At 37.8% G+C, this 68917-nt stretch overlaps 1 pseudogene; it reads left to right on the forward strand.

Annotated features, from left to right (window-relative positions):
* The first annotated feature begins 18900 nt into the window (after positions 1-18900).
* On the forward strand, positions 18901-48822 carry LOC118148825 (ferrochelatase, mitochondrial-like; annotated as a pseudogene).
* The last annotated feature ends 20095 nt before the right edge of the window (positions 48823-68917 follow it).

Genomic DNA, 68917 nt, shown 5'->3' on the forward strand with positions numbered 1-68917 from the left:
GAGATACTAGCAAATCAAATTTACAGAACATTGTAAGAATCATGCGCCACAATGAAATGCAATTTAGTCTGAAGATGCAATGATTGTTCATCATATACAAATCAATAAACATTATATATTATATAGGCGAAATATAGGAAAAAATTATAAAATCACCTCAATAGAGCCAGAGAAGAAGTTTTCTAAAATTTACCACCCTTTTATGATAAAAATTCTTAACAAATTAAGCATAGAGGTAATGTAGCTTAACAGGTATTACAGACCCACAGATAACACTGTCTGAGCAACGAAACACTGAAAATTTTTTCTCTTTTTTTTTTTTTTTTTTTTTGAGACGGAGTTTCGCGCTTGTTACCCAGGCTGGAGTGCAATGGCGCGATCTCGGCTCACCGCAACCTCCGCCTCCTGGGTTCAGGCAATTCTCCTGCCTCAGCCTCCCGAGTAGCTGGGATTACAGGCACGCGCCACCACGCCCAGCTAATTTTTTGTATTTTTAGTAGAGACGGGGTTTCACCATGTTGACCAGGATGGTCTCGATCTCTTGACCTCGTGATCCACCCGCCTCGGCCTCCCAAAGTGCTGGGATTACAGGCGTGAGCCACCGCGCCCGGCCGAAAATTTTTTCTCTGACGTCAGACACAAGTCAGTGCTGCTAGGTCACAGTGCTGCTTCAGGATCCATAGTTGGGACTGAGGTTGACAGGCATGTTACTGGGAGCAGAGATGGGTGTGTCTTGCACTGGATCCCTGTGCAAGCATGACTAACTCTGGAACAGTGGTGTAGTGGGGCTGAAGACATGGCACAGGGTAGCTTCAAAATCCACAGTCAAGTGTATTATGAGTGAGCCTGTAACCAGGGGCACAGACGGGCATAGTTCCTCCTAGGTTCCTTGATGGATGATGGGGCTTGTTGCAGGATGGACTGTTGCTTTGGACCCACAGCTGAGACATTGTTGACCCTGGCACCAGGGTGTACCTGCCTTCTCAAAGAAGCTGTACCCAGTCTTTGGTTTCACCAGGATTTCATAATCTCCTACAGGCACAGGAAAGCTTCTGCAGTTACTTTTGTTCATAGATGGCTGCTAGATTACCTTTTCTGTTGGGAGCTATAATCTGGGGACCTATTATACTGCCATCCTACTGATATCTTTCCAATATTATTTATTTTGGTTTTTACCTTTGTAATGTCCTTCTTTCTGCTCCCCTTATGTTTATTTTTCTTTTCTTTTTCTAAGCTCTTAATATAGACATTTAAATTTTTGACTGAGACTTTTGTTCCTTTAAAAAAAAATTGTTTTATTTTAGATACAATGGGTGCAGGTACAAGTTTGTCACGTGGGTAAACTGCATGATGCTGAGGTTTGGGGTACAAATCCTGCCACCAGGTAGTAGTCATAGTATACAACAGGTAGTTTCAGTCCATTCCCACCTCCCTCCCTTCCCCCCAGTAATCCACACTGTCTCTCTTCTCCCTGTTTATATACATGTGTGTTCTTTTCTAATTTATGGTTTTATCACTGCAAATTTTGCTTTCATCTGTGTCTCATAGGTTTTGATTTATTGTATTTTAGTTCATTCAGTTTCATGTTGTCAAAATTTATCTCCTGACTTATTCTGTATTGTTTAGTTCTAAGCGTTCAAAGATTGTTCTGCTCTTTTTCTGATTTATTTCTAGTGCTTTATTCTATTGCAGATAGAGAAGTCATTCTGCATAATTCCATTTCTTTGAAATTTGTTGAGAATTGTTTGTGAGCTAGTGTACCATTCTGTGTTCCATGGGCATTTAAAAAATCTGCATTCTGCTGTTACTGGATGGAGTATTTATACATGTCTGATTGATTAGACCTAGTTGTTTGACTATGCTTGCTACTTTTCTGTCTATAAATTGTTAAAAGAAAGGTTGAAATCTCTTTATAAGGTAGATTTGTGTTTTTATTCTTTAATTTATATCAGTTTTTACTTTATATTTTGCAGCGTTGTTAGCGTGTATACATTTAGGATTGTTCTTTCTTAACAAACTGACACTTTTATCATTATATAATGCCCCTCTTGGTGTCTGGTAATTTTTCTTCTCTGAATGATACTTTATCTGATATTAATAGAGATACTCTTGCTTTATTTTGATTAATATTCACATGACATGCTTTCTTCAGACTTAATCATCATATATTACTGTGGTTAAATTGAGTTTTTCTTGACAGTATACAGTTGGTTTATGTTTATTCCACTCTGCCAATTTTTGTCTCTTTATTTGTTTTGAGACATTTTACAGCTCGTGTAATTATTGCTATGTCAGGATTTAAGTCTGACACTTTTTTCTGTTGTTGGGGCTCAGAAAACAATACCCTAAAATGAAGGTCTCAGAAGCAGCCTCAGTAACAAAAGTTTTTCTCTGACCTTCTCCTGCCTTCCCGTCTCTCAGTTTCATTCTCTCCCCGAGGCTAGACATAGAAACTAAAATTCTTCTTATCCAAAGCAGACCATAGAAACTAGAACCTTTTTTCTTCAAAGCCAGCCAAAAAAAAACCTAAAAATATTACTCCAGTTTTCCCTTTGACTTTCTGGATAAAAAGTGGCCATTGAGAAATTGTCTGACCTATCTCGTTTGAATATACATCTTACGATCGCCATTCCAGAGGGTCCTGCTCCATACCCAGAAAGAATGAATGCATGCTCAGAGTGGCCAGGAAAAATCTAGATAGACAGGACTTACTGAGTTTTCCAAATGAGTCTATTAGCATTAGAGTATAACCTTTATTGTCCAATCATATTTCTATATGGCTGTCCACAGGTTGTTGAACTTAACCATAAAAATGAGCAATTTTCCCTAGATCTCTGAGTCTTCATTCTGAAGGCTGCTGTGTGTACACACGAAATAAATTTGTGTGCTTTTTTCTCCAATTAATCTGCCTTATGTGAGTTGATTTTTCAGCAAACTTACAGAGGATGAAGGGAAACGTCCCCCTTGGCCACTACATGCTTTCATTTTTCTATTTTTCTTTTCTCTCTTTCTTTGTTAACCCTCCTCTGGGTAAAATGAATACATTTAGAATTTCATTTAAATTTACCTATAGTGTTTTAGAGTGTAGTTTTGAGACGGAGTTTCGCTCTTGTTACCCAGGCTGGAGTGCAATGGCGCAATCTCGGCTCACGGCAACCTCCGCCTCCTGGGTTCAGGCAATTCTCCTGCCTCAGCCTCCCGAGTAGCTAGAATTACAGGCACGCGCCACCATGCCCAGCTAATTTTTTGTAATTTTTAGTAGAGACGGGGTTTTACCATGTTGACCAGGATGGTCTCGATCTGTTGACCTCGTGATCCACCCGCCTCGGCCTCCCAAAGTGCTGGGATTACAGGCTTGAGCCACCGCGCCGGGCCTGTTTCTAGCTTCTTTAGCCCCAAGTCTAGGATATCTGAGGCAAAAAAGAAGACCCAAGGAACTTACCACCATGTAATTCCTTGAGTTCTGAGGTTTTTAGCCAATACTGCTACTTCTTTCCACCTTTCAGAGTCTTCTCATAATTCCTTAAATAATTAATTTTCAAGGTTTTTACTGGCACATTGTGGGAGGGATAGGAAAAAGCATATTCATTCCATCTTCCTGTAAGCAATAGTCCCATACTTACATTTAACGTCTCTGCTTGTGTCAGGTAGCTCTTGTCTCACTAGTCATAGCTAGTTACAAGGCCAACTCTAAATGGTGGGGAAACAGACAACATGCTTCTTTGGGATCATGGAAATGTGTTATCTCTTTTTAAAAAATTAATCCAAAAAATAATAGGATGAACATAAGCAGCTTCCATATTCAGACTATTTTCCACTAATACTGTCGTCTAACCTTCATGTGAACTGATTGCAAAACCTACAATAAGTGAACTCACTAATCATAATGTGTAAAAATAATAAAAATAAATTATTGCTGTTAAACCCCAAAACCTCAAACTCTTTTTTTTTTCCTTTTGATTCATTCATTTCTCAAAAACTGGCTCTGAGTTCAGTGTGCAACAGAAGCAGTTCTGCAGAAACTGAGGAAACTCACTCCTCGTGGAAAGTAACCAACCTTACCACTGCAATGTTGCCTAGACTATAATATGAAGGAGCATCTCCACACCCATCAGACACCAGTATGAGATTGTTAAGTGGGAAGTCAACTTCATTCTGTTTCTGTATTTCATCATATTAAGTGTTAAGAGCTTTTCTTGTATTAGATAATATATATTCTACATAAATTATCTTATTTGCCTACTTTGATGTAAATATTATAGTCAGCATTATACAGAGAAAATTGAGACTTATAAGAGTTAATGACAAGCAGAAGGGCACCCTGTTAGTAACAAAATTACATATTAAACTTAGTTGTCTTTAGTTCAGAGGTCTGGCCGCTTAACCATAAAGTCTCATTGTCTCCCCAAATAAACCTCAAATGGCAATAACAGTGAGGTCAGAAACCTGGGAATGAGGGGATTGATGTCACCACTGCTGGAACTTTTAGCACTAAAGTAAAATTTGTGACAATGAAGTTGAACATCACAAATATGTAAATATTGGAAAGACTTCACACTTCTCTAAGGATGCTCAAACAAGCCATTTTAGTAATACAGTGTTAAAAAGAGGTTGAGAGAAAAATTGTATTAGCATGTTTAGCAGGTAGTATTAGAAACTTCCAAATGCTGCAATGCTTTCTCTTTCTGAGCTTCAATTAACCAACACTAAGATACTGTTCTAAGGTACTAGATTCAGAGACACCTCACAAATAAAAGTCTTTCATCTTGTTTCCTTTCATCACTTCACCACTCCTGCTAATCTAGTACTAGAGCAAATACATTTAATCTGTGACATCTTAAGTATCACATGTTTTATTAAATAAATACAACATGTTTTAATAACTCTATAGAATGTCCGGAACTTACCTCTACCTCTGTGAAAACAGACATTCCTTGTAACTCTATTCCACTGTAGTTATGAGAACATCAAAACTGTGAGAAAGAAAATCATTCAAACAACAAAGCCCAAATTATTTTAGACTGATTGACACCACTAGGAATCATCTGCATATATGTGAAATTAGAAATGTCTTTTCTCTCAAAGACCCATTGACAATGAAGATCCTACTGTGGGTCATATTTTGGGAAGAGGAATAAGAGAAAATAAATTACCAAGAGTTAGGAAATGAAAAAGACCCTATAAATTATGTTTATTCACCCATTGCTTCATTTATCAGCATGTGCATTCATCATTGAGCAGCATGCACAGTGAATGGAGAGAATTTTTTTATTCATGTAGACGAGGTTTATACTCAACTCTTCCACTGTCTGGTGTATTGTCCATTGTCTATAAGCTTCAGGTTTTTCATCTATACAATAGATTTTCTTATTAAATTTATTATTTTATTATTATGAAATGACTCTATTTATGGTGATACAGATTCAGCATCCTTTGTCTGAAAATCCCAAATTCAGAATGCTCCAAAATCCAAAACTTCTTGAGTGCTGATATGGCTCCACAAGTAGAACATTTCATACCTGACCTCGTGTGATAAAGTCAGTAAAAATGCAGTTAAAACATTTTCATGTTGAAAATTATTTTATAATATTTTATAAAATTACATTTAGGCCATGTGTATAAGGCATACATGAAACATAAATGAATTTTGTATTTAGACTTGGGTTCCATTTCCAGGATATCTCACTATGTATATGCAAGCATTCCAAAATCTTTTTAAAAATACAAAATGTGAAATACTTTGTCCCAAACATTTTGGATATAGTACACCTAATCCATATTTTTTGTCTTGAGGACTATAATATTTTATCTTTATAGAACAGCACCTGCTTCCTTATGTCTAGAGTTTCCATGGTATGTATATGTTCCATCCTTTTATTTTCAGTATGTTTATGTCTTTGTATTTAAAAAACGTCTGTTGTAAATAGCATGTAATTGGATATTGCTTTTTATCTATTCTGAAAATCTTCACATTTTAATTTGAGTGTTTAAGCTGTTTATATTTAATGTACTATTGCATGGTTAGAGATGTCTACCATTACATTCTTTGTGTTTTATTGGCCACATTTTTTTCTGTTTTCCTGTTCTACTCCTGTCCTCTTTTGGGTTAATTGAATATTTTATATCTCTTTTACTGACTTTTTAGGCCAACTACAGCTTTTTTTTTTTTTTAAATATTTAGCTTAGTGATTGGAACTAGACCTATGACAGTTATCTCTCTTTTTTGGATAGCTATCTCTTAATCATTAATTAATGAATATAAAATATATAATATTTATAGTTTATATTCATTTAATATATATTTATATATTAATATATAAATTAATATATAAATATATAATATATAGTTTATATTCATTTAATATATATTTATATATTAAATAATGAATATAAAGTATAAAAATTCATATAAAATCATGAATAATCTACTATTGCTGACATCTTGTAAAATCCATGTGTATAGAGCATTGTTTTTGCCCTAAAGGGAACTTAGAATTTAGTGAGGGTGTGTAATACATAGGTTATATACAAATGACATATGTCAAAATGAAAACATACACAAGTATGCTCAAGAAAGCATTGAAACAGGGTAGGTAGGATTTGGAGAAAAAGAATGAAGAATACATTTTCAATTGAGATATTGAGAAGAATGGTAGTTTAGCTGTAAGTGTTCATGTGTATTAAAAGAATGGTTATTTAGCAAACCTTGATTACTACAACAGGATTGAAATACAATCCAAATATGTGAATATGTGAAGAAGACTAGGCATAAAAGTGAGTGGATTCTGGATTAAAATGTACTCTAAACTCAGCTTAGGGAATGTGAACCTCATTTTAGTGGCAATAAGGAGTTTCTGAATGATTTTAAATCATTTGAGCAATAGGATCTGATGCATATTTTAAAAAATCACACTGGTGGTTGTGTGTAGGGTGTTAAGGAGATGGAAATAATCCTGAGGGAAGAGAAGTCATTCGCCATTTGGAATTTAAAGAAAATGAGAGTCAAAGAACTGATGATGTGTGATACACCCTAACCACAAAATATTAAAATTAGGCATGACATAGACAATTCTGATCCCTAGTACATTTTTAGTATGGTTATCTTTACCCAGAAGTTTAAAAAGTTATCTGTCATGTACACACATAAGTGTTTCTGATGATACTAAAAGTAATAAAATAATTATTTCACAATGGATTTAATTGATAGTTACAGTCAAGACTATACTAACTGAGTGTGAAATATGTCTCTCTCTCTATATATATTTATACCTAAGTTCTAAAGGGAAGAGGAAAAAATTGTGCATCACCTGAGTTATCTAGCAGCTTTTTTTAAGAGGACAAACTTTCTGTTCCAAACTTAACTGAGTATAGGAAATACATTTTTAACCTGTTCCCTGAATAGATTCATACACATTGTGTCAGCCAAGTCATTTTTACTGCTTTTCCCTCTTCTCCATCTTAACCTAGATACGTGATTGACTGGAGACTATATTTGATTGACAGATACAGCAGTTTAAATATAAACATGTATTAACCCTGCAAGAGTGTCTTAATAAAAGAACATGATCAAGATAGACACACATGGTAGATATGCTGATTTTGAAACCAATTGGATTGTATCTTAATGTGACAAGCAATGAATCAAATGAAAGTCTGTGTGAAATAGTTTCAAAGATACTTTTTTCCACCCTATTTAAATAAACACCTCCATGTAGGCAACCAGTGCTAAAGGATTATGCAGAAATGCTCTTTTCCACCTATAGCACTTCAACTTAGACTCCAATTCTCTTGTTATTTTTTTACTTTTTTGCAAACCTGAGATGTTTTCGGGAATTCAGTCCTTTTTATCTGTTCTATGACCATGATTGGACCTTGACCCTGCTAGAATGACTTACAAATCTGAGTCATTATTTCTGGATAAGGCAATATGGGCAAAAAAGCTATATGATTAGTTAATTCTTAATAAGCACTAACCATGAAGAAGATACTATATTAGATGATTCACATGTATTATGTAATTTAATCTTCACGACAAACAAATTGCATAGGTAATACATTGCCTGTATTTGTAGATGAGGAAACTGAAAATCAAAAAATTTTTAAATTAAATTTTATTTTAGATTCAAGGGGTACATTTGCTGTTTGTTACACGGATATTCTGAGTGCTGGTAGAGGCTGGGCTTCTAGTATATCCATTACCCAAATAGTAAACACTATACCTAACAGGCAATTTTCAATCCTTGCCCTGCTTCCACCTATTCCTCTTTTGGAGTTCCTAATATTTATTATTTCCATCTTTATGTTTATTTGTATCCATTGTTTAGCTCCAACTTATAAGTGACAACATGCAGGATTTGAGATTCTAAGAATTTATGCAATTCCTCTAAGGGCAAACATTTAGTAAGTAGTATTCAAAATTAGAATCTGAGCAATGTGCTCCAGATCCCTGAAGCTTTTAAACTTCAGGGCTCTACTAGATTTTGGGCACCATGACTGGACAATTATTTTCCACTGCAAGTTCTACTGATGAGTGATGGAAAATGACTTTCTAATGGTAGCCATCTTTCACAGTTGCATCTTCATGGAATCTAAAGTTCTTCCACATGACAGCTTGTTAAATCTTTCTAATAATCCTGAAAAATAAGTATCATTCATATTTCAAAGATACAGTAACAGAAAGCTGAGTGAATAAGTGAGTTTTTCAAGACAATGCAGGGAAGAAGCGTAATTGGCTTTTGTAATAAGTTAGACTTGTGTTCAAATCTAGAATCTGCTCTCTATAATACAGAAAACTAAATTCAGTGAGCTGAAGTTTTTCTTTTGCCTGTGAAATAAATTCCTCTCCAGCCAAGTATTTTACTTGATGCGATGTCTGCCCCTTGGCATCTATGCAGTGCATATCTGATCTTTCATTTGTTCAATCTGTGGAATATTTTCATATCATCTCATTTGTAGGACTAGAGGAGCAAAGAAGAAAATGCCAAAATCCCCAGCAAGGACTGTATTATCACAGCCAAACATTCTAAAGAGGATTTCATAATCCTAGGAAACCAAAGGCAGGAAAGGCAAATTTTAGTAAGTGGCACTGTCCTTCGTGGACTAGAGAAGACTTATCATCTTAACTGTTTTCTATGGTTACGATGACTTCAACTTAGTCCAGGTTTAAGTCTATCAATGATTTTAAGCTACTAAAATCATTGAACAAGGACATACTGCTTCCAGGAAGATGGAGTAGATATACTTTAGTTCTCCTTCTAAGTATAACTAAAAACCTTTGATATTATAAACAAAACAAATATAAGAACACTCTGAAAGGTAGAGAGAAGAAGACAAACCAACCAGGGACCTTGGGGCAGGAGGAAAAACATAGTGATACGTTTTTTTTTTTTTTGCATCTTTTCATCATATATTCCAGACTTGAAGCCGAAGAAGCAAGCAAACTAGAAATGCCAATAGGCACAGTAAAACAAAAAAAGCTCCAGTGAAAGCCTGTTGTCTCTAGGCAATAGACCAGGAAAGGAGCAGTCTAAGAAGACAGAAGAAAACTTTTAGACAATAGCTGTTATACTCTATATAAATGCCACAGGAAAACTTGTGACCTTGACTTCCATCCATGCCATTGGTTGAGCGGAGGTCCTGGACTTGCATCCTTATAAAGCTATAGTGATGTACCCAACAACCCTGATGTGCTGATGTCAATGAATGCCAAGTGGAGACTGTGGATTTTCATCTTCTTCAACTGGTAATGAGAACCCCCTTTCCCCTCATTCCTGGATCCTGTATTCCTTACCCACACAACTATAATGAAGTGTTCCTCCCTGGTGCACTGGGGTTGTGTCAATGGAGGTCCTAAAAAGAGAGTCAGTACTTGCATCATTTGGTAATGAGGTCAAACATACCACAATGTCAGGGGAGACTGTGAGGAAATCTGAAACTGCTGTCCCAGAGTAGACCAGTGTTTGAGATTTTTCCAACATCAGGAGGACTTCCCATAGCTGTCTCTTTCCCTATGTCTCTCTGACAAACTAGCTACCCTATAGTTTAGCCTGTATCTCCAGTGAATCTATAAATCTCCTCCCAGTTGCCTTTCAACATGAATTCTACTGTTTTTGAGAGTACTCGTAGGCTTGACCTCCTCCACACTTTTGGAAATGAAGTCAGTTGCTTTGGGGAAGTATTTGGAACTCTGTTCTATGGCCTGCAATTTCCCTTAGAAAATATATCTGAACTAGGCTCTGGTGCTGGGGGTAGGGAAAATGGCATGCTTGTGTCTGAGTGACAGCCTCAATTCGAGAGCTGAAGACATGGTGGATGAGGGTGTCTGCAGCCCCAAGTCTCCTTGGTTTGCCCCTCTCAGTGTGGAACCTCCAGCCTTTAAGGACAATTAGGGCTCCGGTGTTCCTAGTGGTACCTCACCCAAGGTAGAGTTCTGTTCTGATGAGTAAACTCTGGGGAGAAGAAGAGATTGCTGATCTGTTGACTGTATTCATCTGAAACTTAGTTTCAATGGCAGACAGTGGGGCCATGATAAGAACTTGCTGTCATGCTGCGTTTCTCAGGAAGATAGCCCTCATACTGGGAGCTGAGGAAAGAGGGTTTCCTATGTTCTTGGCTGTGCTATTCTGGAGTGGAATTTCTGTCTTGCTGAGCTGGGAGGGGGAAGTAAGGGAATAGATTTTGGTTCAAATACCACAAACTCTCATGAGTCTTTTGTAGATTTTCTTGAGTAAGGTTTCTTTTTGTATTTTGCTGTACACCCTTAGGGCCATTTCAAAAAGTGCTAATTTACTTTTGATTATTTTCATCAGTTTCACTGGAGAGAGGCTCAGTGGATATCCTCATGCTGTCATGCCAGAAGTGGAACTCCTCTCTATGTCATTTCTTCCAGCTACAGTCTACACTGATCTCAAAAGAAAATAATTTAATTAAAAAAAATTGAAATAGTATCTTACATTAGTTCCAAGACAGTGTATTTTTGTGCAAGTCATTTTGGGGGAGAGGCTTTTAGGAAGAGGGGAGTGAAGAAAGGAGAAGGGGCAGTGAAAGGCACTAAGGAAGGATGTGGCCTGAGCTGGAAGCCAGCTGCAGGGTGATCCCACAAGAACCACAGAACACGATTTTTCACTATAGGTTGGCTCCATCTTGAGACAGGTCAGTCACTCCTTGAATTCAGGATATATCTGGGGGATAACTGCCTCTTTGGCAAGGTGGTGTGTAGATACCAAAGGCAATTACCTAGAGGAAAGGGCAACTGTGACCAGTTAGCAGCCAACATTGACAACAGGTGGGGAGTGGGTGCACTTCCCAGGTAAAGGAGGTGTGAGTGACACACCAACAGTGCCTACTACTCCTGACCATTCATTTACTCTGTCATTCATGTAGCGGGGTGAACACTGTTTCAGGGGTTGGAGATACCAAGATAAATGAGAATCAGTCTGGGTCTTCTGTATGCCATGAAAGTGATTGAAATAACAGATCGTTATGGTAAATAGGCCATGCCAGGTAAATGGAATAATCACTTTGTCCGTGGCAAATAAAACAATACAGCTGACCCAGCAGTTCTAAGGTGCTCTCTTCCTATTTGAGGAAACATATTCACAACACTGAAATGAGTTTTTCAATGTCTCGCATATTGTTTTGTTATTCATTTTAACAAAGAGCTGTTAAGCACCTTGCTAGGCACTGTTGTCATAAAGAGAAATAAACCAGGCCGTTAACTTAAGGAGCTAACCGCACATTGGGGAATTGAGAAGTAGATCAGTGAATGCAGAACAGTCTGGGAAGTGTTACATTAAAGGTCAATTGGGGAACAATGGATGCACAGGGGAGGCTTTGCTTCCAGGCTGAGAATTTGTCTGCCTTTCTTGATTTCTAATTCAGTGCTCTTTTACTAAGCTACAGACAGAACCACTGGAGGGGAAAGAGTTCTTGAGAAATTCCCCAGGGTTTACATTAAATCATAATCATGTTAAATATATCAGTCATCCCATTATGTACTGCTAGAGTAAACTATTAAAATTTATTATGGTTATAAATAAAAATAGTGTTGTTTTGCTACCATAAAGTCAACTATGTCTTCTAAAATAAATATAATCACATTTATTGGCACACTTGGAATAGGTAGACTTGTAAAAATTATTTCTACATATTAAAAGAGAGACAGCAGGGAAAAGAAACCAACAGGAAGAACACAGAGAATTATCATGACAATTGGAAAATTGTCTTTATACTTAGTAGAAAAACATGATGAGAGCATGTTTGGAAAAACCTTTCTTCATAGCATTTTGATTATATTGCCCATACACTGGAATGCCTCCTGTTATTTTACCATCAGTTTAAATCAGAGAAAATATTACAAAAATGAAAACAGTACAAAACAAGAGAAATCTTTATGGTATACCTTTTTGCTGTTTTAGTGAAAGGAATAGCACATTAAAAAAAATTCCTAGACATTTTAAATATCTTCCCATTTATCATGTTTCCTGATTTTAAAAATACTATAGTGGCTCAGGCCTGTAATCCCAGCACTTTGGGAGGCCGAGGCGGGCAGATCACTTGAAGTCAGGAATTCCAGATCAGCCTGGCCAACATGGTGAAATTCTGTCATTGCTAAAAATACAAAAATTAGCTGGGCTTGGTGGTGTATGCCTGTAATCCCAGCTACTTGGGAGGATGAAATAGGAGAATTGCTTAAACCCAGGAGGCAAGGTTGCAGTGAGCTAAGATTGTGCCACTACTCTCCAGCCTGGGCAACAGAGTGAGACTCTGTCTCAATAATAATAATTACTATTTGATCATTTGGGAAACCTTGAAAATATAAGAAATGTATTATATGTATTATTATCATCAGATGTTTCTAGTGTTTGACTTGTAACATACAAGCTATTGAGCAGTTCTTTTTTTGTCAGAATATGAGAATACCTTTTCCTAGTTTGTAAGAAGTATTGCTTTGTTTTTTGTTTGTTAAAAAAATGTTAACTGAATTTAGATAAGTGTCTGTCATTTGATGTAGGTGTATGAATGAATAGATAGCTGTACTAATACATGTGTCATATTGCTGAGTTTCGTAAAATTACTTCATTGTTTATCGCCATGATATTTTATCCCATTGTGAACTATGGTAGACTGTCTCAAGTAACCCAAATTCCTTATTCCTCTTCATAGCCATGTGCTTTGCCATGTGACTTTGCAGTGTCTTTTAGTGAAGGAGTATCATATGTCTCTCTGTCTCTTGATTTTTGGGTACAGTCATACAACTTGTTGGGCCAGTGAAGACAGAAGTTATTGGAGCTCAGGACACATCACCCCAAAACATGACTGTAGGAGATCAGAATATGCCAACCTAAGACTATACTTTCTGAAATATTTTGAGCTGGTTATTTTGAGAAATTGCATACACAGGAGTAGCTCTGAAAAGATGTTCTTCTGTAAAATAAATTTATGTCTGCAGGAAATCTACATTAGTAAACTAACTGTATCATGGATAAGCCTGTTTTATCCACATCGTCTGTAAACCACCACACTGTAGTCAAACTTTAGGACTAACTTTGTATACATTGATGTATAGTCTGCTCTCTGAGTGATGGTCCTAGGAAGGAGGTCCATGCAGACCCTTGGAGTGAGCTCTGGGTCATTTGAGCTTGGAATACCTTGGTCCCAGATACCTGGTTTAGGTTTAGAAGGATGGTTTAGAAGGAGGGTATGTTTCCTTGACTTTGTGGACTCTGATCTCTGGAGGCTGGTATGGCTCGAGGAGAGGACAGGAGCTCTCCAGAGTGTCACCTGAATCAAAGCCTTGCTTTCCCACATCTAATAGTAATGCTGGTCCGTATAGTGTGATCTACCTATTGATTTACTAATTCTATTATAAGCACCATATATAAAAGATCTATTAAACAATAAGAGTTGTATTACAGTTTCTCACTTCTATTGCATTGCTGTCTTACTTTGCCTTTTTTCTCTTGAAAAAAAACAAATTCTGTGATTTTTGTATCTGACATTTATACCTGTTTCAATTGCATTATGCATTATAATAGGAAAAAATATACTCTCCTCTATGGATTGTGTTTTGTATAAGAAAAGAATGTGTATTTATTATCACATTTTCTTTTCCATTTGCAAAACTCCATGGAGAATAAAGTTCAGGTGCATTGGCCTTGAACTAGATCTAATAAAATATTCTAAATACAGTTAAAATAAGAATGATACTACAATTTCTTTTCTTGCTGAACGGCATAAGTAGATTGAACATGGGCATTTCTGGGGCTGCCATAACAAAAATACAAACCATGTGGCTTAAAACAACAGAACTGTATTGTTCATACTTTTTCAGGGTAGATCTTTGGAATCAAAGTGTCTGTAGGGTTGGTTCCTTCTGAGGGTTTTGAGAGGGATTTCTTGGTATTCCTTGACTTGCAGATTCATCACTATGGTCTCACCTCTTTCTTGAGATGACATTCTCCCTGTGTAACTGTGTCTTCACATGACTATTTTCTTATAAGGACTCCAATCATACTGCCCTCCGGTATGACCTCTCATCTTAACTAATCCATCTATAATGGCCCTACTCCAAAATAAGGTCATATTCTTAGGTACGGGAGGTTAGGACTTCAACATACCTTTTCCGGGGAACGTAATTCAACCCATAATGACTTTTCCTCTGGCTCACAATAATTAATGTCCTTCTCACATAAAAAATACATCCACCTCATCCAAACAACCTCCAAAGTCTGAATGCATTCTGGCCTCTGATTTTAAATATATTTAGAAAGAATCTTAACTGTCATCTATATATAATCAACTAAAATATGTCTAAACATCATTTTTTTTTTTTGAGTTGGAGTCTTGCTCTGTCACCCAGGCTGGAGTGCAGGGGTGTGATCTTTGTTCACCGCAACCTCTGCCTCCCAGGTTCAAGCAGTTATCCTGCCTCAGCCACCTGAATAGGTGGGATTACAGGTAACCACCACCACGTCCAGGTAATTTTTATATTTTTGGTAGAGATGGGGTTTCACCATGTTGGCCAGTCTGGTCTCCAACACCTGACCTCAAGTGATCTGCCCACTTCGGCCTCCCAAAGGGTCGGGATTACAGGCATGAGCTACTGCACCCAGCTCTAAATGTCATTTTTAAAACTCAACTTATCTGATCTGGTGAGACTCTTGATACTATTCATGATGGAACAAAATTCCTCCCATCTGTCAACGTGAGAAACCTAGGCAACAAGATATCTGCTTCTAAGATACGATGATGTGACAGGCATAGGACAGACATGTCTATTCCAAAATGAAAACGTTAGAGGGAAAAAGCATCACTGGCCTAAAGTAAATTTGGAACTTAGTGAGGGAAATTCTATTAGGTTCCAAGACCTGAGAATAATTCTCTGTGCCTGGATGCTCTTTCCTCTGGGATTTCTGGGATGGCTGCACTTCTTTGGCCCCAGGCTGTGGCTCCACCCTCTTGGACCTGGGTAGTGTCCCCATGCTCTGGAACCTAGGAAGTCCCATTGACCCAGGCCTCTGTATCCATGACTCTGTTCTGAGAGTTGGTCTTCCTTCATTTCATCCCATATCTATGCTTTTCAGTCCAGGCATGCAGTGTTTTGTTTCGTTTGTTTTGTTTTTCTCAGAAACCTTGTGGCTCTTCTGTGGATGTTGAAGGTCTTCACAAAGTTAGACACCAGGGTTCTCAACAAATCCTTCCAGGTTAACCAGGTCTCTCTTCCTGGCTGTTGCTGAGAAGATTGATTGAATTCATGAATCACGTGCCTTTAGCCATCTCTTTAGTAAATGCTTGTCTGTCTAGCCATAGCTTTGGCCCTGTTTACAGAGCATGTTATCTGGATAGTTGAGAATATTGCAAATCATCAAATTGAGGACTAAACTCTGACCTTTAATTTCTCCTGCCCAAATTCCTATTTAAAGGGTCTGAGGAGCCAGACCCTACAAACCATAAAATCTCTTTAGACAGGTTTTTATTAACGCTATGTAATAGGGCTTACTTTCCAACCTGTCTCTGGTATAGCATCTCATGACTGATAGCAAACCCTGAAGGAAATAAAAATATTTTACCCTGAAATATATTTATTTGACATATTTTGAAATGGCTTCCATAGGGCCAAGTGATTGAAATGGCCCTGCAAAGCTTTTTGTTGAGGAAAGGTACATCTGTAGAGAATCTTTAATAATGCAAACAGGCCTTCCCCTTCTAGGCGTTTCCCAGATCTAGGAGAGATTAACTGAGAGCCCGACACCTTTAGAGTCTGAAAAGAAACATTTGCCATCTGTTCTCTCTGAAGGCTGCCAGCAATGAGGCTTCATCTACAGAACATGGGTTTGGCCCCCACAACTCTCTTAACTCATTCTTTTCTACTCACTTCAAGTCTTTAGATAATAGCTGACCTCTCTCAACCAATTGTCAACCAGAAAAAAAATCCCTAAAATCCACCTGTGACTTGTAAGCTCCACCCCTACCCCCAAATGCTCCACCTTTTCTGGCCAGACCAGTGTATACGTTCCAGATGAATTTATAATTTTACCGCCTATTTCTGTCTCCCTGATATGCAGAATATGTAACTGGAGCCCAGCTGCCCCAGGTGCACTTTCTCAGGACCTCTTGAGATTGTGTCACCCCGAGCCACATTCAGTCCTATTGGCTCAGAATAAACCTCTTTAACTATATTTTGGCAGAATTTGTTTTCAGTCGTCAAAGTGCTGGTTCCTTTTTGTTTGGTAGTTTCTTCTTTGATTTATCTTAGTCCTTTCACAGTTTACTATTAGCAGAAAGGAGCAATCAGGCCACACCTTCCACTCTTTGCTTGGAAATGTGTTTAACTAAATATTCCTGTTCATGACTCAGCTACCTCGACAAGTCTGGTTGTGTGTTATACAACTCCCCACTTCCCAGTACCAGAATCTGCAGGTTTCCTAGGACTGCTGTAATGAAGTGCCACAAACGGTCACTTAAAACAAGGGAAATGTATTGTCGCATAGTTCTGCAAGCTGGAAGTTTGAAATCAAAAAGTGGGTTCATCCTGGCGGATCTAAGGGAGGATTTTTCCATGCTTTTCTCCTAGCTTATGTTTACATTACTTATCTGGCAGTCTCTGGTGTTTGTATTGGCCAGTTCTCAGGCTCCTAATAAAGACATAACTGAGCCTGGGTAATTCATAAAGAAAAAGAGGTTTAATGGACTCACAGTTCCATATGGCTGGGGAAGCCTCACAGTCATTCAGACTATGAATCAAATAAGAGAACAACTGATATTTTTATATAAGCAAGTTCTCAAAACTTGTATCACCTTATTTTTATTAGGAAGCTACTGGACTACATGTTTCCTTAACGTTATGGAATAAGTCAAGCTACAGGAAAAGGTGGAGTCCAAGAAAAGGGCCACAACAAAGGACCAAAGAGAAAGACACTGTTGGGTGATGGTAAAGGGAGATGCAAACCAGAGAGCTGTGCAGGAGGTCTAGTGAGATCAAGACATGTGGAGCTATGGGACTTCCCGGATCTGAATGAGGGCATCAGGACGGTGTGCAATATTCTGGGGAGTAATCTGCCCGGACTCACACCAGTGTACAAACTGTGATCTAGCCCTTTTCTCCTGGGTACATATCTCTGTGGTGTTTTTCACAAAAGACTAGACGGGAGATGTAGATGAAGCTGATCTATGCGGTGTTTATGAAGGTAGAAGTGTCTGTGAGGGTGTCTGTGTCTTGCTGCATCTTAAGTAAAACATAGTAACAGATTTTTAAAGGAGGGTGCTGAGTAGAAAGAGTGAAAAACAATGAGATTTAAAAGGCGACACTATTTATGTAAGTTAAGAACACATCTAAATAGAAGGATATACTTTAAACACATTAGAACACATCAGTAGGTGGTATAGAAAAGAACTGTGGAAATAAAAGGAAAAAAAACAAATGAGTAAATAAAACCTGAGAAGGGTCTTCTTACAGGATGAGTGCACCCTGTCTTTTCCTCACTTCCTTCAACTCTAGGTAAAAGCTCTGTGAAACCCACCCAGTGCCTGTCCTTGAGCTTCATCGTGGATCCTCCACTATACCTGTGAAGAGAAGACAGCAAAATCTCTTCTACTTGTTCTCTAGAAACTCTATGACACTATTTCTCAGATAACTAAAGGAATTTCAATGAACTTAATCACTGACAGAACTGAGAATGTAAAAGTTTCATCTTTGTAACAGAATTGCATAATCCAATAGCTTAAAAATATAAAAAGAAAATGACACCTCCAGGCACATACATAAAATTTTTGTTTTCTAACATATAAAAGGATAATAAAAGCTTCTGCTTTTAGGGTTATTTGAAAATTAAAATGAAATTATATATGTAAAATACTCAGCATAAGATCTGGCCCAGGGTAATGCATGCAATAAATAGCAGCTTCTTTGAATGAGTTCGTTGCAAAAATGTGTTTTGAAGATAGTTAACTGGAATTCTAAGAAATAATATTAAAAGAGATAGCTATATATCTAGGTGAGGTCCAAAAGACAAATTTAACATTTTTTTTTTTTTTGAGACGGAGTTTCGCTCTTGTTACCCAGGCTGGAGTGCAATGGCGCGATCTCGGCTCACCGCAACCTCCACCTCCTGGGTTCAGGCAATTCTCCTGCCTCAGCCTCCTAAGTAGCTGGGATTACAGGCACGCACCACCATGCCCAGCTAATTTTTTGTTTCTTTAGTAGAGACGGGGTTTCACCATGTTGACCAGGATGGTCTTGATCTCTTGACCTCGTGATCCACCCGCCTCGGCCTCCCAAAGTGCTGGGATTACAGGCTTGAGCCACCGCACCGGGCCAAATTTAACTCTTAAATGACTGGAAGCATAAAATTGGAGTCCCTAACTACATCATTGATAATTAACATTGAATAAGAGCCTGCCATGTACGGGGGAACTAATCTCCAAGGTGAGACAAGGTGTTTGGAGTAGCAAAAAAGGCTTCAGATTTCAGAGAATGTTTCCCTGACCACCCTGTGTGTAAGTTACTGTCCAAGCACGGTCTGAACACAGGGGCCTCTGCAGTCTCTCTTTACCGATGGATGCTGAAATTAGAACAGCAATTGAGAGTAAACATTTAGATACTTTTACAACTATTGACAGAGTAATTTCATATTTTCTTAATCTAATTTTAAAAACTGAACATGTGTTTTTATCTTATTTTTCTGGTAATATATTTATGCGATATTTTATAGAAGTTTTGTCCAGTAATGGATTGGGGCAAAAATGACAGTTCACATCACACATAGACAATGAATAGTTTGGAAAGTGTGAATTCAGAGTAAGTCCCTACTTCAGTCACTCTATCAGATCACCCCACTTCATTTTCTTTATGGAAATTAGCACTAATTGAAATTAACACATTTGTTGAATTTTTATCTTTTTTTCCTCCTTTTACTAGAGGATAATCTATGCAAAGAGGGGCATCATTGGTCTTATTCATTTACTAGATCAGTGTCCAATATATACTAGATGCAAAATAAATTTCAGCTGAATGAATAAATGATTTAATTTCAGCTGCTGTTCTTATCGCCATAACAATTGTTGTCGGCCAGGGGCAGAGACTGGCAAAGCTGTATGTAGGTGCAGCTTCTAGCAGCAGCGAGGAGATGAAGACAGTGGCTTCACTCTCCAAACCACAGGACTTTCAGATTCTGTGACTTCAGAAAGCTTTTGGGACTTTATGAATAATTAACTTCTTTGAATGACAAAAGTCTATTTCTCACCAGTGAGCATGCTAATTATAGACCTTTTTTTTTTAAAATAAAACTTTCTAATAGAGTCTATGTCGTTAAAGTATTTGAGTTAAATATTCTATATGCTTGAGGTAATAAATTCTACTTGAAAAAGATGTTTTTTACTTTTAGAAATGATTTTCAAATCATTTTCTAATTCAGAACAACCTTTCTTGCCCTATTAGTGTGAATTACAGATCCCTCACTGTCACTGTCATGGTTAAAGGAGAGTAAGTTAATTTAGATCCCCGGATGACTAAAGCTGGAAGGATATTTTTAGTGACTCTAATGACTGGATCTTGTGGCTTGCTGCAAAGACAGTATTAGAAGCTGCTATTCAGGATAGAAAGGGGTGATGAGATATTGCAAAGGTTTGGGGGAATTGGGGAAGAGATAGGAAAGAGGGAAAAGTGCTTTCCAATTACATAATAGCAAATACCATTGCTGTCCTTACAGAAGGTCAGAAAATGCAGCAGCTGAAGCCATCACATAAGAGACAATTTGATGACAATAACTAAGAAAACACAAAAGGCATCTAATCTCCCCCCTATTGATAAAGCTGTCTGAGGTAGATCAATTTAGTCATGGTTGTTGTCAGGAAATTGCTCTTGTTTGATGTTCCACAAGCAGATCATGTAGTTTCCTAGGAAACATCCTTTTTCACTTAAATCTAATTCTCCCACGTTGCGGGATCTGATGACTCACTCGGCCTGACTTTTCTCACACTTCTCTTTGCCCATTAAAAAGGACCCACCAGCTGGAAATCCACTAAATGAAATGAATTTATTAGCTCTTTTCACCTTGTTCTTCACTTAACTCTTGTGTTCCTTCCTTATAAGTCTAACTGCTTCCCTGATGTGAAGGGCTAGAAATAAGGAAGGAGCTAGCTGTGTGATGTGAGCAAGTGTTGAGCACTGAGTTCTGTCAATTTCTTGGTTATTAAACTATATTTCAGCTTCTAGCTTTAAATGGAAAACATAACATGCGTAGAGACGTTTTTTTCCTTGTACCTAGTAGTGGAATTTGATAGCAATTTCATTTAATTTAAGATTCCCAGTCACACTTTATGGTAATGACAGAGAAAGAGAAGAGAGGGAGGGAGAGACAAAAGAGTGGGGTGGGAAACGAGAGGAACCATAAAACTACGAGAATTTAAACAGGTGTTTTAATTCTTATCGGAGTCAATTAATGTAAGCAACGCCACAAAATAACTAGACCCTGAAGCTAATTGAAGTATAATTTTAATTTGTTGGTGAAGTGCAGCTATACAATACATTTTTAAGAAATTAAAGCAGCATGTTCATATCTCCTAAATATGCTGAGTCCACAGTTAATGAAGCTGGCACATTCTAAGCATAGTTGTTTCTATGGTAACTTGGGCAAAGGCACGGGCGATAGAGGGAAGTCTGCTGAGATTTAATGTGAATAAAGGATCTTCAGAGCAAAAAATTACTGACTTTTTGCTCAGATGGTAGCAGAAAACCACGATGGTGGAAGGCCCAAATTTCTGACTGTGAGTACACTCCTGGCTGATCTATGTTCTGAAACAGTCATACTGTTTTCACCCCCCTTTTTGCTATACTCACTGAATCTTTGCTGTATGCCAGAAACAAAACTAAATGCTTTCCTTGTGTTATCTTAATGTGATATGAGGTATCGTATCATTACCATCATTTTACAGATGAGAAAATTGAAGTCTAGCATTGGTAAAGGTTTTGGCCAAACTCACAGCTCAGTACAATTTTAGGACTTGTTTTCAGCTCTGATATTCATGATGTCTGTCACTTCTACATTCTTTCTCTCACAGGTAAATGTATTGGTTTTCTATAGGATGAGAGATTGCAGAGGTTTGTAAAATGCCTGTAGCTGAGCCACCAAGCCACTATTTCATTCAAGCAACTATAAATATATCTCAAGCCTAGGTGGATCTCACCAATGTGACTCTCAACAAAAGCATGATCTGTATAGTCAGAAACTAGACTTTTGCAGTAAAGTCACTTGGGGCAGAGTTGTCTAGCAAAGACTTTCCAATATAGCATCATGTAATCTCCAGAAATCATCTCCATTCCTAGGATATGGAAGTAGAGATGAACTGTTTTCCAGCCATCTCCTATGTTGAATGTTCCTAATGATGTACGTTATATCCATATGGAGAGAAGAAGTTATGGTGGGACACATTTCAGTGGATGACTAGCCGTAAAGTCACCTTTGCATAGAACCATAGCAACAACCTGTATGAGTGATCACTCTTATCTGCTTCCAACCTTAAGATTCTTAGTAATCACTGATCTGATGAATAGGCTCCATTTATAAGACTCTTCTTGAAAATCAGTTGTCTAGTTCCGGGACCGTGCATGTCAGTCTTTAATTGCATAACAAACCACCATAAAACATCAGTGACATGCAACCATAAACACGACTATGGAGTTCAACTGACCTTGGGGCAGGTTTGGGACATACTCACATATCTGCAGCTGTTTAGAGAGCTGGACCCTATCTAGAATTCAGGAGACTATCTATTCATGTGTCGCACATCTTATCCCTGGGTTCAGTGGAATAACCTATCCATTTTTATTTCGTGGTGACAGAAGAGAGTTTGCAGCACAGGTGGAAACACACAAGGTCTGTTGAAACACTATCATTTCCACTGAATTCTGTTTGACAAGCAAAGTCATGCAATAGCACCCAAAATATGTATATCTTGCTTCGCACAATGTGAAAACACCACAGATTTAAGTGGCAAGAGGTATAGGTACAGTGTGGATAAAGAATTGTGGTTAATCATGCATCTACCCAGACAATGTGACACATTTGAAATTCTATGTCTGACACTAATGGTGTCAAATTGGGCAATCTATTTATAGTCTAAACCTTAATGTCCTCTTTTGTTAAACTGCATTATTCCTACCACATGGAGTCCTTGTGAGAACTGAGTGAGGGAAAGTGTGTGAAGGTCCCAGACAAGAAAACGGAAATGTGGCTTGTCCAGGGTTTCAACAAGCTTCATCCTTCTTTTTACTCTGCCTTTCCTATTTCTCTTGTGTTCCCATTTCAGAGATGTTCTCTCTTTTTTTGATATTCAAGGGGATCTCCTCTTGAGTTTGGAAAACCAATTACAGAATTCTATAATCTCCGTTTTAGCTTCAATTTAGGCCCTCACATGCTACCATATGACAATTAAGGCTATACAAGCAATTATTTTCCAGTAGGCACAGATGTTGTTTGTTTCATTTGAGAACCCAAATTCTATTGTTCCTACTTTTAAGGTCCATTTCCCAGGAAACACTTCATGCACAGAGCAGTAAAGAACAGCAAATGACATTATTAATATCTAAAGACTCATTAAATTCTACTCAGTATTAAAATGTTTTAAACTATCTGGAAAGTTCTGAATACAAATGTTCATTTAACATACCTTTAAATTGTAGTGTTTCAACAGGAGGAAGAATTTGGTTTTGGTCAGCAAATGTTAGGTTACAGCTGCTTTCAGAGGGCTGTTATCTGTTTCCGTTTTTTTCTTTTTAAAGCCTGGATTTGCAACTTGAGGAATAAGGCTTTATTTAGGTATAAGATTGCCATTCTCATCAGAATCAGACCAGATTCCCTCCTTGCTTTTGGGGACAGTCATTGTGTAGTTTTCTGTGTCTTAAACTTTAGTGAAGACCCTTCTGGAGTCCATTAATGACAGCTGTCTTAGGTGATGTACAAAAGATGAAGTTGGAAAGAAGAAGTAGCTGGTTGTAGCTTTGGGCATCTAGCTAGGGCGTCTTGTGACCTAGGTGGATTTTAAGGAGGTTTTTTTTTTTAAGTTTAGGAGTGTGAATAGGCTCATATGTACTTTTCAGCTTGAGGTTGACTTCAAATGTGATGGAAGAAGGCCAGTAACAAACAACAGAATGTGGCTTACAAAGCCAAGGAGACATCCATTCAGAACCTTAGGAAAAGTGAGTAGAGGGTGTCCATGTTGCTCAAATATTGGGTGGATAGAATATTGTCATGAGAAATAGGAGTGGGGTATGTGCCAGTTCATAGAAATATGTGGTAAAGTGGTGGGCTTATACTGGGGAATCACGATTATGATCTCACTCATAAATCAAGCTAAAATGTATTCACTAAGTCCAGGAAACAAGATTACAGCTAGATTAATAGTCTTCATATCCATTTCACTTGTTTTGGTGCTGAGGCGTATTGCTCCACCCTCCAGCCCTATTACACACTCTGTTTCTATTGGATAGAAACAGATCTGGATACATGTGACTCCTGCCTCTCTCTGCACTTCTGGTAGAGAATATTTAGCACCAGTCATTCCTAGTACTGAAACAAAACTGAAAAGTGAGTTGTGGGCCTATTTGGGATCTGAGAACTGCATATATCTGATAAGATCTTGAATTGAAACAGAAATCTTGAATTTGTAAAATAATTTAATTAAGTGACTCTTTATAGAGAGGAGGTAGGGGATCATAAATAATGCTGCAACTCTGAGGGACTAGCAAAGTGAAAAACTGTTGTCACCCATAGACCTGAAGGAACAAGCAGAGGGAATAAAGCCTGGGAAGTAAGCGAGCTAAAAAATTGAGACCAGTACACATAAATGTCATTGTAGAGGCGCACACTTCCTACTAGAACTCAGGCACTGAGACATGGAGACAGCTAGGAGATAAGCACATTGACCTGTCTCTGTCAGAAAGTCCTGTTGTAGATGCAATTAGTGAACTCAATCAGGACCCAGGGGACTAAGGGACCCTGATGATGTAAGGGGCCAGGATAAAGGGCTTATAGCCTGGCATAGCAGGTGGCAAATGGCTGGCAACACAGGTGGCAAATGGCTGTGAGTGAGGACAAGTGCAGGATGATATAAAAAAATGAAAAATAAAACAACAACTGTGACATAACTGAAAATTATTTGGTCTATCAGTGCTGGCTTTATCCTTCAATTGAATTACCTCATTGCCTTTAATTGTCTCCTACTTATCAAAGCTGAGGTTTTAGAGATGCAATATTTCACAAATACCTTCATGTCGTTTTAATGACTTTTTAGTGTAGCATCTTGGATATTCGTTGGTTGCATTGCAAAACAAAAACAAAACAACAACAGAAAAAACAAGCTGTCTGTACTGACATGCAATATGATCTCCATTTTGCTGAAAAGGAAATTCAAAAAGCTTACAGGAGCTGAGGCCTGTCCACGTCTCTGAAGTGAAATCACAATTTGATGCAATGCTTAGGTTAAGGAACACTGACAGCTCACACACCTTGGTGCTTCCATTAAGCCCTGTAAAGTCATGGAACTAATTACAATTCACATTTAATGACCACCTAATACATCCTAGGCACTGAGCTGGAGATACGACAGCAAATAAGATCACAGAATCATAAATGTTAATCCTTTTAGAGATCTGCCTGAACACGCCTGCAGTTGTCATACTGTTGTTTTGTCATGGATGATACTTTGCCTGTTTTTATAATAATGGAAATCCAGAGTTTACTAATTTGCTTCAATCATCCCCTCTTTTATATTTTAGATCCTTCCACGATATCATCATAACTCCTCTTTTCCACCTCTTCCTTCCTCCCCTACCCCATCTGCCTGCCCACAAATGTGAAAGTCAAGATTTTCAGAGGCAGCACTGCCCAACTCGAGATCAGTGCAGGCTGGGCGCGGTGATTTATGTTTGTAATCCCAGCACTTTGAGAGGTACACAGGCGGGAAGATCACTGAGCTCAGGAGTTTGAGTTCAGCCTGGGCAATATAGTGAGACCTTGTCTCTACAAAGCATAAAAATGTTAGCAAGTTTTGGTGGTGCACACCTATAGTCCCAGTTACTTGGGAAGCTGAGGAAGGAAGATTGTTTATGCCTGGGAGACTGAGCAGAGCTGTGACTGTGCCATTGTACTCCAGCCTGGGCAACAGAGTGAGACCCTGTCTCCAAAAAAAAAAAAAGGAAATGAAAAAGAATTAGTATACAGGGATGAACTTGACTCCCTGACACAAAGGATTTGAGATATTTTTCTCTGAGCACCGTTGGTCCTCTGATTATAACATTGTATAGTTACTTACCAAGCATTTCCATGTATCTGGTACGGAAATAAATACATTATACACAATTTTTTTCTTCCTTTGTTCCTATGTGCAGACTTTGTACACATCAGTTCTGTGCTTATATTTCTGCTATTACTAAAATGATTAATGTCATAAAACTAACAAAAAGCAGATCATTGTGAATTCTAACTTCGAAAGCCCTTAGCCTGTCTGCTCAGGTCTATGTAGTTCTCATTTGTTTTACAGTATGGAAATCTGAGCATACTATAAAGCAAACATGGTTAAGTGGGAGAAAAGCCCTTGGAAAGAGAAAATAAGGCATCATGTGGCATGTGCTAGACTAACCTTGAACGAGCTGCATGAAGACAAATAACATTGTTAGGGAGGCAGCCCGTGAAGAGCCGCATGGCAACACTTGATATACTCCCACAGGCCATTATTCCTAAGCACATCTCTGACACAATATTTCTTTTTCCTTCCGGCTTGGATCTTCTTTCTCTGTAAATACTTTTCTTTTTTCTTTCTGCCGCTTTTTTTTCCCTATACCTTTAACCAAGCTTGGCTTTGGGGAGGGTATGCTTAGGAGCTTTGGAAAAAGGAGCATTCTGTTACAAAACTTCAGCAGTTTAGAGTCAGGAGGCAGTTTGGAAATCACGTAGTATGACTTCCTCCTTTCACCTACCAAGAACCCACATTCTAGCAATGCCGGCATAGAAATTACTGCGATGATGGAAATGCTCTATGTACTATCCGCCCTGTCTGATATGGTATCCACTCACCGAATGTTGTATACACTTTAAATCTCGTGAATGTGACTAAGGCTAGCAATCTGAAACTTTAAATTCAAATAGCCACATCTGAATAGAGTCTCCCATATTGGACGGTATGGGTCTAGAATGTTCTCGTGATGTGCCTGGTGTCATATAGCTTTTAAGTGGAAGAACTCACTTTGCTGCTCAAGACTTGATTCAGTGCATGGCTCCCTACTGATATTCAAATACTGGAGAAAATCAGCCAATTAAACACAGAACATATAAGGTAGGAGAGAAGAGTCCACTGTCTTGGCAATGACAAAGCAAAAGGGGAGTTACCGAAAGCTGATGGTGGTGGTGGGGAGGTGCACTATTATCTTATTATGTGAGTATTCCAGTTATATTGCACAAATTGATGAGAAACGCTTTGGTGCCTTATTTAATTTTATAAAAACAGCTGAAATGGAAGCCAGCATAGTTATAGAACCATGAAAATTAGGGGGAAAGGCAAGAAAGACGAGAGGGGGTTGGTATAAGAATGTTAAATTTGTATTGAGCAGAAAGTTAATAGTAAATGTCCTAAAATAGACAAATTAAAGAACAAAAAAATTAGGGGGAAAGGCAAGAAAGACAAGATGGAGTTGGTGTAAGAATGTTAAATTTGTATTGAGCAGAAAGTTAATAGTTAATGTCCTAAAACGTACAAGTTAAAGAGCAAGGTAGCATAAATAGCCACAGTAGCAGCTATGAATAGCAAGGGTTAAGACTGTTTCTGTGTGGACTGAGAAATAGACATGCAGGGAGCTAATGCTTTTCTGTATTTTATTATTTTTGCCCGTATTTGTGCTTTTTATTTTTTTAATAAAAGCAATTTTTGCAAGCTTCATGGGTTTGAAATTAAGGCAGAAAATAAACTTATCAGGTACATTTTTTTCTCTTTTAATGGAATGATGCTTGGAATCAACACTTAAGGCACAATTAAGTCTATCACTGCTTTCCTCTTGTACTTAGCTAGATATACAAAATATTTATCCACAGAATCATTTGTATTTGCCTAATACACAAAGCCAGTAATTTTGTCTGGCAATATGAGACTCTTGTCGCATTAAGTTGGATCTTCTAAATAATCATTAAATTCAATCAAAGCAAGAAAAAATAGGCTGGAATTATACAAATTCAAACACAGCTCATAACACATTACAGTCAAAGAATAAGGACTATAAATGCAGAGCTGGTGCTGCCTGATGGAATCCCCCAGGCAGAGTGTTCATGTGCACTGGCCAGTCCGACCGTTTGTTACACAAGCTGAGAGTGAATGGGGTGGAGCCAGGAAGGAGCTCATTTATCAGAATTAGAGGAAACAAGGCAGAGCTGTCTAAGCAGTTAAGATATTTGTGGTAGGTGTTGAAAATAATTGATATTGGGTTGTAGATAAGGGTTCAAGATAGGCAGATGACCTGCTGCAGAGTGGAAGTACAGATACTCAATGAACAGCCTCAGAGTGTCATGAGTCTGTGAATCCTCACTAGGCATGGCCCACCAGTCACAACGTTCATGGGCATGCAAGACCAAAGTGAAGAGTGGGCCCCAACTATCCGGCGAGCATGTAGAAAGGCCTTGCCACTCACCAGCAGACTGGTTACATCCATCCCTGCTCTGCAGAAGCTCAGTCTGATTTTACCTATGAGAAGGAGTAAGTGGAATGCAAGTGGATATAGCATAACATGACCTCCGGACAATAAGAAGCTAACCTTCTGACCAAGGTCAGGTAGAACCGTAGACATAATGCTAACTGTATTTTTATATCTTGCTTGTACTTACCTTTAGGATCTCCATGTTCAAGTCTCATTCTCTAAAATTTCATCCTGAACCATTTCATTTTCTTAAATATAAGCCATACATTAAACCTACTAAAGAGCCATTGTATATCTGTGCTCTACAATGGTTGCAGAATTCTCTTCATCCAGGCCCTACCAGGGCAAAAGAAGCACAATCCCTACTAGAAATGAATTCTGGAGGCCATCTCATTTCATCGTCATTCCATGCTCGATTGGCTTGCAGACAAAAATGTTCATCCTTAGGATTAACTCCTCCTCCCTAAGGTGACTACAGGCATACACTCTTGACAAACAAGTGTGTAGTACATTTACCTACTGGAAATTTTAAGGATCTTCAACAGATTTCTTTTGCCAAAAATTTCCAAGAAAATTGTAAGCTAACCCTCTATTTCTGATGGAGAGTAGGATGTCAAGGCCTCCTCTCCATTTTCAGTTTCTGTAGATTCTTTCTATCAAGTGTGGATCTGTTTTCTAGAAATCCCTGTGCTCTTATTCCAAGCCCATTGCTCTTGAATGATGCCAATAATTACTGCAGGGGTCCTAGTGACCTCAAAACTGATTATGCAAAAATTTGTGCCTACTGTCTTAGTCTGCTCAGGCTGCCTTAACAAAATACCATGGACTGAGTGGCTTAAACAATAACAAAATATTTTCCCACAAACATGGAGCCTGCCTCCAGATGTAATATACAGACAGACTAGATTTCTGGTGAGGGCTCTCCTTCTGGCTTGTAGATGGCCACCTTCTCAGTATATTATCACACAGCCTTTCCTTACTGCATGCATGCTTTGTTTCCTTCCTTCTCTCTCTCTCTCTTTCTGTCTCTGTCTTCTTCTTCTTTTAAGACCCTACTAATCCCATTATGAGGGCCCCACCTTCCTGACCTCATATAATCCTAATCACCTCCCAGTGGTTCCATTTTCATATATAATTTATATCAGTGTTTAGGGCTCAATATATGAATGGGAAGGTTCCTAATATGTACTGAGCATGAATATGAGTATGCTCCTTGCCCATAGAACTGGCCTGCCTCAGAGTGGATCCAGATCATGTTCCCTTGATTTATTATCTAATTCTCTGGTTAGACTAAGACATTCCTCTTCATGGGTTTTTCTCTAGCCCCTCTTAGTGTGCATGGTCTTTCATCACACCATCCACAGGAGATGTGGCATGCACGAGATAATTTCTGAGTGTAATCACTCTGATGCCTTCTCTAGAGTATATTCCACCTAAAATCCAGCATATATGTTTTTTCTTCCACTTCAATTACATCTGTTGGCCAGTGTGGAGGCTCCCTTTGTTTGCTGAGAAAATAGTACAGGGCCAGAACTCAGGCATGCTTGACAGGTGCATGGTATTGCTAATGAGAATACCCCTAACAATGGGGTGATCATGGGGTCAGCCTGCCTCAGATTTTATATGATCTCTGAATCATGTTTTCTATTAACTTACTATCTGTGTGTTATACTCTTCTGCGTTGTGTTGCTTGCTTAACTTCTGGTATTCTGACTTTAGTGTTCTGACTTTGGCCATTTACAGGTTGGCTCCAACCAGCCACAAAGTCATCTGACAGTCTAATTTCTTTCATGCCACCTCTTCAAGTGTCTTTTGAGTTGAAGCCAGAGGAAATGTAACACTGATTTTTTTTTTTCTGTAATTGTCAATGTGTTTAAAGATGTGATGTACATCTTCAAAATCAGATGAGAAAGGCTTCCAGCTGGCTAGGATTTCAACAGAACAATTCAAAGTTTAAATAATGGACCCATGACACAACTATGCTTTTTAAAGAGAAATACTAAGGAGGGAGGTAGTATCTTAAAAATTGAGATAGAAAGGAAACAGATGAGAGAGGGAGGGGGGAAGAGATGGGCATAGAGAGAGAGAGCGCGCAAACGTTTTTATACATGAATATTTTCTTATTTCAATAATATAGGAGATGTGGAAAATTTTTTTAAATTATTGAATCTGCCTCTGAGGTTAATCATGATTTTATATTAGTTATTGGTTACTGTACATGAGCACTTCATGTTTAACATCAGGGAAGCTGTGAAATGCTATAGATGCACTTGAAAGAACACATGTCATTCAGGAGCTTTTATAAGGAGGTTTTCAAATATGGAACATTTTGGAGTCAAGAAACTTTCATTCAATTCTAAACCTTTCACTTAATAATGGTATATAAACTGTGTAATCTCTCAGTGCCTTAGAATTCACATTTACCATGGAAAGGTTTGACTGAATAACATCCAAAGACTTCTAGAACTTCTAATAGAAATATTCTATTCTGTTATTTGGTATTATTAAGTTGCTCATAGATGAGAAAATCATATAATTTATCATCAAAATGAGGACACTTCTGATATTCTCCCAAATCAGAATAAGATATAACTTTGTTAAACAAGTGACCTTTTAAATGTTTGAAAGACCACATCCAGAGACAGGATGTAATTCAGTCAGTTTTCTTGTGAACTCTGGAAACAAATTTCCATTGCTCATAGAGGATATTTTATTTACACATATGGTATCACATCTGCACTCACTGTCCTGACAGCGATAGGAGCAGTGCCCAGTGTTTCCATTCAAGGAACTTCTTTGCTAAGAATCTGCCTTCTCCACCTTCATTTAATCCTGCCTCCCACTCACCCATGGATCTGAGAATCTTCCCTCGTGGTTCCCATGGCACTGGCCCAAACCTTTATTACAGTTGTCAGTGCACCATTTGATCATTGTTCATTGTCGTGCCTGTCTCTTCCATAAAATTGAGGGCAGAATCTAATTCTTTTGTTTCTGCTGCCCCAGGACACAGGCAGCAGGGCTGAGACTAGAGAGAGACAAGCGAAACGCCAAGGTTAAGTGCAGGGCCAGCACTTGCACAAACCTGAGTGATCCCCTTTCTACATTTTACACACTAGTTACCTCACTTGCTTCACTCTAGTTAAGCCTTGATGAGTAGCGTCCTTAGCATGTAATAGGTCTCTGACAAGCCAGTGACATGAAGAAGTACTTCACTTTGGAGTCAGCCTTTGTTTTAAAATTTGTATTTAATATTATTCAGGTACAGTGAGGCCCGCAGGCCAACAGATTAGACAATTGCTATTTGAAAGCTAGTTTGTGACTCAGAGTTTCCAAGAGAAGGTGGTATGCCCGTCCATGCAGGTGCCACTCTGGGAAGCAGCAGAGTCAAGAGGCAGAGGGACAAAGTGGAAAACCTGGGCAAAATGCTTTGGTGTGATTTCCACAGAGCAAAACGGGAAAGCCAGAACAAGCAGTTTTAGGATTAGCTAGTTTGAATAATTTTTGCAGGCTCAGGGGTTAAGAGGTTGTTTCTAGTTAACTGGTACCTGGCCCTGGGAAGACTAGGCAGGCAAATGGCACTGAGATAACCTGATAAAGGGGGTGGCTGGGATATGGGCTCTGGATTGATTGGTTGGCACAGGAAAGGTACACTTGTGGGGCAGTCTTTCAGTATCTATGGGAATTGACTAGCCAGGAAGGGACAGTCCAGTCCCTCCAGGGTCAGCAAGTCTCCCAGATGTCAAAGGATCAGAATAAAAAGACGTGCTAAAAACAGGCTTTACTGAATTTGAATTTGTGCTGTCATGTACAGGCCGCATGGCCTTAGGCAAAGCGACTTCTTCTATCATGTAACAACTTTATTGGGTTGTTACGTGAATTACAGCAAAGAGCCTGGTACACAGTAGGTACTCATATTGGACAGATATTTGTCAATGATTGAAGTATGCACAGTAAAATTTCTATAACATGACTTATACATGTTGCATATTTATGCACCTATGACTAGACAAATCTCAGGCAATAAATATTTCAATTTGTGTGGAGGGGTAGCTTGCTTCAGTGCTGTTTTGAAAATGACCTTCACTTTAGGCCACTTCTTTGAATATTATTCTGAATAATCCTGCAAAATAGACTAGCTGCTTCTGGCAACTTGAATCTCTCTTTGAGACTCCTGAAACCTCTAGCTTTGAACAAGGCTAAAAATAACCCAAGTACCTTCCTTCCCTGGGGGATGGTGCTGCTACAGACTTCACAGGAGAAGTCAAGAAATACAGGGGACGATGTATGTAGATTCCAAAGAAAGTTTCTAGAACTTTCCAAAGCTTCAAGGAAAAGTTCGTTTCAGCTGCCTTGCAAGTTCCAGAAGAAGCTCTCTCTAGGCGGGTACAGTGACGGCAGCAGCAGGGAATTTTACTAGCATTAGGACACATTAAAGAGAGGCCCTAAATATGGCATCTGGAAGCAGCAGCAGACAAAGGATAAGATTTGTTGTGGAGCATTAGCTCTCCCTTGCCAACATTTAGAGACTGGAGGTGATATAAAGCTATTAACTTCAGACCTTTGTCTCCCATACCAGAGAAAACATCAGCGAATTCTAAGAGAGGAGAATCACAAATGATGTGTTGTGCAAGCTGCAAAGCAGAGCTACTGTGTGTGCAGGAGACACAAACAGAGCAGCTTCCTCCAGAGACTACCTGCTCTTCTCATGCTGTCATTCGGTGTAAAATAGCATTCTGATCAGGCATCCTATGACAGTGAGGAACTTTCCCCTGGGCCTCCTTCAGGGGTTGGAGTGGGTCTTTGCCGGGAAATGCTAGGAGGCTGACACTGCTTAAACTTAAATGTGTAAGAGACTAGAGTGTGGGCAGCATAAACATGCTCTTAACGTCTCTCATTATAACAGCTGAAACATTTCTTTGGAATCTTCCATTTCATTCCCACCTGAATGAAGAAGCTCCAGTGTACCCTGAAACAGTTACATGGGCCCATACACCACTGTGTTCTAGAGACTCTGAAGAAGCTGGTCTCTTCACTATGTATAATTGTTTTTGTGTAGTTTTGTAAGAAATAACTTAGGTGACGTAACTTTTGCATAAACTAAGGTTAATGTAACTTTTGCATTGTTGAATTTGTTGAAAGAATATATACTATGGCACTGACCTTAGGGAAATTACTTTCCCCTATGAGAGAATTTATAACCTGGAGAAAATAGTAGGTGTCTTAATGTTTTCTTTTAGTCTCTTACTTTTTCACTTTTTAAAAAATTGCATTAAGGAGGTCCAGTACATGCTAAACTTCTAAGGTAAACAGCTGCGTATTTTTCAAACAGCTTCTATAGATTAGACTGATATAGTCCTGAGCTGTGCCCACCGAACCTGATTAGCCTTGTGTTGTTCAAGCAAAGCTCTTAGTTAAGGTAAAAAAATAATAATTAAAAAAAGGAGAAGATGTAGTAAAATAATAATATTTTGTTGCTTATTTACTGAATACCAGGTATCTCCCTGTGTTTTTTACTGATGTTCATAACTTTCATCATAACTAGATGAGATAGTTGGTATTATAATCTTTGTTTTATAGATAAAGACACTAGAACATAGAGAAGTTATGTAAATTATCCAAGTCCAATATTACGGAGTCACCCAGAAATTGAGCCTAATTCTGATTGAAACTATTCAGTTATTTTTCTTTATTAAATATACAAGTAAACTGTTGTTAAAGTCAAATAGCACTAAAAGGGTGGAGGTGAAAAAATTTCTCCCCAGTTTTCAATGCTGCTGCACAGAAAAATACATTTTTAATGATTTTGATTTTTTTTTCCTGAGATATATCTTCATATTTCTAAAAATGTGATTGTATTGGCATTTTAAGTCTAAACTTTATATACTTTCTGTTATCATATCTATAAATTTATTTTGCCTATACATGTTCCCACTCCAATTCCTCTCTTCTCATTCTAATTATAATTTTTACATTATTTTGTCTATACAAATGAAGTCTTCTGCCAAATCAAGTGATTCCTTTTTTCTTTTCCATTAACAAAAAATCTTGGACTAATATTTGTTTATTATTTCATTCACTTATTAAACTATTACTTCTTACAAGTTTCTTTCAAATTTCCTAATGGATCTGTCAAAAGCGGAAACTCTGTATATGCTCTGTATGTCACATCACTCTCCCCAGAGGTCATGCTTTCTCTTTTTGTTTCAAGAGAAACTGGTTTCAGTTAGATCTGCCCTATAACCATCATCTGAAGACCTCTTCACTGCAGTTCTGTGTTGGGTCCCATCCTTTGAGCATTCATCTCTTTCTCTTTCTATGCTTACTTACTAATTTTGGTAGTGAAATATCAAAAATGCCATAACTCTAGTAATTTCTTTAAAAAGGATATGAAAAAGGATGTTGAGTTGTAGGAGTTTATTATATATTTTAACAATTAACTTATCAGGTATATGGTTTTGAAATGCTTACTCCCATTCAGTAGGCTGGTTTTTTTTCACTCTCTTAAGATTGTTTCCTGTGTTGTACAGAACCTTTTTAGTTTGATGTAATACCATTTGCTTATTTATTCTTTTATTGCCTGTGCTTTTGGTGTCACATTCATGGAATCATTAACAAGCCCAAGATCTTGAGGTTTTCTTTCCATGTTTTCTTCTAGGAGTTTTATAGTTTCAGGTCTTATGTTTAAGTTTTTAATCCATTTTGAGTTGACTATTGTGTATGATATAGGATAAAGGACTAATTTCATTCATTTGCATGTGGATTTCCTATTTTCCCAGGACCATTTGTTTAAGAGATTATCCATTCTCCAAATCTTAGCACTCTTGTCAAAGATCAGTTGACTGTATGTGCATGGATTTATTTCTGGGCTTTCTATTCTGTTTCATTGGAATATATGGCTGCCCTTATGCCAGTCCACTATTGTTTTGATTACCGTAGATGTGCCATATAATTTGAAATCAGGAAATGTGATTCCTCCAACTTCGTTTTTCTTTCTCAGATTTGCTTTGTATTTGAAATCTTTTCTGATTTAATATAAGCTGGAAAATTGTTTTTTCTATTTCTGTAAAAAACACTTGGGATTTTGATAGGGAATTCACTGAATCTATACCAGTGAATGGTATGAAGATTTAAAAAACACTAAGTCTTTGAATCGATGAACATGTGATTTTTTTTTCCCATTTCTTTGTGTATTCTTTAATTTCTGTCATCAGTGTTTTGTATTTTTCAGTAAAAGTCTTTCGCCTTCTTAGGTAATTTTATTTCTAAACATTTCTTTTTGGTGGTGCTGTAGATGGGATTGTCTTCTAAAGTTTCTTTTTAGATAGTTTATGTTTAGTGTATTTTATAAAACGAGCCAAGGACTTGAATAGCATTTCTCTAAAAAAGACATGCAAATGACCAGTAGATATATTAAAAAATGTTCAGTGTCAGCAATGATCAGGAAAATGCAAATCAGTACCACAGTTACACATGACCTCATACCTGTTAGAACGGATATCATTCAAAAAGATGACAAGTGTTGGCTGGGTTGTGGAGAAATCAGAACCCTTGCACATTATTGATGGGAATGAAACACGGTTTATTTGCTGTGAAAAACAATATGAGTGTTTCTAAAAAAAAAAAAAAAAAAAAGAACTACCACATAATACAGCAGTCTTCTGTGCATTTATCTAAAACAATTAAAATCGGGATTTCAAAGAATATTGGCACTCTCATGTTCATTGCAGAGCTGTTCACTATAGCCAATATGTGCAAATAACCTACGTGTCTGCAGGGAGAAGAATGGTTAAAAAAACTGTCGTGTATACATACAATGGAACACTAGCCAGCCTTCAGAAAAGGGAATTCTGAAATGTGAGACAACATACGTGAACTTTGAGGACCTTATGCTAAGTGAAATGAGCCAGTTACATAGACAAATACTGCATAATTCCTCTTACATGAGGTATCTAAAATCATTTCACAGAATCAAAGAGTGGAATGGTGGTTGCCAGGGAGTGGGGAGGGGTCAGGGGAATTACTGATTCGCAGGCACAAAGTTGCAGCTCAGCAAGATGAGTAAGATAGAAATATGCTATACGGTATGGTGCCTATATTCAACAATAATGGATTTTATACTTAAAACCTTGTCAATAATGTAGATCTCATGTTAAATAGTCCTATCACAATCAAACATAATTTTAACAAGAAATATGAAAAAAAGATTTTTCTTATTTTTGTTGATTTTGAATTCTCTTTTCTTTACTCTTATTTTGTTGAGTAGTTTGGCTGAGTAAAATTCTAAGTTGAAATCAGAATTTTTCAAATGATGCATCATTCATTTATTAGTTTTCTTGGCTGTTATTAAAAAATTCTATGCTATCCTAACTCCTGGTCCCTGGCAGGTGACCTAACTCTTTTTCTTTAAAATATTGTAGAATCTTCTCTTTATCCTCACTATTCTGAAACATCACTATGATGTCCACTGGGGGATGTACGTGTGTGTGCCTGTGTCTGTGTGTAGGAAAAATTATGTTGTTGTTGTTGTTTTTATCTTGGAACTTTAGTTAATCCTTTCCTTCTGGTGACTTCTGTCCTTCAATACTGGAAATTTTTATTTTATTATATTCAGGAACTTCCTGCATTCTATACTCTTCTTCTGGAATTCTTACTATTAGTTGAAACGTCTTCATTTGTTCTTTAATTTTTTAAAGCATGTCTTTCTTTTCAAACTCTCTCTCTCTCTTTCTCCCTCTCTCTGTTGGTTGCTGTAGTTCTGCATTTTGGGAAATCCCTGAAATTTTTTATGTTAAAAAGTTTCTAGTTTTTTTTAGAAGGTTCTTGATATAAAATGTTACTATCGATGAAGTTTTAAAAATTATTATTTTTTAAAATAGCCTTTTACTCCTGTAATGTCTTCTTTAATCTCTCATGGGACATAATAGTTGTTGTTTCAAATTTGTTTTTATTTATCTAATTTATGCTCACTGATTTCCCCCATTTCCTTTAGGTTTCCGCTTTTCTTTTTGTTTTCATCTTTGGGCTTTTTATGTTGAAAACTTTTATCAATTGTTGGTGCTCTTTGGCTGTCCATTTTATTTTTAAGAAGGAGAAACAAAGAAATTTACCAAAGGCTCTCTGTGTAGGCACATGACCTGTAAACTTTGTGGCTTCATTCTACGATGATTTGGATCAAAGGAAATTTTTATTGGGAAACGATCACTAAGTGTCATAGTCTGGAGATATTTTCTGTGGGACTATTTTGTTCTTGTGGAGAGGAATCTTCTCTTTACATGGGTGTGGAATGGGTGATGGCTTTAGTTTTTAGTTTTCAGCTTTGCAGGTAATCCATTGCATCTAGATCATGTCTCACCCAAACTTTCCACATGGCCTGGATCCTCCGAGTCCTGTACCTTTCTTAGTTCTGAAGGTCAACATCGCTTTCTCAGTGGTGTCTTCTGCTGCAGAAACCTTACTTACAGCTATCGTCATTCTGTTAACTCTAGTTTTTTATTTGAGATGGAGTTTCGCTCTTGTTACCCAGGCTGGAGTGCAATGGCGCGATCTCGGCTCACCTCAACCTCCGCCTCCTGGGTTCAGGCAATTCTCCTGCCTCAGCCTCCCGAGTAGCTGGGATAACAGGCACCACCATGCCCAGCTAATTTTTTTGTATTTTTAGTAGAGATGGGGTTTCACCATGTTAACCGGCATGGTCTCGATCTCTCGACCTCGTGATCCACCCGTCCCGGCCTCCCAAAGTGCTGGGATTACAGGCTTGAGCCACTGCGCCCGGCCAACTCTAGTTCTAAGCATCCATCTGCTTTCCAGCTTCCGAAATTTTACTTGAAATACCAATCCCTTGCTACTATTGTCTTTTCTGCTTTTCCTTTTGGTCTTCTGGGAATATTATGATGTTAAATTCATTATTTAATTATAGTTTATTGCAGAAAAAGAGATAAATGCATATGACTTATCAATGACATTAAACAGTAAACCTTATTGTTTCTTATAGCCTTTTAATATACGTTCTCCTTTTGCTGTGACATATTACCATTACCATTTGGTGTGTATTCTTCATAAGTATCATGTTTTACGTTTCTTTGATTCTTTACTCTTTAATAAGTACATACTCAGAAATACTATCTTACTTTATTAGTATAGAAATCCTTAGCATAAAGCATGTTGTTCACCCTTGACAGACGGAAGAAACTACACTCTGAGAGTTTAATTAGCACGCCCAAGATCACACAGTCAGGCTTTCAGGCTTCTCCTTTACAGAATTTCGCCTCCCATCTTCTCCCAATCTAAAGTCTAATTTTTAGCAACTCTTTGACAGAAGTAAAGGAAAGAAAGAGATGGATTTCAAACACTTAGTTTAAACAATTTTTCTCCCAAAAGAAACTGCGAATTCTCAAAATTAGTTTGGGGTAATTTGATAATTTTAGTACATTACATGATATACAATCACTACCACAGTGAACACTTGAGATTTGACTGTAATAACAGAATAATGTGTACTGCATTGATGTCTGTAGAAACATTTAAGGAAGCAGACAATATGCTGGATGGTGAGGAGAAGTCCAAAAATGGGGGGACACATTTCACACATTTAGGTGCTTTCACAATTGACGTAAGGCAGGACTGCTCTGCGGCATGAACAAAACTGACAGCCACATCTACAGGGATTTCTCTACCTCTGGACATAATTTAATGGAACTAATGCATATTTATTACAGCATGGCTCTCATTAGACAACAGCCTGGCCATTAGACATAAAATCCCTGCAAGCAACATGATCCATTTTCTACAAAGGACCTTCTCTGGCCACTGAGACCGTGCTGCAATTACACTGACAACTTCATGTGCTGTAAACTGGAGGGGTAAGAGGCAGGGGCTCTTGGCCTTCTGTAGCCCAGTCTGTCTGTGAGCCTTCTGGTGGAGTCTCAGGAGGCCTGGGTTGCTTTCCTGGAGGCAGAGACCAAGGATTGTCAGGGCTGACACCTACCTCCGAGACCCTTCTTGTCAGGTGCTCGGGCTCTGTCAGCTGAGCTCTAGCTGTGATGACAGCTGATGCCTTTTATCTGTGGGGAGGGCTTGCTGGGCTGCAGAACTGGATCTGTGAAGGGTGCCCTGACACACCTTTACCAGCAGTCCCTAAACATTTGTCTCAGTATCAAAGAGCGGTTCTATCCAGTTATAACCATAACTACTGATTCTCAAGGTTTCAAATGATTCCTCAAGTCCTTAATCAAAGAACATTCCGTATCTTGCTGAGTATTTAGCTAGCCAACCAGTTGATTGTGTGTTCCTTCTTAGGCTTTGCTTAAATAGCATCACCTGTGTTACTACTTCTCTAAATCCAGAAAGACTTAATCTGTCCTGTTCTTGTTCCTTGAGTGTTCCTTTGTACTCTAGTTCTTATTAGCCTCTGGCTTATATGGTGAGGATGGTAATGGTGTCGATGTCAATGGTGTGGTTGCTAGGACTGTACATGCTTCAGAATCAGCCCTATGTTCCAGTCTTCTTTCTGGCCTTCACTTGGTCAGATTACTTATTATTTCAATTTCTTCATCCATAAAAGGATGGAGACCACAATACTCGCCTTTCCAATGTGAAAGATTAAGAATAAAAATAAATTGCATAAAGTGCCTGACTCTAACATTGTTTTTAGTTCCTTTCTCATTTTTGTATTATTTCTAAATTATTTAATTTAGATTATGCTTTTTCATTATGCATAGTATTATATTTAATATGATAATCTTCCCTTTAAAAGAAACCTAACTTTGTACCTATAGATCTTACATAAGTGTGTGCATAGATGTATATGTGTGTGTATCTTTATGGGTTTATCCTCTAGTAGAAAAAATGCCAGTTTATGGTGACTGCTTTCTGCCATGGACCTAGGGTTGGGCTGACTCATCTCCATTTCCCTATGAGCTCCTCTTTTGGTCAGTTGTCATAATTAGTTTCAGCTAGTAGGTTATGGTTGTTGATCATAAAATCAAGCTGGGGCCATCTGAGCTCATGATTTATATGCTCACCAGCCAGGGAGAAGTCTTTTGAGAATTACAGCTTTATTCTCATAAACCCTGATGCTTAGGTCTCAGTGATGTGGCCTGGGAGAAGATGACTTGGTTTCTGCTGTCTATCATCAATATCAAAGAGCGGTTCTATCCAGTTATAGCCGTAACTACTACTTGTCTTGCATTTTGCAGTTGTTATAATGCCTTCAAAGGTGCTATCTGTTGTAATCCACCCTACTGCCCTGGAGTTGGGTCGCATACCCATTTTACAGATGGCGACGCTGACGCTCAGAGGTGTATGAGATTAGTACAAGAGCACTTGGCTGACGCCAGCCTGCATCTCAGGATTTCTGACTCCACTTGGGTGCACAGTCTTAGTCTGCTCTATGCTGCTGAAGTGGTTTGTATTTCTGGCACCTTCCTATTCTCATACTAATCTGACAGGGTCAGATTCAAAGAAACTCACAACACACTTGAAGGAAGTGAGTCACTCTCCTTGGAGCAGGGTGACCAAAAAGCATTTTACTTCGGACTATTTTCTTAGAGCTCTTCATGCCTAATCCTACCCCTGAGGCATGTCTCAGAAATGTGAGGAAGGGTTATAGCTTGAAAAAGCCCCCTTCGTGGTTGTTATACATCACTCTAGGGGCAGCTCTCCCTCCACTCAATGCTTTTGGCCTTTTAGGAGAACATGTTTCCCCAATTACTCAAAGGCCAAGTCCTTAGAGAAAAATGTACTGCTGCGCATAGTGATTTATATTGATTCTTCCAACAAGTTGTAGAGAAGATTCATTTATCTGTTGGATAGTTAGGAGTTTAGGGGGATTCTTACATTTTACCAAAGAACACCTTTTAACCACTGAATTCTATTGTTGTGTTATTTTTATCTCATCTCTTTAGGATGGTATGCTCTTGTTGACTAAGGCTGTTTGTCATTTTTTACAACATAAATATATTCTCATAATTGCAAAAGAAAGTATTCAAGAAACCATGGCTAAGTCTGAACGGGTGTAGAAGGAAACCCAGGTTCATCTGGAGGACCAAAAGTTAGAAAGAATCCCATACCTAGGCTTGCACCAGAGACAGGGCCAGCAAGGCAAACTGGAAGCCCCTGAAGTCCTCCAGAGGTGTGTGCATTTCTGTGAATCTCTAGGTTGCTGTCTGGTGAGACATTTCATGTAAGAGTTTAAAATGATAGCTGGTGTTTGAAGCCTGTGTCCATGGGCACAGAAAGGACGTGAGATATTGATGAATTGGCCAGGGAACTCCTGATTGCCTGGACCAGAAGCCAGTAACAGTTTACACTATCCTTATTAAGAAAGTAAGTTGGGAGATCACCCCAGCTGGTGTCCTGGATTCTCAGTGAGTGTTGAGTTTTACAGCCTAAGTAAAGCCCAGCATCCAAGCCCCAAAGGCATTTGCCAGCTAGATTTTTCAGAGATGCTTTTGTCCATTTTGCTCACGGATAGCCTCTGTGAGATGGTGTGTATGAGGAATCATGGGGCTGCATTCTAAACATGCACCTTTACATGACCAATAAATATACCTGCTTGTCTGAGGCCAAAATTGGTCTCAGTGGATGTAATTGAAGTTGCTTTGTGGTTTTGATTTTTCATCACTTTTTTTTTTCCAGTATGGCTAGCACTTGCAGATAGTTTTAGTTGTATCTGACTTTGGGTCTTTAAGGGAGAGAAAAGGGAAATAATTCCATTTTACTTTTGCTGCATAAATGAGAGCTGGAGCTTTGGGATTGTGTTAAGCAATAATATCACACAGCATTTGTTTCCTAAAAAGGCATTGCTGGAACAACAGCAAAAACAAAACTATCATAATGGAAGCCTGGGGTGACTTTAAGAAAGTGCTGTGCGGGTTTTAAAAGAGTTTTGTTACCTGTAGTTTGAAGGAGCAGTAAAACACAAAACCTTGCTGTTACCAATTCCCCAATCTGTGTCTGTATACATCTGTAGCCGAGCCCTTTGCTGCTCCATTTATGTGAGTCTGAGTTCTGGCAAGCACATTTGCAGCGCAGCCTCCTGTGATTTTCAATAGAACCTTGTCAGGGCATGGAAAGAAGAGCGGACATGTGTTTTTATGAATAAATCCTAAAATATCTTGCTTTCGTGACCCACCATCCGGAGATAATCTCTTCTCCCTACAGTGCCTTATTTCCTATCTATAATAGGACCACTCAGATATGCTAATTCATTATCTTAGAACTACACCCCAACAGGTTAAAACTTACTGAGTCCTTTAACAAAAGGCCCCTAAATACTGAGAAGCAGAGCCACAGCTCACCATTTGGGCTCAGAGGACATCGACTGTAGATTCTCATCTTCTTCCTCTAGGTTATCTACTTACTGGTATCTTCCTTGGGGGCCAGCGGTACTGGTTTCCTTTTTCCTTCCTCCTACAGTCCAGCTGCTGAGATAGCTTTCCCCATTCATCTTGACTAATTAATTTATTTTTATATTGTGATCAATCTAGTTTTTCATTAAGCTTTCCAGATCGTTGACTTATTCTTTTCTAAGAACAACTATATTATTTCTTCTCAGGAACTTCTATGTTGCTAATTTTTCTATTTGAGATGGTTAATGTTGAATACAATAGCTACTTTTTCACGTAATTCTGAGCAAATATGCAGGAGGAAGGTGAGGGTGTTGTATAGTTCTAAAGGTGGGAATTCAGATACTTTGGAAATCTTCAAATAGTCTGTGTTTGCACCTGCTGGAATGCTGCTCTTCTCTCTGCAATACTGCCAACTCCTAGATTCATAGGGTCCCATATTCTAGGACTAGAGAGATTTGACAGAGGATTCCAAGCTCTGAGAATTACAGGGTAAATAGTTTTTGTAATGCAAGAAGATGAGAGATACTTTCCTACCATGAGGATTTCAAAACCTTCAAAGGCAGTGTTTCTCAAATTGCAAAGTGCATACAATCACCTGGGGATATTATTAAAATGTAGGTTCTGCTTCAGATCCTAGGTGATTCTAATGGTGGTATTCCAGGGTCCCCATTTGGAATAGTAAGGTCTAAAGTTTCATTGTCCAATATGGTAGCTACTGCCACATTTAGCTATTAAACATTTGAAAAGTCACTAGTTCAAATTCAGATGTCCGTTCTATAAATGTAAAATACAAGTTTTTTTCAAAGATTCATTTTCAAAAGCATAGCTCTTCACTTTCTCATTGATATTTTACATTGATGACATATTGGTAATAGTTTGGCTATACTGAGCTTAATAAAATACACAAATTAATTTTTTAGTTTCTTCTTTTTAATTATTTAAAGAACTACAAAATTTTAAATTACATTTTATTGTTTTATAATTTAATCCAGTGCTTCTCAGATGTTACTATGCCTACCAATTACCCAGGATTCTTGTTGAAAGCAGATTCTGATTGCTCGTCTTATGTTTCTATGGACACCACAGCTTTAATGCTCTATTCCCTCCATTTCATTGGCTATTGATAGCATTTAGCATATTTTATACCAGCTTCTCTCAAACTTCATTGTGTTTAATAGTCACCGGTTGGCTTGCTAATCCAATAACTGCTGTTTTACCCCCAGTCTATAATTGAGTAGTTCTGAATGAGGATTCAAGAATTGCTAGTCCTAACATGGTCCCAGGTGATATTGGTGCCGCTGTGTGGACCACACTTAACAGTAGCAAAACCATAAAGCTCTTTCCTCTGTTGCCTATTGAGTAGCACTTATCATCTTCTGTCCCTCTGTTTTGCAGTATAATCTGTGAACATATTTTTTTTATCTTCCCCTCTACTCACATCAATGTCCATTCATACCTTGGCAATGTCTTTTCACCCTGCAACATTGTAAAGTCCTTGAAGGGTGAGGTTGTGTCTGTTTGTCTTGGTACCACCAAAGCACCTACGTCAGTAATTGGCTTGTTAAATTAAAATAAGTTGGATTTAATGGAGTAATTCAACTTTTTTCTTGTTTATTCTTTTACTAAAAGTTCTGACAGGCACAAATATTAAAACATTAATGAAAGAAAACAGGTATAAGAGTTGATCTGTCAATTAATCTATTGATTTACTAATTATTGGGTAAACGGTTTGCTTTCTGTTCATTTTTGATCAGTTGAACTCAATGCATATTTTTAAACACTGAAGTGCTGATGATTAGGGCAATTAGCCCTATTTCAGATAAGTTAATTGGAAGGTCAGAAAAACACTATTAAGTACACCTAGGAAATTAAAGCTAAAGACATATGTCATGGTAGCTCAGAGGTAGGAGAAGCTAGCCTTTAAATTATGCTGATTAAAGCCTTACTACCCAAAATGTTCTCCTTAGACCAGCAGCATTAGCAGAGTGGAGGTAAGAGAACTAACACTAATCGCTTTTGCCATGCAAAAAGATGAGAAATAACTTCCTACCATAGGGATTTAAAAACCTTCAAAGGCAGTGTTTCTCAAATCACAAAGTGCACACTAATTACCTGGGCTATTATTGAAAGGTCGATTCTGATTCAGATCCTAGGTGATTCTGATGCTGGTAGTGTGGGGACCACATTCGGAATGATACCTGAAACATTGTTACAAATGCATAATCTCAGGCAAAACACCTGAATATATCAGTCAGAATCTACTTTGAACAAGGATCTTAGATAATTGGTAAGCACATTAAAATTTGAGAAGCACTGGATAGAAAGATAAGGGCAGAATCAGGTGCTATGTAAGCCTGAGGCTGACTCTGGGCTTTTTTCCTCCCTTACCCTAAAGAAGTCTCAGCATTTGGTCTAAGACAAGTCAGATGGCAGAATGGAGGAGGCATATGCCCCACGCAGATGGAAATACATTGCACAGGGATATGCAGACCACAGCGGAGCTCCGCCAATCTGCAACAGCCTTGTTCACAGAGGACCAAATCTCTCAAAGATTTGTAGCTAGGGAATTAAAAGAAAAAGAGACTCTTACTATGATGGTGAGGCTTTGGCTGTCAAGCAGCAGGATGCTGCTCCTCCTTGACAGCATGAAAGGAAGCCCAGATCTACCAGCCTACCTGTCTGAGAGCCACCTGTCACATAGGAGTAGAAAGCAGATTTACTGCCAGGATTTGGGAAAAACTGCATCCCTTCTCTCGAAAATCATGGGGATGAGATAAGCGAAGTGTGGGACTGAGCTTGCAGGGGTGATGCCACCGTGTAAACATCTACCTTAATTCATCGTGTACACACCACACACACACACACACACACACACACACGAGGGAAGCTGTGAGGCAACTTCAGTAAGTTGAAACCCTTGTTATTTTGAAAGGTAATTGGAATGGTGGCTCTGATATGTGAAAATTAATATACTTGACATAATGTAATATTTGAGTGTTGCTGGTTTAGAGAGGATCCATTAAGTAAACCGCACCGTTTTTATGTCATTGGCCATAGTAACCTTGGGTCCGCCATCTGATGAGTGGAGATTGCAGATCCCAGTCCAAATAGATGTTCTTGAACATACCTTTTCAGAAATTGTTAAAAGAGTTAAATATTCTTTCCTCTGTAAGTCCTCCAATACTTTAATATATATGTTCTCCATGCATGCAATCAGTCATATAAATAAACATTAATTGAGCAATAGCTATTTAGGCACTATTGGGGCAAAGGAAATACATATGGACAGGTAACATCTTTGACCCTGAGCTCAGATTTCATGGTTCGGAGAGAGTGACAGAAACATTAGCAGGTAGCACAGACCTGTCAGTGACAGGATAGAGGAAAGTATACTGCCACTGTAAATGCAGGTGTAACAGAAAATGATGATGTTAACATGTGTCTAATATTTGTTACATGTCAAGAACTATGCTAAGTATTCATAACTAAGCTCATTTATATTTATCATAACCATATAAAGTAGATATTACTATTCCCATTTCTTAGGGTAAAATTAATAAAGCACAGAAAGGTTAAGTAGTTTGCTCAAAGTCACACAGCTAGAGTGGCAGGGATAGAAAATCTTTAAAACTGAGGCAACATTGTTTGGAAATAAGATACTGAGATCCAGAGAGAGAAAATTAAATGCACAAAATTACATTAAATTGAGCATTTACTAATGGGCTGCTATTACAAGGAACTGTGCTAGATCTGGAAAGTAGCAAAGATGGGTAAGACACAGTTTTATTAATGAGGAGTTCATCAATAAGACATATAAACACACATAGCAATATGTTATGGTAAACTGTTCTAAGTTTGCTGATGCATGTATGTGCGAGGCACTGAGGACATAAAAATAACGGGGTGATTGACTCCATCTGGAGGTGTTCAAGGAAGACTTAAGAGGAGGGGATGTGTCAGCTGGGCTTTGAGTTGAGAATAGGAATTTGCCAGATAGAGGCATTTCAGGAAGAGAAAAAAAACAGAATTAAAAAAAAAGGCGATGACATTAAAGAGCAAGGTAAGGGAGGCTTCTTCATAGAATTCAATTGAGTATCTACTGTATATAAGAAGCTGTAACACCTGGTCCAAGGTGTAAAACAAGGAAAAAGTGTCCTTGGAGTCTGCAAGGAAGGTTCCTATTCCTCATCTTTATGCCTGGCAAGGGTGCAATGGCAGAGTCTGGTTAGACACTGCACATGGAATACAGTCTTTCAACTCTTGAACCTCCTGATCCTGGCAAAATAATGGTAACATATTATGAACAGATAAACACGTGGAGCAAAAAGCAGGACAGAATTTCAGGGGACATAAGACTATAACAATAATTTTAAGATAAAAAGTGTGCAAGGAGTGGTACCTGATTGTTATGAATGAAGATACAACTCACTCTCCCATAGAAGAAAAGCATAGGACAAGGTAACAAGGTGCCCAATCTGAGAAAGTTTAGTGATGAGACTATTCCAATTAACGTAAATGGAATACCTTAACTGAACCTCATACAGAAGACATCTAATGAATTGTAAAAGGTATCCTCAACAGTCTACATTAAACGTCATCGATTTCTTCTAAATCACATCAACTAGAAGCTGAAACTCTAAAACCAGAATAAATTCCCAGCAAGCAAGAAGAAACTGATCTTCATTCTTTTTGTGATAAAATAAGAACTACATTTACCTTGTCATTCAGATCTCAAGGAAGGACAGAAGCAAATATACAGACCAACTATAGAAACTCACAAGACTCTAAGACCCTGTTGGATATCTGTATTGAATGTATTTTCTCTATCTGTAGACATGTATGTGTGTATATATGTATTTTCTCTATCTGTAGACATTTATGTGTGTATATACCTTTCTTTCTGATTTACCACATTATGATTGTTATGTATTTAGTGGAATGAAGCAATTCAAATAAACAGATAGGTGCTGGGAGGGCCACGGGTGGTCGCACAAAGTCAAGTGTCCTGGGATGCTGGTGAGGAGCGATCCTGGCTGGGCCCTGGCTTGGCTGAAACCTGTAGTTGCTGCCATGAGAGGAGTCTGGGACTCGGTGAAGGTTGCCCCAGGAATGCATTGGCTGGTATAAGGCAGCATGAGGGCCTGTTAGCAATGGAAGGGCCAGTTAGGTGTCACAGAAACAGCCCAGTGTGGCCACGGTGCAAAATCTCAAGTTCAGGTATAAAAGAGGAAGCCGAAAACTAGAATATTAATGCTAAACATGGGAAGACTTGAAACCCTTGGACACATTAACAACTTCCTTCTAAGGCTCTTTTTGGACCAAGACTTTATGACGCTTCCTGTTCAAAATAAGCTTACGCCCATTCATTGCCGAATGCAGAACCCCTAAGATTCAAGGGCAGTACCATAGAATTAGAGGTGGATCCCCCATCAAGATGAAGATTTCCAAGTAGAAAGAAGTCATGGTGAAGCTGGTGGATGAGTTGTACCTCCACGCAACCCCTCACAAGTACTTTATTGGATTTTAGCATGTCCATTCTTTGCCAAAAGAAGCAAATAAAGAGATGGAGAGAGACTGCCTAGAAAGAGCTATTGCTTTAATGCAGCATCCACAGCACAGCTGCTGCACCACAGGCAGCAGCTTAAATGCCGTCTACAGATCCTATAATAAAGTGGGACAGAGCCTACAATGAAGTGGGGCACTGTCAGCAGGTGGCCCACACATCGCCTCCTCATGCACTGCTTGCTGACCACCTTCTGAAAGAGCTGGACCATTTAACACTGGAGAAGAGAAGCAAGGTGGTCATTCTCTTATCTGCTCATTCACTGCCAATGTTCGTTATCAACAGAGGAGACACCTATCCACAGGATTTATGTGCCACTGTCCAAAAAGTCACAGAAAGGCTGGGTTACTGCAACCCTTACCACCTGGTGTGGGAATCCAAGGTTGGTTCAATTCCCTGGTTGTATCTTCAAACAGATGCAACTTATTAGATGTCTCTCTGAGACAGGAAAGAATATTCTCTCAGTTTCAATAGCATTTACTAATGATAACACTGAAATTCTGCACAAACAGAATATCAAGTACTCTCAAGTGTTAGACAAGAGTATGGAATTTAAAATATCAGAAGAACAGTCTCTTAGTGAAAATCCAGTGTTCTCTAAGGCCCTGGCTGACTTGGTGCACTAAAATATCCAGTTAAACAAGTTGTGCTCCACAGAGTTGACTCTGAGTTGTCTGCTCTATGTAAATCCTGTCTGCAGGGAGATCAAATTCTTCACCAACCAGCAGCTGTGACCCCTTAAGGTGGACCCCATGGAATTTGGCATATGCCCAACCTCCAGGTCCTGCCCATGTAGACAGGTATGTTATTTAGAGATCAAGGAAGGAAGTCAAAGTCACCTTAGTGTATGTACCTCCTCTGGGCACAAATTATGTGTTTTCTTGAGGGTTGTACTATAGTGATAGATTTCTATTTTTATATTACTATACAGTAAGCATTTTTATTTCCTCTCTCTAGGTATAAATTACTAATTTGGAATGTACATAATATGTTTAATAAATGAGTTTAAAAATTTAGCTTATGAGACACACACCTATTTTAAATATATATATATTGGTTTTATTGCCTAAAAACCTTGTGAAAGGATGCAGAGTTCCCTCTGTGGGCTCTCAGTATGAATGGGATCTGTCTTGTGCATGTAACTGTAGTTATTGAAATAAATATAGTTGAGTGTTTGAAATGAATTCAGAAAAGAAATATTACTTAATCTTTTCCTAAGCCCGTAGATTGCAGAATGCTAGTGAAGCAGTTTGGTTACCTGCAATGGCTGCTGTTGCCAGTGAAGCCACCATTCATTAGTCATTTGATATTTGTGTGTATCTCACTTTGCTCAGAGTAAAACTGAATCAAATACAGATTTTTAGAAGTACTCTGAAATTCCCTAGGCACCCCAGGCTAATAAATGTTATACATGCCTTGGTGGGTGCCTATGGTTGCACAGTGAAGGGGCTCCTATCTTCAAGGACAGCACTGCTGGGAAATGCTAAGGATGGTCCTCATCCTTATGTCTCCTTCGGGGACCATCGCAAGCCTTTGCATCCAGCATCTTCTTTATCATAGTTGAATGTCTCCTTTCCACACATTTGTTTTACGAATTATTTTATATGGCCAACTATACGTTGCAGGCTTGAATTCTTTCTTAATTTACTGTTTTTTATTATAAAAATTATATAGCCAAATAGGGTGTGTGAAAAATACAGAAAATGACAATAACTGTTCTAATGTAATACTATTATCGTATTTTTGTATTTCATACCACTCTTGTCCTGTAAATATTTTTAATGCCATTGTCACCTTGGATTTGTGAGTGAAAAGTTGTTATAAAAATGTAGAAATAATGTCATATGAGAATCAGATCTTCTGTGTTTGGATTGCTCTGAAAAAGAGCACTTCTTTGATTTTTTTATAAGATAGTTTACAAAGTGGAAACATTTGTGAATTCATAGACCTTCTATACTGAGAATTTACTATGTTAATAAATCTTATGATATCAATCAATAAACATATGAAAGTGGACACATTGCTGGGCACAGTGGCTCACGCCTGTATTCCCAGCACTTTGAGAAGCCGAGGCATGCGGATCACTTGAGGTCAGGAGTTCAAGACCAGCCTGGCCAACGTGATGATAACCTGTCTCTACTAAAAATACATAAAAATTAGCTAAGTGGGATCTCAGCTACCCAGGAGGCTGAGGTAGAAGGATTTCTTGAACCCAGGAGGTGAAGTTTGCAGTGAGCCAAGATATCACTACTGTACTCCAGACTGGGCAACAGAGCAAGATTCTGTCTCAAAAAAAAAAAAAAAAAAAGTGGATTCATCATTGTGGCTAAAATTTTTTTAAGAGAAGAAGACTTTACCAAAACTGTTTAAATGTAATGGACATGTACAAATCAAAAACATAGCAAAATAATTGAAGTAGAAAGCAAGTACAGAAAAACAAGTTAAAACAAAATATAGAAATTATGCTTTAATAATATACATTAAAGTTACTGAGTCATTCTAGAGAGCAAAGAAGTTATTAATCTAACTGATAGAAATATTCATTTTCATCAAGTACTTCTGGCGAGTGTTCCTACCGACATTTATTCATCCAATCATGTGTTCATTTATTTGGGAACTTTTCAATAAGCGCCTTTGATGTGCCAGTCACCAACCGTTTTGAATACATCAGAGCACAAGACAAATAATGTAATTGTCCTACATTTGCAGAAAAACAGCCAATAAATAAACAAACGCAGAAAATAATAACACACTATGATAGATGGTAATAAGGAAAACAAAATGTACTTATTAGGTAGTTACAACCACTTAACAAGTCACCCTGAAACTTAAGTGGTTTAGAATAACTAGAAATTATTGAGCACACAATACTGGGGTTTGGCAATTTATCCCTGGCTCTGTGAGACAGTTCTGCTTATCTGGGCCAGGCTCAATGGAGCTTGGCCATATCTCATTCATGCTTCTGCAGACAACTGTGAGATTGGTTTAGGGCTGGCAGGTCCAAAACAACTCAGCTGTGATGGCTCATCTGTGTTCCACGTGGTTGTGCATCCTGTAGCAGGCTACCTGGGACTTGTTCATTTGGGAATGGTGCTGAAATCTCAAAAAAAAAAAAAAAAGTATAAAAAATTGCAATGCTTCTTGAGGTCCAGACTTGAAACCCAGTAGAGTCCAGCTACTGATGGCAGAAGTTGCTAAGAATCGAGGTCATTTTTGCAGACAACACATTAGGACAGAACACCCAGGACCAACTTGATAATTTTGATGTTTGGAGTTTGGTTATAAAAGAAGCCAGCACAGAAATGAGGAGAGGACGATGTTCTAGGAGTCTCTAGAGGAGAGCCAGAAATAAAATAATTGAAACTAATGAAGTGAAACAGATACAAAGGGTACAGATAAGGAGCTCAAAATTAATGGTAACTTTTACAGTCTACAAAGGATAAAAGAATATAAAGCAGAAAATACTGGAAAATTGTCCCAGAGTTTGCTAAAATTACCAACAAATAAAAACTCATTGGTCCTTCTGTCCTTTATTCTTTTCACCAAATCACCTGTATTAAAACTGTGAATTAGTTATCTTCTTGTATTTTGCACTATTTATCAGTTTTAAGTACTGGGTAAGTACTCAAGGGAGAGGAGAATGTTCACATATCCAGGAGGAAAAAAAATATTCAGTAGGAGAAGAAGCTTGTTTAATTTGACTGATTGCATATGAATTTAACTCAATAATTTAGAAATTTCAAATAATTAGACTTCTCCAAAAGTTACAATCGGTTATTTCCTTTCATGTCTATTATATATGTGTATGTATATATTTTCTATACATATATACGCATATAGGCATAACAGATATATATGTATATGTATTTGTGTTATATACATGTAAAACTTGCACTGTGTTTCTGGAAAAGCCACAGACAATGCCAGCCTGTGCAAGCAGCCAAAACGGGGGTTGCACCTTGCAAAGCCACAGGGGCAGAGCTGCTGAAGGCTGTGGGAGTCCGCCTCTTGCATCAGTGTGACCTGGATGTGAGGCATGGAATCAAAGGAAATCATTTTGGAACTTTAAGATTTAATTACTGCCCTATTGGGTTTCAGAATTGCTTGGGGCCTGTAGCCCCTGCATTTTGGCCAATTTCTCCAATTTGGAATGGATATATTTACCCAAATCCTGTACCCCCATTGTACCTAGGAAGTAACTAACTTGCTTTTTATGTTATAGGCTCATAGGTAGAAGGGACTTGCCTTGTCTCAGATGAGGCATTGGACTTTTGAGTTAATATTGAAATGAGTTAAGACTCTGAGGGACTGTTGGTTGGAAGGGCATTATTATGTTCTGAAATGTGAGGACATGAGATTTGGGAGAAGCCAGGGCAGAATAGTTTGGCTGTGTCCCCACCCAAATCTCATCTTGAATTGTAGTATCCATAATCCCAATGTATCATGGGAGGGACTGGTGGGAGGTATTTGAATCATGGGGATAGTTACCCTCATGCTGTTCTCATGGTAGTGAGTGAGTTCTCATCAGATCTGATGGTTTTATAAAAGGCTTTTTCTTAGAAACTTCTCTCTCTTGCCATGATGTGAAGAAGGATGTGTTTGCTTTCCCTTCCACCATGATTGTAAGTTTTCTGAGGACTCCCCAGCCATGTAGAACTGTGAGTTAATTAAATCTCTTTCCTTTTGAAATTACCCAGTGTTGGGTATTTCTTCATACCAGTGTGAGAATGTCCTAATGTATAAGTGTTGGTGTGTGTATGTGTATATGTATGTCTATAACATCTATTTCTATTCACGTATATACACATATATGCATAACATATGTATAGGGATTTGTGTGTATGTCCCTTTAATTGGATACAATTCATTTGGAGAAATGTACAATTACTTTTTCCAGGCTTCAACTGGTCTCCTTTATGCCTCTTTCCATTGTGATTTGTTGTTGCTGGTGTGACCTATTGCAGACTGCTCTCAGATGTTTGATCACCAGTATTACTCAAGCATTATGAATGAGCCCAGCATGATGTGTTCTGTGGTGTTAGACATCCAATATTGTGATAAATAGCTCTGTGCTCTAAAAGAGAAAGAAACATTTCAATCCAATATAAATGAAAGGACCCTGGCCTTGCCTGATTTCCTAGATAAACAGAGTTTGCTTTCTAGCTCTGATGAAAAGGCAAATTTTGAAATGGAATTAAGAAGTGGACATACACACCTGAGTCAGACTCATACCCATGCCTCAGTGATTTAACCATAATGGAGTTCCTGTTTCTTATATTGCCTGTGCACATATAAGCTAAACTCAGTGTGTTCTAAACACTTTGTGTCAGAAAGAATGAAACAAATGTATAGGACTGAACTCTATAGCCCAAAATACTTCTTCATATCTTCTAAAAAATAAAGATGTAGATTACTTGTTTAGTGTATCGTTCATCTCCTGTCACAACTGAAATGAAAGAAAGGTAACTCCATTTCTCTGATAATTTATGTCTATAATATTATGCTCAAATAGTCAAAGCCTCCCATTTAAGCATCATATAAATTTCCGTGAAGATACTCATGAAATCATTATTTGGAAAAACAAAGAACTGAATAATTTAGCACTTCCCAATGTGTTATGATATATTTGTTTATCGTATGTGCCACGAACAAAATAGTTTCTATCATTAGAAAAACCTGAGAATTTCTGTATAGTACACATCAGCATAATAGAAGTTTTAAGGCATTCCTTATTAGAGAAATCCAGTAAATATTATATGTTAGGATGTTTACATATTTTTTGAACATAGAGCTCTATTATTTCCACAATCATTTGATTGTTCATATTACTTGGTGATCTTCAGAACCCAGTTGGAAAATTCTGAGCTCTATGTTTTATTCCTTTCCTGAACAAAACACTAGCCTATCCAGGAAAAGGCCATGTCATAACAGAATGACGGGAAATGTGTGCATGCTTTCACACCATTTACCTGAGCCGAGGTACCTGTCAGATCCACAGAGACCTTAATGGTCACAGAAGAAAACTACAGAAAACCATGAATATAGGAGCAAAGGGTCCAATGCAAAGAGAGCATCTGGAAATCATGGAAATATATAGAGAGGCAAGATGCTATTTTAAAATCCTAAAAAAATAACACTATAGAGACACAATGCCATTTAATGGCCTAGAGGAGAGGTCTGCCAATCATGTTGTAAAATCTACAAGACATGTCTCTGACACCCCCAAGCTTTATGACCTCTGCCAAGTTATTTAACTTCCTTGAGCCTTAGTTTCCAGAACTGCAAAATGGGGTGAATCTGATACCCAATTCAAAGAAATGGTGTGCGGATTAAATTATGAAAATAATATCTGAAATATAAGAAGAGCTCAATAAATATTAGCTATTATTTAGGAGGAAGAAAGAAATAACTTTTATTTCACTTAGGGTAGATTTTAGTATCTGTGTCTATTTCGTCTGAGACTTATTGACAAGGAGAGCTAGAAGGGAACTTAAGATCATCTGGCTAATTCCTATTATTTTATATATAAATAAACTGAGGCCCAGAGTGACTGGGCTGGAGGCATTAAGGTCTGATACATTTAGCTTCCCACTCATGGGACTATAGTAATTTAAATGACTCAGAAGAAATTCTCATGCATAAAATTAACATTTTCCTTTTGAGCACATATTGACTTTCCCTTTTAATTTCCAAATAGCCTAAATATTTCTCAAATATAGTTCTGAAGTCAGACATTTCAATTGTTTTCTGCACTTACTGGTAATGCTTTAAGCATTTTACCTATTAGCTTGAACTGAACTGGATGTCAATTTGAATTGAATATTAGTGTCAGGGAGACTCTTTCTATTCTTATTGCAGAAGAGTTTTCATTGGGAATGGATGCTAGTTGTTTCAGCCAATCCAGACTGGGTATCTGGATCTGTCATCTGTGTTCCACAACACTTACTTCTTCTCTAATGCTTGTTCTTCAGCTTTCTCTGTCAAATTCTAGGACACTGGTCTCATTTGTCTTCTATTCCAGTGATGCAGTTTTCTGCGGTGTCAAGTTACTATTCTACATCCCCAGTCTCATTTTAAATTCAGCTTTCAGGTTTTCTTTACTTTGTACTCATTTCTGACAACAGCTTATTTATAACTACTTGGCTTCATAAACACATGAATCTTTTCTCTTTAACATTCTGAGAACAAATTTATCTAGCTTTCTCCCTTTTCCTTCTGTAACTCTTTTGTTAACTTTTTTCTGTTTTTATTAGTGATTTTATTGCTATGAGTCAGAGAAAATGTTCTTCACATTTTCTCCATCTTTAATTTCTTAAGACATCATACATAGTTGATGTATGTTAATGTTTTAATAAAAGTTCAAATTATTTTTTACTGTGCATGGAGAAAGCACTATTCAACCACAAAATGATTATTATTGGCTAACTTATTATGAAATCTAGTAGAGTTACTTTGTTTTAAAAATTTCTGAAAGATTGAGATTTACAGGTTTAAAACCACCATGATTATTGTAAATTTGTCCCATGTTTTTATTTTTATTATTTCTTATATACTTTTTCCAAATTGTCATATAACTATGTAGTCACCTACTTTTTTATTAAAGTAAATAACCCCTCTTTCTTTTGCATAATCTATATTTTTAAAGCTTACACTTTGTGATATTCATATTGAAACCACTTTCTTATCTTACTATTTTCTGATTCTTTAAAGGTAAAATTTGAGGGTCAGGTGTGTCCTTTTAAAGCAAAGCATGGTAACATTCGTCTGATGAAGTGAGGTCACAAAATGCTGAGGAGTCTGTCATTGGCTGGTGGTTCACTTTCACCTTTACATCCACCAGTTCTCACTGATGCCCACTCATTACTTTAAATAATGCTCTTCTGCAAACTAGACCTTCTGGGTATGCTTTCTTAGCAAGTTACATAGTAGTCTAACCAATTAATGAGTAAGGAAAATTTCCTTTCCATTAAGTCTTAAGATAATAGGCTTTTGAAGTCTATTCTATCTAAAAATTAGCTTTTAAGAAAGGTGTTGATATAAATATAATGAATTACTATATCAAATTTCATATTGAAAGTGCTAGAGACTGCTGGATATACAGAAAAAAAGTATGAAGCGCCTCTATGAAAATTTCTCCTTGTGACTTCATACAAATCCTTTGTGCCATCTGTGGCTTACTTACTGCATTTGTACAATGAACCATTGGTCTTTCTTAGCCATAATGTCCCCTGCCCCACTCCGAGATTTTGTAACTCTGTAAACTCTAAATATAAGGCAGATCCAAGACTCAATTAGGATAAAAGTATTTGGGGGAAGATGTATAAACTCTCAGAAATATGCTTTAGGATTTAGTGTGGCTTATCAATAAAAGAAGTGATAAACATTTGAATAAACAATGACATGCTGTTAAACTCTTTATTATAGTGTACTTTATTGGATTTTTTAATGATGCAAAAACTCCTATGTGATGAGCTAATAACTCAAGACTTTTTCAGGTAAAATATGTATTTCCATATTCTCATCAGTTGCTTATCCATTTATCCACTCATGATTGTTTGCTTAAGTTAAACTGCAAGGTAGATGCTGCGTGGTGATATAAAAATGGAAACATGAGTCCCTGGAGACACTTGTTTGATAACTGTCACTAAGATTTGGTTTCTCTGATAGCAAAGAACTTTGAGTTTGGCCCTAACCAAGAGACATTCCATTAAACATTAGTTTCATAGGGTGCTATAGGTGTTATGTCAAAAATATGATATATGTATTTAATATAATAAAGGTCTATTTATCTTCAGGAGAAATGTATAACGTTCAGCATAACAATAAAGAAGTTCTTTTGTTGTTGTTGTTCTGTTGGCAGAATATCTTGAGGAACATGAGTTCCATGGGAAAGTTTTGGGGATATGATGTGCTTGGTAGGTCTGTAAGTGGAGTTAGGTTGACCACCCTCTTTAGCCAAATGTTGAAGAGCCTTTTTTAAATTTAAACAAACAAACCAAAAATATCATGAAACAATTGTTCAAGATAAATGGAAATGACTTTTGGATTATATCTTCTTTCAATGATTTGTACCATTGTGTCCTGTATCTATGAACTAAGAGTCCAATGAGAATGCAGAGTTAGACTTGTAGTAAATTTATGCAAAATTTCTTTTCTGAGTGGGTCACCAATTATTTATAGGGAAGAAAGTAAATATCACATTTATCTTGCTGTGTCTGCAAAACAGGCTAGAAATAAGTGCAAAAATGCCTACTGTAGCCCTTTCACACTGGCCCTCAAAATAATTCTGAATAGCATAATAGAAAGAAACTTGACAGAGAAGACAGAAGTTATTTTTAAAATATTTTAGATTTTAGGGTAATGCCCTCTTAACTTTGTCCTTTCAATGTTTTTGTCCACGATACCAATCCGTAGATACGATGTTGGCCAACATACTCCATACAGCTCTGCTTTGCAGCTGCAAAGTAGATGAGGGGCCAGGAGGGGGAGCAGAAGTTAAAATATTGCAGACAGAGCTACCCTAAAATTCATGATAAAATGCTTAATGCTGATGACAGTTGGAGAAGTAAACAGGGCCAGCCAGAAAACATCACCAACTGGTACCTAAGGACAAAGAATGAGGAATTCCAAAATGACAAACAGAACCATAATTGAAAAAAAATCACATGTGCAATTATTAAAACAGGGAAACTGTAGTAACAGACAAGCCATTTCTCATATATAAATGCAAACGGTGGGTCTATATGTTCCAGCCAGACAATGATGCTTCAATATATCACTGTCATGAAATAACAATGGGGCTTAGGCTAAGTGTGTATGTTGATTCTCCATGAAACCCACACAAATGAGCTATACTTTTCAAGTAAATAGCTATCCTATGGTAAAATAATAATGCTTTTCTTGCATGCCTTCTCTCTCTTTTTCTCTCAGGAAGCATGAGACAGATCCAGGTAGCCTTCCTGATGAGTGTCAGATATTTTAAGATTCCTTTATTATTTTTTATTTCTACAAAGAATAAGGCATGAGGGCATAGTGCTCCATATGATGATATCTGCTCCATTCTGAACAAAAGTGTTTTTAAATCCCCCAAGCCTTGTCTCAAAATATTCTTGTATGTAAAATACCAAGGGAGAAAGAAAACCCTAGGGACAAATAAAGGATGAACCAGATGATGACATTTTTTCTTTTGCTATTTTTCTCTTTCTAAGGTTACATATGCTCATCTTCACTGTCCATTACAAATATGCTTTGTCCTTTAACTAAATGAGTCAGAATGCCACCTGGGTGTGCCACTTCCTCACAATTATGCTATAAATAAGTTGATTTATGGATAAAATTACACATCTTATGTAAATGTGGCCATAGACTTAATGTAGACCATTCTTCAGAAATAAATTTTTAAAATTCTTTGTAAAAGTTATCACATAGGTATCAAACATTTTTGTCTCTCCATAAACTATGTAAACATTGAAACCCTTAACCAGCCTGGTACATGTAAGTTACTCAATCCTTTTGACTTTGTTTATTCTTATTCCTCTTTTCACCTCAGGCAGGAGAGAGCAAAGGAAAAAAAATACAAAAAGCATCCATGGAGATAAGAATTGTACTGTTATTATGATGTTAATATTTTTATAATATTTTGGAATGGTGGCTTTAATGGCAAGTTTTACACATCATCAGTTAATCAATAATAGAGGAAATGGTACAAAGAGAAAGGTATTCGGGAGTCTCAACTGCTGCCTTCCACCTTTTCCCTCTGCATTTCCCCACACCATCTGAGATCATTATTGCTGTAAGGATAATACAGCCCACGATTAGAAAAAAACATTCATCTTGACTGCATAGTAGTATAGGGTTAGTTTCCAAAAACTTGAAAAATATGGAAAAAAAGCAAACATTTTTGCCAGTTCTCCCTCTTACTGAACGTGTTGCTTACCTCAAGCGTAAGTTTCCTCATTTGCACAAGAGGAATGTGAATGTTTTGCAAATTCAGCAGGTGAGACATTTCAGCATATTTAGTTTGGGCCCTGGCACAGAGGAACTGTTCTGTGGCTGCTATTTGACTTAATGCCTAGAGAAAAATTCAGTATCACTGCCCAAAATGGTTATTCCTTAAAACATCTTTGTTTTATTATAAAAGTGGTAAAATCTTGTGACAGAAAAATTGGTAAGTGGAGAATATTACAAAAATAGCTCCCTGTTATATTTTCCATAACACATATAATTTGGGGGTACATTTTCTAGTTTTTTTCTTTTTTAATCTCATGGCGTTTCGTTTCATCTTGGTAATCATTTTGTACACACAATTTGGAGAACTCCATTTTTGTACTGTTTTTTATATTGATACCCATGAAATTTTAATATCCACAGAATACTTTATATAAGAAAAATGTATTTAATTATTTTAAATTTCCTTATTTAAAAAATTTTTTTAAAGCAAAACACATTTGCAACAATTATCCTTAGGCGGCTATTAAGATGGGTTTATTGATTATACTATGCGTGGGTGACATTAATTCACATCCTTATCACAGAACTATTTTTGTTTATCTTTTCAGCGTGAAGTGATAACCAAAATGCCTAGTATTCAAAATATGCTATATTTGAATTACTTCTCAGCTAGAGTAAATGCAGTATATCAAAAGGATAGCACAAAGCCCTGGATACACTAACAAATGCATTGTTTCTGGAAGTAAATTACTCATCTGCCTGGATCTCTAAAAATATTAGCCAAGCAAAAATAGTTGCTGAGACCGCAGTAAATTTTACAACAGATATTTTTCCCCTGACAAAACGTTTTGAGAAATTTGTTGATCAAATAAATTTTTATTTCTCCTCCCATTCTTATTAAACATTATTCATATAAAAAATTCACCATCTAAGTTCCATGGGCCACACTGGGGTTTCATGGATAGACATTGGGAGTTCCATATGTTGCTTAAAATTGTGTGCCAAATTTATAATTTTTGAACCTTTCTAAATTGGTCTTGGGAAAGGGGCTTACTTTTTCACAGCATCTAGTGCTGGACATAATGATATCAAAATATCCTTCCAACTATAAAGAAACATGTTTTTGATGGTCTGCTGATATGATGGTCTGAATGTCCCCCAAAATTCATGTGTTAAAACCAAATTCCTGTTGTGATGGTATTACGTTACGAGGTGGGGGCCTTTTGGGAAGTGATTAAGTCATGAGGGCTCTGCCCTTATGAATGTATTCGTCCCTTATCCTTTATAAAATAGCTTGAGGAAACTAGCGTAGATCCTTTTTACCTTCTGCCTTGTCATACGGAGGACACAGCAAGAAGGCCCTCAGCAGACAACGAATGCCTGTGCCTTGATCTTGTACTTCCTGACCTTTGGAACTGTGAGAAATATATTTCCATTCTTTATAAATTACCCAGTCTGTGGTATTCTGTTATAGAAGCACAAATGGACTAAGAAATTGGTGCTGAGAAGTGGGTGTTGCTTTAACAAATACCTAAAAATGTGGAGGCAGCTTTGAACTGAGTAACGCGTAGAGGGTGAAGCAATCTTGAAGGGCACGTTTGAAAACATCTAGAATGCCATGGAGCATTAAGGGCGACTCTGGTGAGGCTCAGAAGAAGAAGAGAATAGATTCTGTATGAAAGTTTCAGTCTTAGAGATTATCTAAGTGGTTGTGAACAGAATGTTTGTAGAAATATGGACAGTAAAGGCCATTTGAATGAGGTCTCAGGTGGAAATGAGGAATGTATTATTGGAAACTGAAAGAAAGGCCATTCTTATTACAAAGTGGCAAAGATCATGGCTGAATTATGTTTGTGTCATAGTACTTTGTGGAATGCGGAATTTAAGAGCAATGAATTAGGATATTTAGCTGAAGAAATCTCTAAGCAAAGTGTTTGGGATATGAAATGGCTTCTCTTAAACTACTTGTAGAAAAATACAAGAAGAAAGAAATGAGTGAAAAACTGAATTCATAATGAAAGGGGAAGCAGAACATAAAAGATTTGGGAAATTCTCGGCTTGACTACGTAAATAATAAAAAAAACATAGGAGAGAAAAGTAAGGATGTAGCTAAGAATCTTTTTGATAAGAAGATTAGTATGGATTGGAGGAAGCCAGATGCTATTCATCAAGACTATGGAGAATGACCCTGAGGGCATTTTGGAGATCTTTTACTCTGCATTGTCATGACAGGCCCAGAGTCAGAACATTGAGGGCAGAATGGTTTCAAGGGAGAGACCCAGGTCACTGCAGAGTTCCAGGGTGCCTGTGGGGCTGCTGGGCTCATTGCCCCGGCTGCCTCAAGTCTCTGCTGCCTGCATTCTGGAGTAGTACTCCTTGGCTGCTCCAGATGCGACTCAGGTGAGCTCAGGTGCAGCTTGGGCCACCACTGCAGAGGGCACAAGTTGTAAACCTTTGTGGTGTCCACCTGATACTAAGTCTGCTGGCATGCAGAGTGAACAAGCATCGGAGGCACATCTACCTCCACCTACATTGCAAAGGATGCCTCAGAGTATCCCCACTAGGGAAATGTCTAGTGGAGTTGGGAGAGTGGGGCCACCCCCAAGATCTTAGAACTGCAAAGACGTGGATGCAGTCCAGCCTCATAGATCTTCAGACACCTGACTCCAATCAGTAAGAGCTCCTGTGTGAATGCACCCCACAAAGCTGTGAGGCTGGGCTCCTGCAGGGCCTTAGATGCCCAACCCTCACCCCGGTGTGTCCAAAAGGTGGGATATGCAGTCAGAGAATATTATTCTCAAGCCTTAAAGTTTAATGCTTTTTGCCTTATTGGATTTTAAACTTATTTGGGATTTACTCCTTTCTTCTTTCTTACTGCTCTCGTTTGGAATGGGAATGTCTAAACTATGTTTGTCCTACCACTGTATATGTAGTACACAGCTTTTCTTACCTCACAGTTTCACAGCTGGAGAATAATTTGCCTTAGGATAAATTGTACTTTAGTCCTATCGATATCTAATTTAAATAAGAGTCTGGAGAAAAGACTTTTGAGTAAATGCTGGAATTAGTTAAGAACTTTGGGTTGTTGATTTGAAATAAAAATATAATTTTTTTTATTATTGAATGTCCCCCTAAATTTAAGTTTTGAAACTTAATCTTCATTGTGATCATATTAAAAGGTGGGGCCTTTTGGGGAATGATTAACTCATGAGAGCGCCACCCTCATTAACGGATTAGTACTTCTTGAAAGGGCTTGAGGGGACTAGCTTAGGTCTTTTTTGCTCTTTTGTCTTCTGCCAGGGAGGACACAGCTAGAAGGCCCTCAGCAGACACCAAATGTCAATGCCTTGACTTGGACTTTTCAGCCCCCAGACCTGTGAGAAATAAATCTCTGCACTATCATACCCAGTCGTCGGTGTTCTCCTGCAGCAGCACAAACAGAACAAGACACCTGGCTCACCCCGTGTTTGGAAATACGTGCTCCCATGTGGAGACCAGTCCTAGCTTTCCCACTTCCCTCCAAAATAGCTTAACATTGAGAGAGCTGTAGAGAAATAATCTGAATGTAGAAATTGCCGATGGTGGGATATCCTTGACTTTTTTTTTTTTGAGATGAAGTTTCGCTCCTGTTACCCAGGCTGGAGTGCAATGGCGCGATCTCAGCTCACCGAAACCTCCACCTCCTGGGTTCAGGCAATTCTCCTGCCTCAGCCTCCTGAGTAGCTGGGATTACAGGCACACGCCGCCATGCCCAGCTAATTTTTTGTATTTTTAGTAGAGACGGGGTTTCACCATATTGACCAGGATGGTCTCCATCTCTTGACCTCGTGGTCCACCCGCCTCGGCCTCCCAAAGTGCTGGGATTACAGGCGTGAGCCACCACCCCCAGCCCATCCTTGACATTTTGAAGAAATAAATTAGACAGGTTTGACATGGGGTGCTAGAAACAAACAAGCATACAAAACGGAAACCAAACTCTTCTCCAGTGGCAGAATGCCCAGGCCACAAGTTGTTGTTCCATTTTTTCTTCCTCAGATTAAAAATAATGGTTTTGTTTGGAGGGGCTCACAGCTTTTAAAAAGAGAGTGTGCCCAGTTATTCTAACATTCAGTTTTCTTCTTTATAACCAGCAAAAAGCTTTATAGCGTTCTACCATCCAGAGAATTGGGACCAAATCAATAAATTGTAAACACTTCACAATTATTTTCCCTTATTGTTTTTCACAAATAGTATCTGTACATATAAGTAAAATCTTACGAATGCTTTTCTTCCTTTTCCATTGTATACTTTTAAAATAGATAAATTTCTATGATAGTCACAGAAAAATGTTTTCTAAAAGTCAGAGAAGCTGCACTAGATTTCTAGAATATACACTCAGATCTGGAGATTATCAATTTTTATTTCAGCGCCCAAATTTTTAAAAACTGTAAAAGGAAACTAACATATGCATGCTAGAGACATACCAGAAACTAAGCTAAGAGGATTACTTGGATTATTTCATGTGATCCTCACAGCAACTTGAGCTGCTATTTGCAACTTATTTTATTTATGAGGAAGCAGGCCCTGGGATATTAGGTAACTTGTCAGAAATCCCAAAGCTGGTATATAGATGTACTAGTCCATTTTGGTTGCTGTAATGAAAATATTATCAACTTGGTGGTTTGAGCAATGTACATTTATTTCTCAGAGTTCTGAAGGTTGGGAAGTTCAAGGTCAAAGCACTGGCAGATTTGGTGTCTTGTCAGGGCCCCTTCCTCATAAATGGCATCTTCTTGCTGCATCCACACATGATGGAAAAGAGAAAGAGCTCTTTCTAGAATTTCTTTATTAAGGGCACTAATCCCATTAAGGAAGGCTCTACACGCATGACCTAATCATTTCCCAGATGCCCCACTTCCTAATACCATCTCATTGAGGGTTAGGATTTCAACACATACATTTTGAGAGGACACAAACATTCTGTCAATAACAATGGCAAAAGTGAGAGTTACATTAAGGATTTTCCTATTTCATCATCATTCTGAATCGTATTTTTAAGCACAGGGAATAGAGATGCTGTTATAATCACATGTCAGAAAATGAATATGATGGTATGCTTTATTGGAATAAAACTGGCAGAGAATAGCATGATTATTAAATCCTGTGGTTTCTATATGAGCTGGAAAGATATTGCTAGGAATAAGCCATTTCGATCAATGTGATATTGGGGGTGATGGTGTGAAGAGCAGAAGCAGTTGACTTGAAGGTCTACAATACAATGAATTTATCACCTAATTGAGGATGCTTGAGTTATGCAAATTATTAATCTAAGAGAATTACATCATTAATATTTGAGCCATATTTATTCTTTAGGCAAAATGGATCTACTTAAATACAACATTTATCATTACTTCAAATTTAGATATAGCAAAGCTTTCATTTACCTCAAACTTCTCTTCACACTGACAACTCATTCACTCTTAATGATTCTCCCACAAATTTGCTTATGGGTGCTTTCAGTTGTGCGGCATCAACTGAGGCACAAAGTTGTAGTGAACACTGGTGTGCCACTTCCTCCATTACAGAGAGCAAACGAGACATTTGTAGTGAACACTGGTGTGCCACTTCCTCCATTACAGAGAGCAAACGAGACATTTGTAGTGAACACTGGTGTGCCACTTCCTCCATTACAGAGAGCAAACGAGGTGCTCTGTTCAAGACATTTCATGAAATGTGCTTGGTGTAATGAGCTTTGCATTGTAATATACTGAGCATGTGGCTATTGTTTGGTTTAAAAAAGAGCCCTCTCAGAGTTGGTGGCTAACCTCAGTAGCTTTCACAGTGGTGCCGTGATATCACAAGGGCTCAGGATAGCCTGGCAAGACATTTGCTTGTGCCAGCGTGAAATTAAGGGTTCCTGTTCTTATTCTTATTGAGTGTTGGGGAAATAAAAAGATACATATCTTCTTCTTTTCTTCTTTTCTTTTTCCATTCCTTTTCCCCTCCTTCACTTCCTTTTCCCCCACAACCTAAACCCTTTCTCATGCTCTCTATCTCTTTCTTTCTTTTAATAAATATGTTTTATATTAGAGATAAGTATAGAAAGAACATAGTCTGGCCCAGGGACTAGTACTCTTTAACTATAAAGTGTGAGCAAATATTTTACTTTTTGTAGGCCGTGTGATCTCTGACACAATGACTCAACTGTGCATTTGTGACATAAATGCAGCCATCGACAATACCTGTAGATATTAGCATGGCTGTGATCTAATAAAATTGTATTTACGGGTGCTGAAATGTGAATTTTATATGAATTTTACATATCAAGAAATATCCTTTTGAATTTTTTCTAACAAAAAATATAAAAAATAAAAATCTTAACTCGCAGCCTTTACAGAAAGAGGCATCAGTGTAAGTCTCTGGTCAGAGGCCAACTCAGCTCTGATGTCTGTCTGGTTCCATATGCTAAAATTTGGCATTTAATGTTTCTCTCAAAGACAGCACCTCTGTCTAAAAGATCACTTTCACAATTTCTATTCCATGCTCAAAATTCCCAGACTTATCTTTTATTCTCTGACTATGCATACCCTTTGACCCTTAACACTAAACTCAAGTGATTTATCTTTCATGAAATCTCTTCTCTTCTTATATTTCTTCTTTCCATTAGCTTTTCAGCGGGAGCTGTCATAACAAAATAACACAGACAGGGTGCCTTAAAGCTCAGAAATGTTATTTTTCACAGTTCTGGAGGCTAGAAAGCCACGATCAAGTGGTTGGCGGGTTTGGTTCCTCCAGAGGCCTCTCTCCTTGGCTTGCAGATGGCTGCCTTCTTGCTGTGTCCTCACAGGGCCTTTCCTCTTTCTGCACGCATGCCAGGAGTCTCTTTCTCTTATTATAAAGACCCTACCCTTATGACCTCATTTAACTTTGATTATCTTCCTAAAGGGCCTGTCTCAAAAGACAGTCACATTGGGAGTTAGGACTTCAGTGTCCTAATTTGGGAGGGAAGGAATTCAGTGCATTAACACCCTCAATTAAATGCATGAAACCTAAGGAGAGCAAAAAAACTCAGCAATCAAGACAAATAATATTTTAATACAACATTTAAAAAATAAAATCAATGCAAAAAATCAATGGTAAAAAAATCAAAATTTTAAATAAAGGCAGGATCAATATTATTGACTTTTTCCTTTTGTCTCAGACTTTAATATGGCTCAGCATGACACTGACTTCTTCCTCTTTGCTACTTCAGCCTGTCCTTCATGTTAGTCCTGTTTTCACTTATGATATATAGCATCCCCTTTCTTGATTATGAATTTTTAAAATCAGGGATGCTAACTATAATTACTTCTGCAATTTGTGGCACACTATCTAGCATATAGTAAGTATACAGTAATAATTATGTGTTTTTAAAATGTGTATCCTCTGATGTGGCAGAAGGGTCTAATGTAGCCCCTTAAATATTTGGAATACTTTTAAAAATCAGAAATGTGTAAAGAAGTACACTGCAATGACTTTTCTCATTATGTTTATGATAAAAACATTTTGTATGCGGCAAATATTTCTGGAAAGTTTAAAGAAAATGAAAGAGTGTACAATCAATTAAAAAATGATACTGTAATGGTACCTATGAGGTAAGAGGAAGAGCAAAATCTTTTTGAGAAATATACTATGCAGCAAAGTCATACATGAGGCTTGTCATATGGGATACTTCTTTTAAACTTCACATCTTTTGTTTAAATTTATAGGTGAGAAAACAAAGGATTTAAGAAGTTAAGTAACTTATAGCCACAGCCAAGTGTAGATTAGAGAGGATTTAAATCACTCTGAATCCCATAAGACTGACTTCCTCAAATTCTATTTTGGTACACGTTAAGGAATAGACATTATTCTCTCAAGGGAGTTACATTAACATAAAAGAATAACAAAGAGTAATGCAAATCATTAGTGGCTTAAGGATTCTGGCACAAAATTGTCTCTGAAATCAACGATGCTGCTGTTTCAAATTTGTCCTACCCGAAAGTGAGCTACTGGAGCGTAAGTGCTGTCCTTGTAGACTGTATTCACCATGATGCCACAGATGATAATGAATGCATTTTTGACTGTTCCATTGCAGTCACCCTTGGTTTGCAGCAAACAGGGAGTTCATCAAGTCTGGAAAGAGGGACATTTCCCAGCTCGGCACAGTGTACCCACACTTTGGAGGTACTCAGCCACAAGGCCTCATGAACTACATCCCAACTACGCTTATGGTTGCTGTGAAGAATTTATAGCCCCACCCTTCAACAATCTGGCAATATGCCTATGATTCTACCTTGACACCCCTTCACCAGAGGACCTGTTCTTGGTCTTTTGTTACCCAGCACTTATGTGTTAGAATTTTTTTTCTTATTTCCAGCCGTCTAAGCTTTTCACAACCACTACAGTTCAGAAGTCTGAATGTAATTGCTCTTTGCTTCCTGTCCTACAGCAAGAGTCTTCTCTGTGTTGAAAGAAAATTGTTAACATGGGTTATCACGTGTTAACATGCCCAATGCTTGCTTCTATGACTAAATTTGTAGAATTACTGTTTACCTTTACCTCCATGGGTGGGAAGATGAGATGTCGGGGGTGGGGGGGCGCTAGAAACATGAAGGCACCTGCTGTATGGCTTTGATAATTGTGTTTGTCAGGTAGTCATCACTTCCTCATGGGGCTGTTATATTTCAATCCTCACCATGTTCCCTGGCCCCTCCGAACCCTGAAAGAATGAGAAGCTTCCCCAGGTACCCTTTAGTAACAGCAGCAGAACCTGAAAAGAAACTGGGAAAAATCATATTCATGGTGTATATAAATATTGAGAAAGAGGCAACTGAAAAAAATAAGGTAACCTTTGGAATCCCAACTTCCCTTCTGCTTATAAGGATAGAGGCAGCTGGAATATGAAAGTAAAAGACACTAGCATTAAATCCAGAAAATTTGGGACAAATCCCAGCTAGTCTGCTCAACTGCTTATGTAGCCATTAGCATGTTACTTCATGTTTCTTCATTAGCATGTGGGGGATAATAACAAGTGCATTTTAGGATTGTTGAGGATATTGAAGAAGATGCTAATGAAGCTTAAGCTTCATGGCCTCTCACTTGCATAGGTCCTGTAACTCATTTTATAACATAATTGCGTATCTTTTAAATATGTATACATTTTAGGTTCTAAAAAAATCTGAATCTGTGCGTGTTTGAATCTTTCTCTCTAAAACACATTTAATATCAGATACTAGCAAGAAGAAGACAACTTATGGCAAGAAATGACATATTTTTTTTAACCAACTCTAAAATAACATAAAAGCATTTGAGGTATTTAAGTAGGAAGACATTTATTTAGAAACCTAACAGGATAATAGAGATTATAGCGATTTATTCCATTTACCTGACTATTTGTTTTAATCTATATATACAACTTTTTCTGTATAGTTTTTGTCATAACTTGATTACATTTTGGATTTCAGCATGATCTGTTGAATGCAGAACTTGGAATTAAATCTGGAGCAGGAGAGGTTGTTTCTCATGAGGGTGTCAAAGTAGAAAAAAAGAAAAAGTATTAAAAGTATTTTCAAGGGACTGGTTATGGTTCTGGGCCATGGATTGTATAGTACTGTGTGAGTAAAGAGGACATAACATGTGAGGACATGATAAAGTGAGTAATAGTTCCAATGAGGATAAAGAATTATTGGAATAGGAGATGAGAGTAAGCAAGCTGGCAAGACCAGAACTAGTGATCTAAAATTGGAATTTTCGCTTTATGGCTTTGAAAGAAGTGATGTTATTGTTGGTGACAATGTCTAGATTTGAACCATTAGTGTGAGCGACATAGTAGGAGTAAAGAAAAAGCATGGCTGTTGAGGAAGTCAAGGAATTGAGAGA

The sequence above is a fragment of the Callithrix jacchus genome, chromosome 17, assembly GCF_049354715.1.
Source record: "Callithrix jacchus isolate 240 chromosome 17, calJac240_pri, whole genome shotgun sequence".
Classification (NCBI taxonomy): domain Eukaryota; kingdom Metazoa; phylum Chordata; class Mammalia; order Primates; family Cebidae; genus Callithrix; species Callithrix jacchus.